Source organism: Atractosteus spatula, chromosome 3 (assembly GCF_055471065.1).
Source record: "Atractosteus spatula isolate fAtrSpa1 chromosome 3, fAtrSpa1.hap1, whole genome shotgun sequence".
NCBI classification, from domain to species: Eukaryota; Metazoa; Chordata; class Actinopteri; order Semionotiformes; family Lepisosteidae; genus Atractosteus; species Atractosteus spatula.
This window is the reverse complement of record NC_142708.1, coordinates 14,177,690-14,249,778: the sequence shown is the minus strand read 5'-3', so window position 1 is coordinate 14,249,778 and position 72,089 is coordinate 14,177,690. Positions and strand designations below refer to the sequence as shown.

General features: G+C 37.0%; 2 protein-coding genes across 4 annotated transcripts; both read right to left on the bottom strand.

The window, feature by feature from the left end:
• Positions 1 to 19,466: 19,466 nt before the first annotated feature.
• On the bottom strand, positions 19,467 to 28,133 carry isca1 (iron-sulfur cluster assembly 1). The gene is made up of 4 exons (XM_088910341.1): positions 27,976 to 28,133; positions 25,123 to 25,176; positions 23,482 to 23,587; positions 19,467 to 21,614 (listed from the first exon to the last, which is right to left on the bottom strand). Exons 1-4 carry the CDS (start codon positions 28,054 to 28,056, stop codon positions 21,466 to 21,468), a joined length of 390 nt encoding a protein of 129 aa, XP_088766467.1. The 5' UTR covers positions 28,057 to 28,133; the 3' UTR covers positions 19,467 to 21,465.
• A 12,897-nt stretch (positions 28,134 to 41,030) lies between these two features.
• On the bottom strand, positions 41,031 to 70,995 carry tut7 (terminal uridylyl transferase 7). Of its 3 annotated transcripts, XM_088910315.1 has the most exons (30): positions 70,930 to 70,995; positions 69,123 to 69,654; positions 67,589 to 67,752; positions 67,076 to 67,192; positions 65,967 to 66,144; positions 64,980 to 65,068; positions 64,761 to 64,812; positions 64,605 to 64,674; positions 64,138 to 64,264; positions 63,919 to 64,038; positions 63,244 to 63,378; positions 62,416 to 62,596; positions 60,146 to 61,257; positions 59,807 to 59,957; positions 58,586 to 58,672; positions 58,350 to 58,450; positions 57,133 to 57,190; positions 56,836 to 56,939; positions 56,665 to 56,754; positions 56,005 to 56,118; positions 55,612 to 55,689; positions 55,332 to 55,509; positions 52,706 to 52,753; positions 52,525 to 52,616; positions 51,755 to 51,870; positions 50,715 to 50,980; positions 48,441 to 48,514; positions 46,116 to 46,180; positions 44,819 to 44,949; positions 41,482 to 41,694 (listed from the first exon to the last, which is right to left on the bottom strand). In XM_088910315.1, the coding sequence occupies exons 2-30, from the start codon at positions 69,634 to 69,636 to the stop codon at positions 41,630 to 41,632; spliced, it is 4,677 nt and encodes a 1,558-aa protein (XP_088766441.1). In that variant the 5' UTR covers positions 69,637 to 69,654; positions 70,930 to 70,995; the 3' UTR covers positions 41,482 to 41,629. The 3 variants fall into 3 exon arrangements, with proteins under 3 accessions (XP_088766439.1, XP_088766440.1, XP_088766441.1); XM_088910313.1 differs by lacking the exon at positions 44,819 to 44,949 and having other exon boundaries at positions 41,031 to 41,694; positions 46,114 to 46,180; XM_088910314.1 differs by lacking the exons at positions 44,819 to 44,949; positions 69,123 to 69,654; positions 70,930 to 70,995 and adding an exon at positions 68,148 to 68,259 and having other exon boundaries at positions 41,031 to 41,694; positions 46,114 to 46,180.
• Between the last annotated feature and the right edge of the window lie 1,094 nt (positions 70,996 to 72,089).

The window sequence follows — 72,089 nt, the reverse complement described above, 5'->3', positions numbered from 1 at the left end:
CAGTGTTGAGTCATCCTTGAACAACAAGATAATTTCATATTCTCTGAATGACATTTTTATTTTAATGTGCATATCTGACGGTAAATATGTCTTATTGTAAGTATGCATTACCGCAAAGTAAGTGGAAACAGTCAATTAAAGAATAAAATATGACTCTGCATGTGAAATTTTAATTTGGTGCTTATATACCATAGTTAAAATGACGTGATTGCTAATGATAAACTTTAGGGGGTCATAACTAATTTTCTAACTGCATGAATTCTGCAATTACCTTGCAATAATAATACTGCTAGGGTTGCTGGTGATTGAAATTCATTTCACTGCTTTATTACAGAAAGCTCAAAAATGTGCTGCATACTGAGGTTGTGAAAAATTAGATTTCAGATTAAAGACAAAATGTGAACATTTTAAACATAAAAAGGTTACAGACGGTAGGAGGTCATTCAGCCCATCAAGCACATTTGGTACTTAGTAGCTTATTGATGCAAGGAGCTTCTATGACTATGCATATAATTACATGTTTAGGTTACTGACGTTACTGACGTTATAATCTTTTTTCTTTGAACGGAAAATAGAATCCTAAACTTGCCTTATTCTTTCGAGTTACCTTTTCATGAATGTTGCTGGGATGGAACTCTGATAAGCAAGGCATCCTGGTTATGTAATTCCAAACCTGACCACCATAAATTGGGCCCACCATGACACCTCAAGTGATGAGTTGCCTCTCAGTCTGAAGAGGGAGTGTCATCTGGAGTCCCTACCCAGACTTCACCTGTGATAAATCCACTGGCAAGTGTTACGACACGACCCCGGAGGAATCAGCATTCCACCTCACATTCCAACACGGTTCCCAATTAGCCATTTTCCCCAGCCTATTTAATGCTGCCTCACACTCTTCCCGGTGCTCAGTATTAGGGTTTTCCAGGTTAGAGCTACTCCTAGTCTCATTGATATTTACTACTTGGTTTTTGGCTTCCTGACCCTGGTTTGTTCTCCGTCTAAGTCTCCTGGTTTTGGTTTTGGTACTTTTGCTCTCGTTCTGGTTTTGACTCTCAGCTTCCTCATGGTTTATGGCTCCGCTTCTAGTTATTTGTACTTTTGCACCGGCTAGTTTACCTACAGTACGACTTTCGGACCTAGGATTGTTCTTTCGACCACGCCTCCTGGAGTTTGCCCTGGTTGTCTGCATAGGGTCCTCACTACTAATTCCTAACAACAGGGCCCCATGGGGATGCCTTCTAAACCCCATGAAGACAATACTCATCATCACCATGTGATGATATAACTATAAAGTTGCTGCGTAAGGTGTGGCTATGACCACCAATGTCTCAAACACAACAAAAAACAAAGATGAACATCACTGATGGACTGAGAGACTGCACGTGCAAAAAAATTTGCCAAAGTCCTCTTTGACAACAAGAGAAGTTTTGTGACAAGCTTACAATTATAATTTCACTCAGTTACTGAAATAATACAATTCAACGCTCCTGAATATCAAAAAATATTCACAGTAGCATCTAGAAAATACAGCTGAGCAAAAAGTTTCTCTCCATCTAAGCGTCAACTTGCATCAAGCCACCATACCGTAGACAACAGTTTCATGTAAGAAGTCAGTTTATAGGCTTTATAAATACAACTGTGCACCTTGTTTCAATTTTCCTCAACCCTCCATATAAAAATGTCCCTTCTGTTTTTACAGGAGTCTAATATACAATTAGTATTTTATTAAAATACCTCATAATATGAATGATGAACTTTTAAACAGGGATTTATAATTTGTACTGATAACATTAATAATGATAACAATAACTTCTACACGATTAATTATCCTATCAAGGTATTTAATTATATGACACCTGAAGAAGGCTCCACGGCCGAAACGTTGTGTTCTCTTTCTTCTTTTTTTCAGCATGGAATAAACCTATTACTTGTTCCGATTTAATTATATGTGTGTCTGAGATACCTATATTTAACAAAGAGTTATTATCTTTTAAGGGACTAAAGACTCAATCAGTATTTTTTGTTCAGTTCCTTTAAAAGTGAAATTCAGTGTGAAAAAATCAAACATAGACTATAAACTGCTGTTCAGAACATATTTAGTCATGTTGTCTAATAGGTCTGTGTGGAAACACCACTTACAGACTGTAAATAGTACAGGGCAAAAGCAGTCTCAGAAATCACTAGGCAGTAATTAATTGTCTGTAAAGACAGGGTCACTGCTGCAAATGTGAATGTGACACTCCTGGCATTATCAGCCTAATTGTGTAAAGTGTACAGTGCACAGTGCACAAGTAGTTCTGTTTTGATACGTACAGATAGCTTCTACATGGTACTGTTATTGAAGCCTACTGCCTTATTTTTGGAGTAAAATTTTAAGATAATATTTTCAAAAGTTGTGATATTTTATTTTTCATGGGGTTTATCATTCTCTGCCCACTTAGACTCATTTATTTTTCTAAGTTTAAAAAGAATGTATTTTTTAATCTTTACTATACCGATAATTCTTTACTTGAAGCTTGCGACTCAAATAAGTATGAAGATGTTTCACCTCTTCCCTCTTGATATGAAACCACTAAACAAGCACCCAAGCAGGCAATTCAATTTCAGTGTTTTTAAATTAAGTTAGCTGAAGTTCCCTGATCATCCAGAAAATGTATAGGTCTTCTGCAATCATTTCAAATAATCGCTTATAATACACGGGGAATTCTTCTTATAGTTTGAAATTACATCTTTATAATTGCTTATTTTTGAAAAAATGATTATTTTTTAAATAAAAAAAACTGAGGACATGAGCCACTCCTTTATGTAAAGGATTGTGGAAATATGGAACAAGTTATCCCATCATATTGTTGAAGCCTGGCTTATTTCAGGAAATGTCTTACATGGATCAGTTACCAAGATGAAATGCTTCCTCTCATTTGTAATCTTTCTTGTGTTCTTGTGTTCTTTACACAAATAATTATGGGTTTCTGGAACAGAACGTCCCACCCATTTGGTTAATGAGCAGTTAGTCCAAGCTCAGCCTCAAGATCCAAACAGACTTACTGATTTTGTGTTACACAGCTCGCAAGTGACTAAGAAAAGAAACCAGAAATCCTTTATGACAGATTTTTGTCAAAAGCCCCTACCACTTTTTCAATTCCTCTTAAAGTCCTCACTGGTGCCTTTTTACTTCACAACCACGAGATATTTGGAAATAGTCTGCAGCTATATTTTATTTAATGTGCATGTGAGTTCTGTGCTGCTTTTATCCATCAGTAACAAGTCAAAGGTGCAGCTCTTGTCAGAAAGAGCACATAATTGTTGCTCACAAATTGAGAGTTTGGCAGTTAATATAATGAGTATTTCAGAGGGGAGTCAGGGAAAGAGCAAGCCCTGGGAGCATTACTGAAGCAGCTGAGACATATTAAAGCTACAAAAAAAGGTTCATTTCCAATCACAGGGGGCTCATGCATATGCAGGATTTCATTCCAATCATTCTTTTTAAAGAGTTAAATGGATCTTAATCAGACCCATTTAATAGTTTCTGAGGTTCTGCATCATTAAATAGACATAGAAAATCTGCAGACACACTGTACCTCTAGGACCAGGTACTCTTGTTATAATATACTGTATAGGTTCGAAACTCCAAGGCCATTGTGTTGATTTTTGTTTCAGCCAAGCTGGTTTTCACTGGAATAGTAATTGCCCTTTGTTAATCACCTTGTTTTTTTATACACTTAGTTCTTGACTCCAAAAAGTTTGGTCCAATAACTTCAGCATACAGTATATATGTTTATCCAAACATTTTCAACATTGTTATTAAGTTTGCTCTTTTATCAAAGGATAAAAAGTCATTAATAAATGACACATTCATATGAACAGATAGAGGTGGAAATGACAATGTATCAGGTACTTCCACATTTAATTTTTTTTGGCCTCTGTTTATGTCCAAAGTGTTATATACTAATTTAAATAATTTGGTATAGAATTACAAAACTCATTTTCGCTGAAGGCAAGTTTAAACATGTGCCTTATAATTTAATATTGAAATCAATTAGACTGTGATTAAGAGTTTGGATGTAACAAAAACAAGAAGACACTGTTGTAAAGGTTAGGCAGTTAATTAAATAATGGCTTAGCAATGGGAACCGCACTGCAAACGTATTTGGAATGTTTTGAACGGTGCATTGATGTGAATGAGATTGCAGATGATAAGAAGGCTAACTTTTTTCTAGCTGTAATTTGAAAGATACAGACTTGTAAAAAGTCTCATTGTGCCATGAGCATTAGTAGATGCAGTTCACACAGAGCTCACTGACATGCTTTCAAGACATTTCAGACCCAAACCAATTCTTATAGTAGGAAGGTTCAGGATTTATTGTAGACATCAGGAAGGGGGGAAGCCCTGGCAGACCATATCACTGTTCTAAAGAGCTTGGCAAATCCATGTGAGTTTAGCCAGTTCTTGGATGATTCACTGCCTGACCAATTTGACTGCGCACTCTAAATAGAAAGTAATCAAAAATGGCTATTGTCAAAGAAAGATTTGACATTTAAATCTGCATGGGATATTATACTTGCATTAGGGCTCATTCAGAAACATGTCTGGGAGGTAGCTGGACATTTTCACCATTCTAAAATGGAGGTACACAGAGTGGCATCCAGTCAGAAAGCAAAACTGATTGGCAGAAACCAGACAGCTCGATCTCACGCTTGTCAACAGCCAGCACACCAGACTCAGAGAGCACAGGCACCCTGCATTCAATTTGAAGCCACCTTGCTATGTGTTGAAGATATCACCAAAAGACATGTAGATTTTGGCACAAAAAATGCTATAACTGTAGGACATTTGAAAAGAATGTGCAAAAATGCATTACACAAAGATCAAGTGCAATATCTCATGGATACCACAGAAGAAATTTAGAGGTTTTCTAGGTCTATACAACACAAGGTAGAGATTTTAGAGAATTTACCTTCAGATACAGCTGGTGGGTAAAACTGTGACCATGCAACATAATATTGGGGCATTTGTATCATTATTGCCAGAGCACATTTATAAGGAAAAACTTTCAGAGTACCCTCTGCAACCAGAAACTCCTATGGTCCTATGTATGGAACACTGTTCCTGTGACAGGAGAGATTCAGGTGCCTGTACAGTATGAAAGGACAGAGAGGACCTGCCTCTATGTGGTGCAAGGAAAGAAACCTGCATTACTAGAGAGGAACTGGATTGATAAGATAATAATAAACTGGAAAGATATTATACCACAAACTGCACTGCAAGAAATGTTCAACATACTGAGTCATTAATACCTCAAATATTCCATAAGCCTCATCCAGTTCCTTATGCCATGAAGGAAGCTCTGGAAAAGAACTTAGACCATCTGGAGAAACACAACATTATCTCACATACAGACAGGAGTGACTGGGAAGCACTTATTGTCATCATTCCAAAACTTGATAACACAGTGAGACTCTGTGATGACTATAAGGTCACAGTGAATCACTGTATAAAACCTGAAACATATTCACTTCTGAGTGCAGAGGATTTATTTGCCGTCCTGTCTTGTGGGAAGTTTTATATCCAATTTGTATTTGTATTCAGCTCAGAAGTCTGACCAAAAACACACAGAGATGGTTGTAGAGATGCCATTCCCTACACTATGGCGTTTCTACAGTACCAGCGATTTTTCAGTATAAAATGGATCAGGTTATACATGGCCTGATCAAGTGTCCCCAGTGTCCAAATACCTGTCAATTCTGGAAAAAAGTTTTAGCCAGACTGGGGAATTATGAGGTTAGAGAGAGTTAAGCCAAATGTTTCCTACATTTAGGCTATTACATTGGTGATAAGAGTTTCCATCTACCAGTACCCACAAATGTGATAGAATTGTGGTAGTTTCTGGGATTTTACCAGAAATACTTTTACCACGCTAGATTATTGTGAATGATTCCTCACAAATCTTTCTACAATGTTACAATCATTGCATGAGCTGACAAGAAAAGGAACTGGTCTACACAATGTAAAGAATTTAAGCAATGCAAGCAATGACTCCTAAATAATAAGTGTTTCACACATTAAGACCCAGACAAGCCTTTGAAATGTGCATATTATGTATCGCTCTGTAGGGTGGGTGCAGTCAAATAACACATTTTACTTTCAGGCGAGAAGCAGCCCATTTCTTTTGCATCCAGAACGTTGACATTCAGTGAACGGAATAATGCTGAAATTGAGAAAGAAAGAAAGCACTGAGCATCATCTATGGAGTTAGGCAATTCCACAAATACTTATATGGACATATACAGTATATCAAAGTCACCATCCTTAGCTGCTCTAACAATGCAGTGTTGGGCTTCAATATTGTTAGTGTATGATTATATAATTGGCTTCAGACCTTCTAATGTGCATAGGAATGCTGATGCACTGTCTCCAATGGCCTGTAAATGTTACATTGAAGCTAAGGATGAGAGAGCAGTCTTCCAACTTTCACACATGGATGAACTCCTTCCTGAAGGAACAAGATAGGATCTTGTTATTTGACAAGTTTTAAACTTTAAACAGGTGCTGCCTAACTTACCTGAGAGATCAACTATCTACTGTTCAGGGCTGTATTCTGTGGGGATTGTACATCGTTGTACCACCAAAACTCTGGAAGCGATTACTTTTTGACCTCCAGAATGTCATCTGGAAATCTCAATTAGCTTGTGGATACCTCTGGTGGCCCGAGTTGTATCAGGACATTCAGGATCTTGTATGACACTGTGGAACATGTGAAGTTTCACAAAATCAGTTGACTCCAGTGCCCTTACATCCATGCTCTTGGGCATCAACGCCTTGAGAATGAATTCATGTGAATTATGCTGGAAAAGAAACATATCCTAGTTATGGTGGATGCTCTTCTGAAAATGGATTGAAGTAAGTCCTACACAGACAACAACTGTGAAAAGCTCTTCAATTTCTCTTTGTTTCCTTTGGACTACTAAGAGAACTGGTTTCAGACAGTGGTACTCAGTTTCAATTCCTGAAATGAAATGGAATTCATCATATCCTTACACCACTATATCACCCAGACTGAAAGAGAGCAGCAGAGAGGGCAGGAAAACATTTCAAAAAGCACAGAACAAACACGATGTCCATTCCATTCCCAGTTAAGGCTAGGTAAACAAACATTTTTTTTCTTGCTTACCAAAAAAAGTCTGCAGTGACATAATAAACACCTACTGAATTGTTTCTGAAGCAACAACCTTGAACCAGGATAACACTGCTAAAACCTGATTTAGATCCAGACCTGTCAGAATGTTTAATCCTGGAGAGACTGTGATAGTTCATGATTTCAGACATCCAAAATGTCTGTGGATGCCAGTAGAAATGGACAGGTGCAGTGAACCTCTATCATTTGATGTAACCCTATCATAAAATGCACATTCATGTTGATCATCTTTTATCTTTACAAGACCTTGAAGAAAGATATAAGATGTGAAAAAAGGGTTAACTGATTTCTTTCTGCACACTTTTTGTGGTACAAGACATTCCATGCTTAAGCATTTTTGAGTTATGGCAGGGATGGGAGTTAACTGATAAGAGATTCCAAGTGCGAGACAATAATAATAATAATAATAATAATAATAATAATAATAAAAAACTTGATTTTATATAGCGCCTTTAAAGGTGGCTTCTCAAAGCGTTTAGAGACTTAGAGATAGAGACTCCCTAACTAAGGGAAGATAATAATAATTATTATAATAATTAATAATTGCTTACACTTATATAGTGCTTTTCTGGACACTCCACTCAAAGCGCTTCACAGGTAATGGGGACTCCCCTCCACCACCAATGTGCAGCATCCACCTGAAACAGAAGATTTTTCAGTGTCTCTGATCACAGCAGCTGCCTTATCTCTGTATTTTGAAAGACAAGCACAGATTTGAAAAATATGTGAAATAGTCACACTGTGTAGTTGTTTTTAATCCTTTTATTTATAGGATAGTTGGGTAAAATTGGAGTGTGTGATTCACCATCTGTCTTCCTCAATTTTAGGAAAGTGTAAAGTTAACTTGTGGAATTTCATAAGAGCAATTCCTATTATGCCAATAAATGTGTAATTGTTGTAACAACCATATCAGTACCAAATAAAAAAATAAACTTAATGTAAAACATTAAGTACTAAAAGCACTTCACTTTATTGGTATTTGATTATGAAAAAATAGAAACATTTGACTTACTTATCTGATTGTAGCTTTATTATTCAAAACCCCTTTTGGATTCTATTTGAACTAACCTCAGTTAAGATTAGGATTTCTGGATTTTTAGTAGACTTTTATAGTGATCACACATCCCTGTGTTCTCATTGCAATAATCTAAGCTATGTATGTTTTATCCAGCGCACATGGAATCTACTCATTTCTTCACTCATGTGCCTTATTTATCAACTTACTACACTCCTCCCCCTTAATATTTAAACTACTAGCATGAACCCAACTGTAATTACTGAGTTGGAGAAGACCTTTCAACTCAGAAGTCAGGGGATAATTCTTCCTCCTAAATTATAACATTTTTTTGTTTTTGTTTGAATCGTACAATAATCACAGTGAAGGACAAGTCTCGGGGAAGGCTTCTTTTGATTCATAGGGTATCTCTGACCTGAAGATTCTGCTGGTATCGGGATCTTAGGAACAACTGGAATAAAGTAATCCAATGGAGGTTTTGCAGAATTCGGCACAAAGTCATCGAGTGCTCTGTCTTCTGGACCCCGAGATGAGCTGAACAACTGAGTTTATTGCATGCAAGGAACAATAAGATCACAGAATTGTTCAGAGAATTGTTGTAAAGCTCCAGTTTAGATAACAAACTTCAGCCGTTTCTGACGCAAATTGTTACCATGGTAATGGGGGGAGGTCACCTGTGTTTGGACATTCCCAAGACCTTGAAGACTGAATGGCCTGTCTTATCTTATCCAAAATTTCCCATTGGCCTTTACCAATCATGGCCTAATAATCCCCATCTATGAATTGGCTTCATTACTCTGCTCTCCTCCCCACTGATAGCTGATGTGTGGTGAGCGTTCTGGCGCACTATGGCTGCTGTCGCATCATCCAGGTGGGTGCTGCACATTGGTGGTGGTGGAGGGGAGTCCCCATTACTTGTAAAGAGCTTTGAGTGCAGTGTCCATATAAGTTTAAGCAATTATTATAATTATTAACTGGAGCATTAATTTCAATCTGCTTCGTACAACAGCCATGAAGGAAAAATTGAGAATCCAAGGGTGATGTCTTAAAGCATTCTATTCATTTGTTATCCCAAAACAACAGCTTCACAAAAGTCACTCCCAAATTTGACCGAAGATCTTACTACAGTGTGCTGTTCTGCTTCAATAGCAAATATATTTCCTAAGTGATTGAAAGATCCACTGTCATAGCATGTTGCTATTTCTGTGAATGCTAGTATTTATGAGAGCCCATGATTTTGCATTGTTGAATTTGTAGCTGACAAGCAGTATTTTAAGATTGTTTAGCATGAATCATGCATGTCCTTTCAAGTGATTACTCTGGTATTCTTGTATTCTAAATAGCTTATTCATTTGCACAGAGCATAAGCACCACTTCCCCCCAGAGTCCAGTACTCCCACTGCTGGGGTTACCACAGTTCAACACACTGTTACCACTCAAGACTCAAGACTTTTCCCGACAAGAATTTCACATTTTTTGCTCAAACTGTGTCTGTGAGTAAGGAGGGACAGGAGAGCAGAACTGCAGGCTCACCAGGGTTTATTGTCCTTGAATGGTCAACAGGTGTGTGTCTGGGGATAGAGAGCAAGAGAGAAAATGTATCAGCAGCATGCAGTCTGAGAGGTAGAGAAATAAAGGAAATTTCCCCCATTTCTCTATTGGGAAAGACATTAATTAACAAATAAAAACATTTTAGAACCCCATAATTAGAATAATTAAGCACCTTCTCTGTAGACTTAAAGTGTACAGAGAAGTAAACTTATAATTATTACCCTTCAATGATTTTATGAGTACTATACATTTCATTACCCTACACCATACTGTTATGTAATTGCACACAAAATAAAATAGACACCAAATAATAATAAAATCACTTGTGGTTCAAGTAGGCAGCTGCGTCAGCATGCGTAGGCTGCAAATGTACAAGTTAAGGTTTATTCCATGCAGTACACAACCTTCATTTACTATTTAGAACAATAAAATAAATTAGTTATACAACTAGAAAACATGTATTAACCAGCTTTGAAGAACACATAATAAATAACTTACTAAAATAAAACCTACTATTATGTCATAAACTAAATAGAAAAGCAGGATCTCTGCTACTTCAAAACTGCAAATAATAACTTAAAAAGTACTGCACTGAAACCTTTGTAGAAAGGAATTGCAGAAATAAATGTGAATAAAGTAAAAAATAAAAAAACAAGTGCGCTCAATAACAAGGGATCAGTAAGGCAGTAAGGGAAGGTTAAAAAAAAACGTTCTCTAAACCAATTTACCTAAATTTTCAACCTTGGGTATGTTTTAATCAACTTGAGCTCTGAAAAGCTCCTCTCTGCTCCTGCTCCCGTCACTGGGAGAGAGACTGCAATCCGAAGGCCATTAGGTTGAGTTCTCAATAACCCCATGAAGTGTTACTTGTAGATTTTCATAGGAATACAACTTACCTTTATTATACTTTATGGTCATTGACACAAATTTTGTGAGAATTTTCCAAAAATCCTCTGCAAGTATTGCATGCTATACAACGGTATGTGCATTAGAAGAGTAAATGAAAGTGAAGACGATAATATCTTTATGGATGACGTACTACCAACTCTAGATTCACAGAAAGAGTGTACACTCTCTCAGGGTCTGCAGTGGATGTAGGCGATCTAGGCAACAGCCTAGAAACCCGAGGCCACCAAGGGGCCCTCCTAATGTGCAACACAACATCTTTTTAATCAGCATGTTCAAATGTGAGTGAAAAAAATCCCTAAGGTGGCTCTATCTGTTGCTGCTTTGTATTATCCTAATGGGAGCCCGTTGTAAAAAATGACCAATTACAATTGAGTACATGTAAATGTTTCTGAAGTTCAAAAAAAGAATAGCGCATAATGATGTAATTTGTATTTCATTTGATTTTGAGTCTGTCAGATATAAGTGACTAGCGAACAGTAGACATGACACATTTTCAAGCTAGACACGTAGACTACTTGAGATGGTTGAGGTACTTGAGTGCTTGAGGTATTTCACTATTAGTTTAAAGATTCACGTGTCCCGCAATTGCACACATGGGGTGTGGGTTGCCTGGCTAAAAATCGGTGCAGCTCCGTCAATCAAAAGCGTTAAAGCGAATGTACAGTACAAAAGACTGTTCAGCGATTATACATAACCAACAATAAAACGCATTGTTTTCCTGTCTTTCATTAATTCAGTTCTGTGGGGATAGGTGTGTGTTTTTTATAAAGAATTTCTCAAATCCCGCAGCAATGAAATGTTGATATAATTTTTTTTGTATTATTTGGTATTATACAGTTGCAAGAAAAACTTTGTGAACCCTTTGGAATTACCTGGATTTCTGCATTAATTACTCATAAAAATGTGGTCTGATCTTCAACTAAGTCACATTAATAGACAAACACAATCTGCTTAAACTAATAACACACAGTCAATTGTACTTCTTGTCAATATTGAACATGTCTTTTAAACATTCACAGTCCAGGCTGGAAAAAGTATGTGAACCCTTGTATTTAGTAACTGGTAGAACCTCCTTTAGCAGCAATAACCTCCACCAAACGTTTCCTGTAGCTGCTAATGAGACTTGCACAATGGTTAGGAGGACGTTTAGACCATTCCTCCCTACAAAACTGTTTCAGTTCATTGATATTTCTGGGATTCCTGCGTGAACAGCTCTCTTCAGGTCATGCCACAGCATCTCAATTGGATTGAGGTTTTCTGGACTCTGACCTGGCCATTCCAGACAACAAATTTTATTCTGCTTAAGCCATTCTGTTGTTGATTTACTCTTGTATTTCGGATCATTGTCTTGTTGCATCACCCAACTTCTATTAAGCTTCAAGTGACGGACCGCTACCCTGACATTCTCCTGTAAAATGTCTTGATACAATTTTGAACATTATCCCAGAAGTGTTGTGGAACATCCAGGTGGTCTTGAGACGTGTAGCAATGTTTATTTTGGAGAGCAGTGGTTTCCTCTGTGGTGTCCTTCCATTAACACCATTCTTGTTCAGTGTTTTCCAGCTTTATGCATCTCTACAATTGTTCTTCTGAGGTCCTCTGATGTTTCTTTTGATCGGGGCATGGTTCACACGAACAGCTTTCTTGAGAAGGGCAGACTCTGTCAGTAACCAACCTTTTATAGGGCAGGACACCTTCAATCTCATCTCATTGATTGGAACACCTGACTCCAATTAGCTTTTGGAGAAGTCATTAGCCAAGACATTCACATACTTTTTCCTCACATTTCCTCACATAGGTTTTCCAACCTAGACTGTGAATGTTTAAACGATGCGTTCAATATTGACAAGAAGTACAATTGTTTGTGTGTTATAAGTTTAAGCAGATTGTGTTTGTCTATTAATGTGACTTAGTTGAAGATCAGACCACATTTTTATGAGTAATTAATGAAGAAATCCAGGTAATTCCAAAGGGTTCACAAACTTTTTCTTGCAACTGTATATTTTGTTGATTATCATTAATGGTTTCATTTCATTATTATTAAATCATTAATTCACATTTAAATAATTTAGTTATGTTACTAGATTCTTGTAGTGCTGAGTAAATATGATGTTGTGGCACACTATATGATAATCGAAGGAAAAACACACATTGAAGTGTCACTGTACCTAGATGAAATTCAGACTTTTTTAAGATGCTTTTTAACCCAGAAATTTTTTACTCAGAAATGGAGATTAACAGGATATTACAATAATTGTTTAAAGAGAGCTCATGCAGTGTAAATAAGGGTTTTTAATAGTAGTTTGTGATGATTCATGATATGTAATGACAGTAACCTAGAGACCAAAATTAGATCTAATATGTTTACTTCTTACTGTTTTACATTGGTCGTGCTGTGGAGTGTCTTTCACTTACTATCAGGGAATATGCATTAAACCCCCAGAATGTGACTTTTGACCATACCTCATGCCACATTTTATTTTTATCTAAAAGAAAGTATATTAAGCATAAAAAACACATATTGTCTTAAAATAGCTTCAAATTTGTGAAAGTGTTTTTGTCAGGTGCACCATCATTTTTTCAGTTGTTCAGTCAAATCCTAATAATGAGGTGAGCCTATGAACATAAAGGAAAAGTGTACTTAATGCTTTGACTTTAACTTGCCAGATTGAGGAAATGACAGTGCTGGTCACGTACTGTATAAGGTAAGGTATGGGCTAAGGAGAAACATGTAGAAACAATGATGTTGAGGAGGAAGGAGGGGTACTAGAAAAAGCTTTTATATGTAGGGAAGAGAAAGTGCAAAATTAGAACTTAATCTTCACCCCAACTTCTGTTCAAAAACAGAATAATGCACAGAAGAATAACACAGATATGCAATAGGTAAATTCATTATACTCATACAAATACAGTGTGTTACAGTTATAGGTAACTAAGTCTCTTAAGAGTTTAGATAAATTGTGTTACACCTGGTAGTGTAAACATAACAAGATTCAAAGCAGAGGGGATGTTTGCTGAGGTGTAGGGGGTCCCTGATCAAAACCAATTGTAAAGTTTACCGAGCTGATTAAGATGTGACAAATGATTGTTAATGAACAGTCCAGAAACACACCATATTAGATCACATTAAGACCACAAAGAGGACAGAAGAGAGAGGAGTCAGAAGGAGTTGAAACTTGAAGCTTGCACCAGACGAGAGTCCTTACATCCTGATCATCCAGACAAAAACCTGATTGGAGCTAAGTATCTGAGCCTTGCTAGAGAGAGCTTGCTTTTCAGTGTTTTTAGGGAACTTGGGATTTCTGGGTAAAAGATACCTCAGTTAGAGATGGCCTTCTCTACTTAGAGGTGCATTTTTAGAAAGCTGAGATAGACTCCAATTTATTGTGTGGCACCTGGATTTGCAGAGAGAGAGATTTTACCGCAGGTTGTATTGCATTTATTTAGAAGGCAGCTTCTCTCTTATTTTGGCCTTTGTAGGCATTATTTAAGAGTTTAATTCTTAGTAGAAGTCTGGGGGTTTCTGGGTGATTACGATGTTAGGCCTCTGAAAAGAAAGAGAAGGGAAAGTAGGAATTATATTATAACGACGACATCTGTAAAGGAATAGGAGGTGGTTAGAAAGCCTGGTCTTGGAACAGATCGCTGTGAAGATTTCAGCATGGAATAAACCTATTACTTGTTCCAAAAACATTGTTGTCTTAATAAGCAGGGTATACTCGCTTCTGTTTTTCTTTCTTGAATTTCACCAGACATTGTTGTAATGACATTTTTTTTTCATTGTGCTTGACATTGTTCCAAGTGCAACCACACAGATGTTGCAATTTAGTCTGGGGGTAGACAGCCCTGGTCCTCAAGTACCAGGTTCCTGCGGATCTTAGAGGCACATTTTAATTAGCATCTGAGTAAGACCTGGAAAACACAGCTATTTATCCACTTAATAGATTTAATTAAATCATCCAGGTTGGAGATTGTCTTAAAAACAGAAACAAACACAGCACTCAATAATTATGCTTGCCTTTCCCTGCATAGGCAGGTATAATTGCATAAAGCCTTGTTTGTTTCTTTGACCAAGGCCTTGAATGGAATATGTTTTAATGATGTGTGGCTTGCCAATATCACTAACAGAGTGGGGAGATAAACAGGGAGCCTGGAGCAAAGGAAACGTGTTAATGTTTTGAAAATATTTCAGCCAGAAACCTCCTGTATTTATCTACCTTCTAGCTCACCTGCAGCTAGGCACTGTCATGATCGCAAACCCCTCCTCTTAAGGGCGCTCCAGCCCTTCCTCGTTTGCCTCTTTCCCCACACCTGTTCCTTGTTTCCACCCTGTTTCAGTTCACCTTTGTAAGCCAGGCGCTCACTTCACTCGAGGCTCTGCATCTGATCTCCGCATCGTGCGAGCCCGGGTCCTGGTTGTGCCTGGCTCCGTTATGGTTTTAGCTTTCTGTTCCTGTTCCCCCCGCCAGTCCTGACCTGGCACCTGTTTTAAATCTCTGGTTTTTGGATGGATTACACGGCCATGGACCTTTGCTTTTGTTTTGGATTCTCCCTTTGGATTTCTTCTGGATTGTTTGCCTCAGCCACACCTTCCCCGTGGACCAGTGCACTTTGGACACGCCCCCGTTTTCATTCCCATATTCCTGCATGACTTTCTCCCTACTGTGTCGTCGCCAACCGGATCGTGTCGTCTCCATAGGGCCCGGAAAGAACTGTTCGTGACAGGCACCTAACACAACACCCATTGTTCCAAAGTTTTGGAACTTTCTATGACCGGTACTACAAAGATTTTATGCATAATTTATTATAATAAATATATATAATATTTATTATAATAAATCCTCACTATAATAATTGGATCCTTATTTATTTCTCACTACAGTTCATGTTTTTATTGTCACTAATACAATATATTTAGCTAAAACTACTGTGAACACATCCTCATTTGCAAAAACTGACCTGATTAGACAAATTGTATGTCTGTGATATTATACCAAGAAAACAGATGAATATGACAAGACATTTTAATTGTAACACTTTTTGTTCTTATAACTAATTGATTCGTAAAATTTCAAGTTAGATTATGTTTCAAAACTGTTAATATGAACACATATACATTTATTCTGCAAACATCTTTAATAATTGTCTTAATCTTAGAAAACAAGTTGTTGTATACATGCATTCCAAATATGATTGTACCAACAGTTTACCTGCTTGCCCTGCAGAAAGATTAGTGGCTGATTACAGAGTTAACAGACACAAAAGCTTCCCCACTCCTGCAGAGCATATGAAACCTAAGGGGAACCAATTCCACTCCAGAAAATGAAATCAGAATAACAATTTTCACCAGGGACTGTGTGAATGTAGCACCAGCTATGTTGTGTCCTAATTAAGTCACTATGAAATCGATTTCCAACTATGACTCTTGCAAGGGATTGATTGTCAAAACAAAACCTTCTCTTTGTTTTGACTATAGAAACTCTTCTTTAAGCAAAGAGTTCACTGTAGGCTGTCTGTGTAATTCTAGGCATTCTAGGTATGTTGCATTTTTCTGTTTGCTCATAATGTAAAGTAAGTTAAAGGGAAATGTATATACTGTTTGTCTTTGAAATTCCTTCAAGGCTACACCATAGCCATACCATAACAGAACCAAGAAAGACTAGTCTGTTTATTGATGCTATAGCATTAGAAGACCTAAAACTGTCTTACATTCTGTGTATAAAACAGGTGCTTGCTAATGTCAGTGGAAAGGAGAATTAATGTTAGCTAATTACAGTATGAATAAAAGAGTTAGCCACTGAAAACGTTTCCAAGCATAATGTTTATTTTTTAATGACCTTCAGAATAAAGGGGAGCTGTGCAGTTAAACATCAATGTTATGCCAGTATTTATCTAGCTTCATTAGGGTAGCAAGGAAGCAAAAAGGAACAAAGTCAGCTGATCCAGTCTTTGTGTGGAATGATTGAAAATGGAAATACTGGAGTGCAATCTGAAAGGTTTCCTGCTGGCATTTAGGAATTAGTAAAGACAAGGTTGAGGGTTTGTATTGATTAATATGGACTGAAGAACATTTTTTTTTCCACTGAAAGCATATGGCATGAAATGTTAAAAGCTTCAAGGATCAAATGCTAAATTATATAAAAATACTAAATTACTATACGATTATAAAAACGGTTGAAATGTGTAAGAAGTTAAGGTAGAGAATCAGAGGTTTAGTTTTGCACGATCATGGAAAGAAGGAAACCTTTAAGCATACCAAGTTAAAGATTAAGTTTGTGCATTTAGAAAATACAGTTAGTTGCAAAAGATATTACCTGTCTCAATTAGAACATTAAAAAAGTTTAGTAATGAGAGCAGGCTTTTTGGCCTAGTTTACCAAAAGCTACCCTTTTTAGATGAATAAATGTTTTTGGTTTTGGTTTTAAATGCACTTCCAAGTGGCATCTGCCTGCGTCCTCTGGGTAGTGTTGCAGTGTTTATCCTGAAGAAATCCACTTAGTAGACTTCTTATCATGTTTCTTTGTAATCTTCACTGTTCAAAACTAAAAAGGTTCAGTACCTTTGGCTTGTCATGTCATGGCCTTGAATGTATTTGGTTCTGGGAGCGTTACTTACAACTTTTACCTATACATGCTATATTCTGTAGTATATTATGGAGGTGGACTTGGTTGTATACAAATTTAGCTATATGCAACAGTTCTCTCCAATGAGACCCTATTGTAATTTAGCGCATTAGTCATTTCCTTTGTTTTGTCTGGAATTTTCTTCTATTCTTTTTGCTATTGTAGGACTGAAAGAAGTAATTTATTTTAACCTTCATTGAACCATGCCTTTCAATTGCTCTCTTGGCCTTTCTAATATCCTTTTCTATGCTTGTAATTCCTTTTACTCCTTTTCTTTAACCGGGTCATTTCTTTTCCTTTTTTTCCTAAGTGATTTGTTGAACCATATGGCATTCTATGTTTTAGCTTTTGAATCATTCACTTTATGGATAAATGTGTTCTCTTGATTCAAGCAGAATTAGTTTAAATCTGTTTAAACTTTGCCCATCGATATTCACTGATTTCATATTTCATATATTTGTTCCAATTTTATTTCTCTTAAATTGTCTCTTTCTTTCAAATTTTCAGTTTCAAAATATATTTTAAAGAATATCATACTATGATCAATGTTCCCTAACTAATCTCTTTTTGGTTAAGTAATTAAGATACTTCTCAACTTATCTACCTACTGATCTGTACAATGTAGCTTGGAATATTCTTTAAGAAAATCAGGAATAATACAGAAACATACACATTCATTTTCTTACTTTACTGGGAGATGGTTTTGTGAGCAGCATGAAATAAGATTACAAATCCTAGCCAAATCATTTAAAATGTCACTATTTATGCACACATGCATTTAGAAAAATAAATAATACAGATGGCAGATTTTAGTTTCATGTCATTTTGATAAATTTCTCATTTATGACTAACTGTGCTATATAATGTTTTATGACACGGATATGTTAAGTCAGCACACTCTCACTGTCTGGCTCAAGCCATCACTGATAACCCACAATCTGGGAGATTATGAATCATGACACCTCACTAAACCCGATGGGGAGGTCCAAGTGTGATGGTTGTGCAGATGTGTTAAGTCACTACAGAACTACAGCCATAGTTATTGATAGCAACTTGACTGCACAGCACTACAGTGATCAAGTCCTGTGACTTCACTTCCTGTGGGCTCCTATGACAGATATCCAGTGGTGGTTAGACACACTACTAACACCTAACTACTACAACTAATCTGTTTTTGAACTAATGTTCAGTAACTTGTCAGTGCAATTGAGGCAAAAAAGTGAATAAGTCATCAGTGAGACATTTCTTCTGATGCTTGATATATTCACAAGCTATTTTTAAAATATTTTTAGTAAGGGATTTGATTATCGCAACAGAATAAGTTTAAGCTTGTCATGTCTCATTTCATTACTATTAATAGAATTACTCCCTGTATAGTATAAAAAGCAAAGGTCTACCAAAAAAAAATCTTCTCATACCCTCAGAAAATGGCATGTATTTGATGGAGAAAATTCAACAGGATCCCTGTAACTGCTGATTTCAATCATATTCTCAGTCAGCTTTTTTAACTTCACTTGAGCAACATCTTTTACAAAATCTTCCACGCCTGCTGAGTGGGATCAGATCAATCTGTTGCTGGTTTTCATCATTTTCTTTGACTTTGGAAAGAGAATCACAGTCACAGCAGTTAGCATTCCTGTCTTGGAGACCTGTCTTCTGTATGGCGTTCACACGGTCTCCCTAATATCAGGTAGGTTTTTTTCCCCAAGTGCTTAGCTTCCAAAGGCATTTTGGGTTATTTCGGGGTGCAAGGTCTGTGTACCCACCATCACCCTTCCTCAAACTTTAAGGAAGTAAGACCTGTGGAATGTTTACATGAATAAAAGACAAGATAAACAAAGCCTTTAAAGATCATATACATAATTCTAATAGCATGCATATAAATCCAGAATTCTCCATCTGGCTCATGACAATTATTTTTACATTTGTACAGAACTGCAACTGAATATCCTTCCTAGTGGAACTGGAAGTCATGTTTTTCTAGCTAGTGAAAGTGAACCTGGCCTAAGAAAGAAGCTGCTGTTTTTAGAGACTGCCTCCTCTAAATAACTGACTCTCTGAACACAAATTGAGAGTTAATTATAAAGACTGTGTTCAACAGCTTCCCCTCTGTATGCCAATATACACCTGAATGGCATTCTCCTAAGAAGTACAAAGTAAGCAGCAAAACATAAATGGAGACACTCTCAAACTTTATTTAACTATGACAATTTTTAAATACACATACAAATTATAAAGTTACAATTCTGAAGTTCTAATAACACATTTAATTCAACATCTTACAGTACTGGCTCCTGAATGTTATTTTACTATTTGTATGCAAGGAATATAATAATATTTGTGCGTTACATTTACAATTTACATTCCTTACAAACTGCACATATTCACAGCATATCACTGTTGCCGTTTACCCTACATCACTGTTTACACAAGAAGTGTGTAGATTAAAACACTTTGAAAGAATAATCTGAAATAAGTAATCAATTATACAGCTTTTAAATGAGGTCTAAGAATGGGCTTGTCTTTTATTACTTTTCATTGGTCATGCTGTTGACAGACTTGTTTCTCATTATTAAATTGGCAAATCAACAGATAATTAAAAGTTTTACAATTTTAGATTAGGTTGTGTGTTGTAGCATTATAAATCATGCACACCTGGATGTTTTGAAAAAAACTTTAACTGCTTCTTCCAATTCAGAGTAGTGGGTAGTCTATCCAGAGGAGCAATGGGCACAAAGCAGAGAACACCCTGGATGGGACTCCAGTCCATCACAGGGCAGGTAGCAAACACACAGACATGCTCAGGGCCAAACTGCCCACAAGCCAGTGTTTGGAAACAATTTTATTGTTTTTTCTAACCGGTTGTTGAAGTCTTCAACACTTTACGATTAGAAACACACAAAGGGCTGCAAGAGAGTATTTGGCTAAATCATGAAAGAGTCCTTTCTTGATTTCAAAGGAACAGACAAAATAAAACATCAAGCACTGTGCGGTCATCTCAATTCTGAAACGTGGATCCAAAATAAATCTGCCACTGCTGAAAATTGTTCTCTATGGTCAGAAAGTAAATCAGATACCAAGATTTTAAGATTATTCTCCAGAAACCAAATCACAAAAAAGAGAACAAGCTAGAATATTCTTTTTCGAATGATAACTGTTCAGACAATCATACTGTTTTGCATTTTCTTGGATACAAGAAGATTGCAGATTGTTGCAAACTATATTTGTATTAAAATTTAAATAGTTTCTACACAGGTAGTAAAACCATCCTAATACGTCTCACTATATATAGAGGAGAATTAATTATACCACATTATATAAATGATTTATAATTCATGTTAATGCTGCATAATGCTTTCTAGCAGTTATACAAAGTTTTTAATTCCACACTTTTCAGAGAAAAAAAAAAGAAGATGCAGGGGAAAGGATAAAAAAGAAAATCACTCCCACATCAAATACATATTCCAAAATCACCTATTGTGCACTCTAAAAATTTCTTGAGATTCTTGACAGTTCTCCCCCACAACAGAGTACAGAAATACTTAAATCAGAAAGAGAAGAGGAGATCATGTAGAAACGGATTTCAGCTTTTGTAAACTGTATGCCAAAACAATTTCAGATTTCTGCATCTACTACCTTTCAGATATATAAAAGTTTGATTTTACCGTAATCATGATTTCATCTGCAAGTGCATATAAGCTTACAACTTACATTTTGCAAGCCACCTTCTCTGGTTTAAAAGAAGCCATGGCAATGCAGGCTATAAACAAAACAGTTGAAAAATCAGTTCTACACTGTTAGGTTTAAGTTGAAATAAACACAAATAGCTGTCAAACTTAACCATGCCTCTCCAAGAGTAAGACATTCAATTTAATACAAAAGTAAACTAGAAGAGGTAATACTACAAGCCATATCTTGAAAATAAACTCTGTATAATTAGTTATTGATATTTTTTAACAACAGCATGTGGTATAAACATTTATGGTACTGTACTGTTAGATTCTCATACCTGTAGTTATTTCTCTTTGCCATTTTAGAGCAGGATAAATATTAACAGATTGTAGAAAAGATGTGCGTGTAACCTAAGAAGTCAAGAAAAAAAGAAAAGGACTCCTTGCAGTGCAGTGTATTTTAGAACAACAGGACATTGTCTTTGGATCACCAAGATGTGTTTTCAAATGCTGAAGCTCTCCCCACATCCACAAGTGCCTTTGATATTTGGATTATTAAAAACAAACTCGCTTGACAATTTGTCTTCAACATAGTCCATTTCTGTTCCTAGAAGAGTAAGCTGGGCCTTTTTCTCAATGAAAACCCTAACACCTGTAAGAAAAAAAAAGATAAAATGTTTTCATATTTTGTTTCAGATGTACCAGATTCTGCTGAGTCACTTTCCTGTATAAAACCAATTAGTCACATCTACTAGAGGAAAATCATTTTTTTTCCCACTCTGCTTCTAATTGCAATGACATCCAAGACTGTAGGCATTTTCCTTCGGGTCAGTCATGACAATGTAGAAGGCCTTTATCCTACAATGCACGAGTCCTTTTTATTGTTCACAATCAAAAATGCATTCATTTCCAACAATGAAACTAGCTACAGGCAGTGGACAAAAAATAAAAACACTATTATTAAAGCACTTAATAGGGCGTTCGGCCACCATGATCGGCCAGTTCAGCGGGTATGCAGATGCAGCAAAATGGAAAATGGCATTTGGCTGAGTGATAGTCACTTCATTACAGCAAGAAAAACTGCTACTGAATGTTATTTCTTCCCTGTCTATGTCATGTATTCTGCAAGACAAAAAAATTCGTAAAAGGTTGGAAATCTTTACATCCTGTAATGCAGAACTGACTGCAGGCCAGTCTAAACACTGCGCTGCTATGTTATCTCAATAAAGGGTCAAATCGCACAAGACCGTCTTCCTGCTCCTCAGTGGACAGTTTTTGACTAAACCAGCTGATCGTACCCCACTGAAATCTGTACCTTGCGTTTAGAATTAATGAAAGTATATCATGACGCTTGAGTATTCAATTCCCAGTATCTTTTGTAATTTGCTAATGACAGCACCTTAGACATGGCTGCTCATGAAACATCAGCAATTGGGATGTCTTGGACTCTGGCCAGCTCCTCTTAAATGCAACCCCTCTTTCAAAGTTAGAGGTCTCCTTTTGCAGTTATTTACATGTCCCACATTTACCTAGGCATTTCCATTTTTTGTTCACTTCTGACTTAATGCTTTATTAATATATTTAACATAATCAATATAATTTGTGTACTGCAAATGGTATATGGTAGTTACTGCATATAGCTGCTGTATAAAACCAGATTATCTGAAAGACTTACAGCAGCAGTAGAGCATGAGGTATTTTTCTGGTTTCGTTTTGATTTGCAATGATAACTATGAAATATTACTAAAGGACAAATACCAAGGTAATTATAAGAATGTACTCTGTTGTCAATGTATTACATTTTACAATTAAATGCCAGTAAGGTCTTGAAAACAATAGCACACTTTTTTTTTCCTTTATGAAAGTTTAAAGTGAAAATTTACATAGGTAAGCTACTTTTAACTTGATCTAATGATTCTCACAGTCAAATCAGTATCTGTGACCAATTATATTTCACCATTCAATCATGTGATGGCTTCATTAGAGTACTGTACAGAATCACTGTTTACATTGAGGATCTTTGTCCACTAACCTAACCTTAGTCAGAAACAAAACACAACAACAAAGATGTTTAGCTTAGAAACCTTCAATTTCTTACTCGTCCTCTCTTTATAGCATTTAAAATCACATTAATATTCATAAAACATACTGTTGTATCTTTATTTCAACCAGCTGTAAAAGTTAATAGCCAATTCACAAACATGGCACATGGAAACTAACTTGTCAAAACGTGATGAATATGTATGTTTTTCTTATGAAAACATGTGTTACACTGTGGTAGCAAAGTAAAAACTTTTGTTTAAAGAGTTTAATTATACATTACTAACACAAAAATCTCCTAATGAATATACTAATTAAGGTACTTATGAGTACACTCATAATGTTATAGAGAATCCTCAGCACACTACAGAGTATCAAAACAGGAAACAAATTCTCAACCAATACTACTCATATTGTGTCATTGAAATATAAATAAGTGTCATTGAAATCATATGTCATTGAAATATAAATAAGCTCACCATCCTGAAGTACTTCTTCATCTGCTTTTCCCTTTTCCTTTGTGTAATCCAACGTATATGAAAGTCCATTACATCCTCGAGTTCGTACACCTACTCTTAGCCCGACCTATTTCGGGGCAAAAGGAAAACTTTTCATGTTGCTTCCTGCAAACATTTTTTAATATAGTTGCACAATTTTCCTTAATTTAGAGTGCGATTACTGTACTCAAGTGCCATGAGCACCATCACATAAACCAAAAGAACGTATCAATATGAAGGCTTCTGTATTGTTTATGTCAGTCTTAAAATTCCACTGATCTTTTTCTGAATACTCTACTCTTTTAACTAGAAATCACTAAGATTTATTTTATCAGAATTTAAGCATAAATCAAAGATCTTTTCCATTATGAATGTCATTTTAGAGAGGATAAATAATAACCTGTCTCTGGTAGAGGGTATGCTTTGGTCAGAATGAGTGTCCAAACCATCAACTGGTGGAGTAAGAATATATTAAGAATGGGGAAAAAAAACTACATCACATTTTGAAACGTTTCACTCATTTTCATTTAAAGTACCTTTTGAAAGACTGAAGCCCATGTCTCTACTGAATCCTTAATTCAAACATCTCTCAACAGTTTGGCAAAGCTAATCAATATCAAGGCAGCAACCACCATACTTCCATCCATTAATTTTCTAACCACTATATCCAATACAGGGTCGCTGGGGAACTGAAGACTATCCCTGGCAAGCAACAGGTATAAGGCACGACACACCCTGGATAGGACACCAGTCCATCAGAGGGCAGACAGACACAAAGACATTGAGGCCAATTTTCCCAAAAGCCAGTTAAACTACCAGTATGCCTTTGGGCAGTGGTAGGAAACCCATGTGAGCAGAGGCAGAACATACAGACGAGACAGAGGTAGCACCCCAACGCCTCCATGCTGTAAATCTAGATAATTGATTAATTGGGTTGGAGACCTCTATACTATGTTTAGTGCTATGCTAATTTTTCATAATTAGATGGTAAATTTAGCATTCCAAACATGAATCAAATTAATGAAAAGAGCGCAGGTTAATGAAGATCAGCAATATTCTAAATTAATGTTTAAGCCATATTGTATATTTAGTTATATGGTTATAATAAGATCTTATGATAGCCATCATCTGTATCTTTACTAGCCTAATACCACACTATTAAGTTAGTGTTTGGTAACTTTGCTTTTTTCTGGTCAAGGGAAAGTGTTTCGATGAGATATTCCTTTTTTTATTTAATGACAATTCTAGGATCACATTTAAGAAACACACTTTTACCACTCTTGCCTTAATACTTGAAAAATACTTTAGACCTGAAAAGTTCTGAAACTGAATGAAATTAGCATAACAATAACAATTCAAATATAATCTGTGTGGTGGAAACTAACTGAAATTAGTATACAGCTAGGAATGATGGTGGGATTGTAGCGTATTTAGCTCGTATGCAATTCACACTTACTATGCAAGTAACTGGAATTGAGTCATACTATCACAGGAACATCTAACGCACACACAGCTTTAACACACCGAACCTTGGTCCGGCAGTTCTCCCTGGGACTCAACAGAAAAGGATAAAAGGTCTAGTGTATATGTTGAAGCTGCACAAACAATAATTGTGGTACTTACATAGTCGGGCTTATTCTGAAGAAGTTGTTTTATTTTGTTAACAGCAGCAGGAGTCTATGGCAAAAGGAGGAAGAAAAATATCAACTTATTCAGGATTCAGATAAAAAAAACAAAATGAAAAGCTTTCATCTTTTCACTTCTTTTCCGAGAGCAGTTTTCATTGCTTTTCTGACAGACGTCTTCAACATCAATTAACTTTTAATCTATAATTTCCAACGGATTCGAACATTTATATCCTGTAAACATCTCTGTATATTAATAATACCCCAAAACATCTCTCCCCAGAATTGGTCCTCTCAATGCAAACCTATGAACAACAAAAGTAATAATCCCTTCCCCTTCCATGTAAAGAAATGTTTAGCTTTGAGAGCAAAACACTTTGACACAATGAAACACTGTATACTGCATTAACCTAAAATGACTAATCTTTAAAAAAAAGTTTGGGATGACATCTCAAATGTTAATTTTTAAGCTGCATCATCTGCTTACCATGACCATTCATAATAACATACAGCACATTGAAACTGTCTTTAGAAAATGAGGATCAGAAGTTTATCCTTCTCGGGTACAATTGCAGCACAAAAAACAATTCAGTCTTGCAATTAAATTGGATTGTAGGGTATTAGGCAATACAAGACATAATGAGCAAAATCTCTGGAATCTTTTTAGAAAAACATCCCTCCACTGACAAACAGAAAACATAGATGCAAGCATGATGCAAAAATCATAAGCAGCAGATACCTGCCAAACTGTGACTGAACACAGTGGCCAGAAAAATAAATGAATGCTTAAAAAAGCTAATCAAATTGGAACATTATTGGAAGAATGAAGGAATAAGACACTCACAGGAAAGTAAACTGGGTCAACGCTGGATAAAGCAAACTCTTAAACTGATCATAAGAGCGAAGATTAAAGCAAAATGAAACCCCTAATGAAGTATGCGGAGAAACAGGAAGAGAAAGATCTGTGAAGAGACCCCTGGGAGGCTTTGATCCAGTAGTGGATTAAAAAGGACTGATTCCCCATGACAACAATAACAATGAGAAATACAAGGAGGTCCTTCAGTGAATGTCAGAAAATACATCTATACGACCTACTTTCTGCAAAAAGGGACATGCAACATTAGCTCGGATAAAAAACATGGTCACGTTTACCGTTACTACTACATGAGTTAAATGCATTTATATGTTTAGAAACTACCAGCAATACTACTATTTAGAACACTTTCCCAAATTAACAAAGGAGATTGAAACACAGGTGCAAACTACCATGTGTCTGTTAATTTGGACAGAATTTATACCGGTACATATTTGACCTTTAAGTCACCACGAAAAAGCAAGAAGCTTTGATATTTATGCACTGACCCCATAATGCTCACCGAAGCTTCACGAGTGAGCAAAAAAGAAGATGTACCATGGATGAACATGGTCTGGGAGATGAAAATGACTGAAATAAATGGCAATTTGGGGAGCCAGATAGGATAAGTGTCCTGCACTAGGAAAAACACTAAAAATCTTTTATTTGCAGTACATAGTGTACACTATTGTGCTCGTTTTGGCAACATAAGGTGAGAGACAAGTTTAATTGGAATTATGGCAAAATACTGAATTATTTATTTACATTATGTAAAATTTATTGACAGCACTGTTTGGGTTAAGTACTGTAAATACCGAGACATTATTATTATTATTATTATTAACCTGCTGGTGGACTGGAAACATTTTTAATTCACTACACACTAATGTGGTACATGTTAAATAATTGCTTTTATTTTTTAAATAAATTGGTACCACTGATTGTGAGGCAAGGCCAAAGTTGTGCGACAGAATGCCATAAGTCAACGTAGTTATTACTGTTGGTATGGGAGGGCATTTGGTTCTTAATAAAATACCATCTGTTTCCTAACCACTTCATCCAATATAGTATCACAGAGGAGCCACAGCCCATCCTGGCTAACAGTGGGTGCAAGTCAGGATACATCCTGGATGTGAGACCAGTCCATCTCGGGAAACATAGACACACTAACACAAACGCACTCCACCAGGCCAGTGTCTTTGGACTGTGGGAGGAAACCCACGCAGACATGAGGAAAACTTTAAAAAATCAAGCAGAAAGCACCACAGGAATTGAACCAAGACCCCAACCACTGTGCTACCCAGTAAACTAACAATATAAAAAAATCCTATTTTGCAGATTCTTAAGTTTAAGACATTTAAGATGTCATTAAATATAGACGGTTTTGCTCATTCCTTCTCTGTCATATAAAATTCCAAACTGCACCAATCGATAAATACTGTAAATCGATAACACTCCCTCACATTGCTAAATCGATTTGTTCTCAAGTCCTCGGTTAATACTCCACCAATGACACACTGACATCCACAAATTCAGTGAAAGTTTAGTTTGTTCAACAGCCAAAATGCTTAGCCTTACCACGACAACTATCGCTCCTGCCACGAACAGGGTGGGGTACTCTTCTGATTAAAAAGCCACAAAAAAAAATGTACTGAGGGTAGTTTTAGGGTTGTTAGGAATTTACCACATTTGACCTTTTTCTGAAAACAAAAGGCATTTCTTTATAGAAGTATTCTCGTTATCTCGATTACTTAAATTAAGTTCCCAGTAAAACCACGATTAATTTGATGATTCAAGCAGTGGTATTTATAATAACACTAGCCAGGTCACTACTGAGAAGCAAACTTTTGTGTCCTGCATATAATGTTAAATAATCGCCCCATAATTACCCTATACCGTAGCCAGTGGGTGCGTACGTACAAGCGACGTCAATATTTTCTTCTTATGACAATTAGCAAATTATTTTTTTGCTTAGCACTAGTGATCATAAACACTCACCAGAGTTAATGCAGCCCTTGTGGGGAGCAATTTCCTTTTGCTAACAGCTTTCACTGTAGCCCTTACTATGGAGGCGGACATCTTTTCTCACACAGCACTGCCCGAGCAAAGCATAAACACTGCGAGAACCCAAACACGCTTGCAGGCCGGAACAGCCCACTCCCTTAACAAGCTGCTGCGCCATAGGAGAATGTCGTCACAGGCAAGCGTCCTGGCCAATTGGTGTCTAGCTTACTGACTTGTTAACTGAGAGGGACGTGAGAAAGTCAGTTACGAAACGTAAATAAACATTATTAAATAATTGATATTTTAAGTACTGTTAAAACTTGGATGGAGTGGTGGTTTTAAGGACTTGGTTGGAATCTGTCAATCCTCGTCCGCGTCGATTTGGATTGATATGACGAGTTGTTGTCAATTTGACTTTTTTAAAATTATCCATTTCAGTGTTTTTTTCCCCAGGGTTGGGGATCCGATACATCCATGTTGCACAGACTCTTTAATACCGAACTACCGAACATTAAGATTGTAAACAAGAAAATATTCACAATTTGCATTCAGAGTCTGTGTTACCGAGAAGGTTTTGTATTAACCTAGCATTGACGAGATTAACGAAGAGACGACTCTTCATGAAAAGCCTCAGGTTGAGCAGAACACATTACATAAACTATAGTCTGAATGACGCCGACGTTTATCAATTATATTTTGTTTCTGAAATTTGATTTTCAAATAAATACATCATAGATATTTTTACAATCTAAAGACACCAGTTATTATTAGCATTTTTAAATGGTTAATTCTACAATAAAACGCATGTAAAGCCGGTATGAGATTTTGCCCTGTGGTTTATACAGTATGTGTTGACCTACACCACCCTCAAAAGCTGTAAGAAGGATAGGATCATAAAAATAAATGATTTGAAGAGCCAAAGTTGCTTTTTCATCACTCATGGTTAAAATTTCTAATTCTTGTTTTGGCATGCAGATTACTATCACATGTTTCTTTTAATTAGTCTTGATAAGCAGATTGGCTATCTTATAAGGGGTGAGCATTTTTGTGATCCATTCACCACAAAAAAACTTCCTTTTATCATAAATGCTTAAAAGTTTCAATGATGCCCCACTTCAGGGAGCATATACAGTAAGAACACTGTCAAAGCGGTTCAATAATGAAAATCTGAAGCAAAAGGCAATTACACAGTGCTAATCAAAAACAAATTAATTAGTTTGGAAAAGCTAAATTCAGTCTGGTAGGAGATGCTTCATAGTGAAAGATTTTAGCATGAGTCACATAATCTAAGTACTGTACATCCAACTGTTCAATGAAGCACAGATTTGATATGTCTATTTCCTCTTGCCAAAACATGAAGATCATGATGTGATGCTTGAAAGAGCACAACTGTTGTTTGTGAAGGTACTCCAATACATGCTATGAAAAGCAACGTTTAATTAAAAAGGCATGAGGAGGCAAAAGAATAATAAAATCCCAATCTTAAAGCAAGAGTTACGGTAATTGTGGGTTTCATATAATCTTTTCATAAATACTAGTCAATATTCAGTATTATTTTCATGTAATTAGATATTTTATAATTCCACATTATAAAAATCATCAACTTATGTTCCTATATAAGTCTCTTAATTCTTTATAGCACACTATAGGTTAAATAGGTTAAATAGAGAACTAGGATATTTCTATGGAAAACTTAGACCTGTGAATTAACTGTGATGAATTATAACTTCAGTATGAAGTTACATATTCTCCCCACATTTATGTGGGTGTTTTACTTGTGCTTTGATTTCTTCTGGCCTTCTAAAGACACACTGTCTATATTAATTGGTCTCTCTAAAGTGTCCCTGTTTGCTTATGTAGTTTTAGTGTAGTACAGTATATGTACTGATGAATCAAGCACTGACTTGAAAGCTGTGCATCCAGGACAGTTTCTATGTTACCTCAGGACATACAGGAATAATATGCTTTTTGATAAAGAATGGATAAAATGCAGTTTTATTCATCAGGTATTGCATAGATGATTGCAGCCTGTCGGGCATTGGTGACTGTCATATGGACTAATGGCTTAACAAATTAACTCTTTCTTTGTAGGATGGCTATGGCTACATTTACTGTAGTAAAGATCCTTTACAGTTACATTCACAATATATAGTAGCAATAATAATCTCTCTGCAGTGTAATATAAAGTATGTCCAAATTAGTCTAACAAACCATCCACCAGTATCTCTCATCCTCCTTGCATCCCCTACTCCATCTGCTGGAGTAGTACTTGGACCTGTCCATCCAGCCTTTCTCAGCTCCTGAAGAGGTCAGAACAGTTCTCTGGTAGAGGGGCAGAAATGTTGGAAGACATCATAAGCAACAAATGGATATCATGTTTACATTCAACACAAGAGTTTTGTTCAGACCGAAACAGTGTGTACCATAAAATTCCACCTGCTGGCACAGGGTATGTTTGTCTCTATTTTCCTTCTGACAGTTCTGGCTATTTGCGTCTGGCCTCTTAGACGAAGACAGGAAGGTTGTTCCAACGTGCCCCTTCTGTTTTTCCTGTAAATTCCAAGGCCAGACTGTCATTTCCCTCACTCCAACATCAGCAGGTGAAATAGCCTCTTCCCATATCTGTGTCAGCAATGTCTGCTGTGCCAATCCGGGTCATGGTGGCAGTTGTATAGATGTATTACTGTACATCCCCAGCTTCTGGTTCCATCCCTGTTAATACCCCTTTGAGGGTAGTTGTAGTTGTGATACACTGACTGTGTTCATCTAGCTTAGTGCCAGTTTCCTTTTTTTCTGCCTCATCTCACACTTAGATGCTCAGATATATACTGTACATCTTCATACGTATTGTCAGGATTTAATGCCCAAACCTAAGGCTTTTTGAAAAGTTAACATAGAAAGACTCCCATTTGGGCTGGTAATTGTAAGCAGAACACACATTTATTTTCTTGAGAGCTTTTTAAATTAATTAAATCCTAATTACCATGTGCCATTTCTATAGATATTTACCTATATCTATGAAAGGCCATTTGGAGTCGGAGCTCTTAGGTTTTACAGGGAAATTAGGATGGAGATTGTATTTCAAACGTTTGATCTCCATGCTTTCAGAAATTATTACTAGGGTGATTGCATCTGAGATAAGTCAGGTATTTTAAAAGTCCATGCTTTTTATCAGGTATTAATTCCACATATTTATCCTCTACACTACCCCTATGTGTTACAGTCATTGATGCCATTGGGAGCTGAGGTCTCTGGGGCTGACTGAACTTCCTTTGAACTCTGTGACTTTCTCAACGTCACTGCTGACCTCATGGTAGCATCCCCAACCTGTTCCCCTATTGCCCAGCTGCTCAGCTTTAAGGAGCAGCCCAATCTAAGCAGTATCTAGGTGGCTTTCTCTTCCACTGATCAAATTCACAATACTGAACGAGATATCAAAAGTCTTGGGATCGATCGTTTTTCTACCATTCCTGTTTTCCCCGTTTTTCTACCTCAACAAGTGTTTGAATTTCCAAATGACCTAGAAAAAAAAATAAGTTCCACAGATAGTAGATGGTTGTCAGGGAAACAACAGCTGAAGTTTGTAAAGTGGACCACTTAACATTTTAGTTTCGTCAGAAATTGGCAGTTTATCTGATGTTTAATTTTGAACGTGAAGCGCAGGTAAATGAATGACAAATGAAAAAAATTCAATCACTCCATAATGTTGCTGCAATTTCTGTGCCATCCCTTTTGTGTTAAAACTAAAAATGCTGCATTTTTATATCAATTGTTTTTTTTTGCTGCAGTCTGGAATTGGCTATCTGGCCATAACCGGTACTGGTATTCTCAAGAAATGAGCAGGTTAGATTCTCTAGTCATTTAGCTGCTAGCAACCAAATGATCACTATAGGTTAATAGCCTTTTCTCGATTGTAACCTTTCTTATATTCTTCTTCTAGACAGGATCATTAAAAAGATAATTTAAAAAAATACAGTATTTATATTCATTTGCTTGCTCTTATTGCAAAGGCATTTGGCCTAAAGAAAATATAAAAGCTGGATTGCTTTATATAACTTCAACCAGATAAATTGAATTGATTAACAGCTATAAGCTGAAATACAAACTAGGATTCAGGAAGAATGTGGTCATATAAAGAATAAGAAAAATATGCATCACTAATCTAGCCATAAACCTATTTAATTATTGAGTTTATTTAATTAATTTGTTGAATGATATGTGTTCAATTTATAGATTTCAAATTCTTCCAGGCATGTAAGGGTTAATATGTTCTATTATTGTAACCAATTTGAAAATACTTTTGGTTGTTCTTAGATGCACCAAAAGAAGCTACTGTATATCCAAATGAAGTTACAGTGAATGTTTTACACATCCATGAGTCAAATTATATATAGAAAGAAACTAGAAGATGTTATTTCCATGCTGAAAAGTAGAGAGTAAGCACAACTGTTAAGCTGTTAAGCTTTCATCAGATACAGTATGAGTGGTTCAATACAGGTGAATTTGTTTTCTCTTTCTATGTTCTTTTCAGTATAAAATTAACCTCTACTTGTTCCATTGCACCCCATACAGTGACTCACCTTCTCTCTCAAACCTCATATATATGGCTTTTAATCAATTTTTGGAGAAATAAAAACAAACAGAAAAGGTGGTAAGGACCTCAGAAAAAGAAAAGAGGGTACTTGAGGAGCCTTTCATATGGAGTACAGTACTTTTCAAATATTGCTTGATTGAGCAAAGGCAGCACAAAACTGTTTCCTTTTCAAGCACTCAGGAGTGAGAGCATTAACATTTCCAGAATTCTCCGTGAAATAGTGGCAGTGAGCACTGCTGCCTCCGGGCTCTCCAGTACATGGGTTTGCTTCTGGCCTTGGGGTCTTTCTGTGCTTGAATGTTGGTTTCTGTCCCCCTTCTAAAACCACCCTGGCGAGATACAGTAAATAGGTGTGTGTCTGTATGCTCTGCAAAAGACTGGCAGCCCAGCCAGGGCACAATCCTAAATTGAGGTGTATGCATTTGGGTCATTTCTTTGCCAAGAATAAGAGGCATATAATGGATTGTTAAAAATGCTTTCTTACTGCAATAACACTCCAGTTTTTAAGTGGATTGTGTTATTATTTACTCACATTCCAGATTTACAGCATATTACTTTATGGAAGAAAAGAATTCAGGAGTATCTGCTTTAGGAGTACCTATTATATTATTATTCATATACTGTATCAGCATTGGGAGAGAAGCAGTGGCTTTTTATTTGCTTTAAAAAATGTGTGTACTACAAGACCAAAGATGTAATGAGGCTGAGGTAATGAGCCTTTATAATCCCCAGCTCCTTTTGTTACATTTCTTGTTGTTGGATTCTTGTTTGTTACCATAGAGACAGGAAATGACCTTCTTGGCAGAAAATATAGTTGATGTCTTTAGATCTCTAGGGAACAAAATATACATTTTAGATCTCAATGTATATTAGTAAATGGAACATTTAAAGTTGAATATCCTTATTTTTTTTCAACATTTCATTAGTTGGTTACATTGTGATAGCTACCATACATGCCACAGAACAAAGGCTATTTCATTACATATCCTCTAACTGTATTTAACCGAGCCATGGCAAATACTTTTGTGTTTAATAGGGCAATATGCCTGAATAATTATTTCTAACATGTGAATATATTCGTCAAGCTGCACAACACTATTTGACTTTAATAAGATTGTATAAAAGGTTTGGCTGAGCTGTCACCCCAGAGCTCAAAAACAGATTCCATCATTTTAATTTCAGTGCACATCACTTTCTTTCTTCAAATAATCTCCAAGATGATATTATTATTACTATTATTATTATTATTATTATTATTAAGCAATGATTCAGCAATGTCCTTACTCCTGATTGCCCAGAAGTTGGTTGCTGCAATATTATGGTGACATGCTGGAATAATGATTCTCTGAATTGACACTGATATGGCCTCTTTCTTGCTTATCTTTAAACTAACTGGCTGCAGACAACGTGTTTACTTAAGATAAGAAACCTTTTTTTCAATTATTGAGTAGACAGTCCCATCAGTTTCTTCCCGTCTTCAAATCACCATTAGTTGTTTTTAACATTTGCAGCGAGGTGAGATCCAATGCAGTCAGTTTCAGAAGAATGTGAGTGAGTAGTCTTTCAGTTGGCAAAGGCAATAAGACAGACAGCACTAATAATATTTCTGAAAAACACTTCAGGAGCAAGAGAAAAGCCTTATCAAGAACTTCAGCTTGAGGATTTCTTTAGGAATACCATCAGGGAGTACAACATTTTCAATAGTAAAACAAGATGTTGACAGAGCCAAACTTGAGTGGATTTTTCTCAATCTGCAACATCAGATCACCTGCATTTAGGTAGAAATACAAATAATCAGATTAATATTTATTATTTTGAAACATACATATTGTAACGCTTACGGCCGACAGGTACTGTAAAGAGCCGGCGTACCAGAGCAGGTGACGTCACCGCCCTTCCCTGTGATAGCAGGACTACAGCTACTGGGCTGTAGAGAGATCTCTCTTTAGCTCACGGGGCTAGGTCGCTGCAGAGAGACGCGGTAGTCCCGGGTTCGAGCCCCGGACGGTGTGGGGCCGACCTGATGCGGCAAGGGCGCCCGCCTGAGCCCCCGTTGCTTTACATTGGTGTCAGAAGCGGGGTGGGATAGCCCTTCGCCGGGGACGGCGATTTAAGTGGGGGAGAGTGTAACGCTTACGGCCGACAGGTACTGTGTAAGAGCCGGCGTACCAGAGCAGGTGACGTCACCGCCCTTCCCTGTGATAGCAGGACTACAGCTACTGGGCTGTGAGAGGTCTCTCTTTAGCTCACGGGGCTGGGTCGCTGCAGAGAGACGCGGAAGTCCCGGGTTCGAGCCACCTATACTTTGGGCCGACCTGATGCGGCAAGGGCGCCTGCCTGAGCCCCCGTTGCGTTACAATATTTTTCTCTGTGTGGTGAAAGACATATTTTCACAGTATAGAGTCTTGATTGTGGCTCCTGATTTCTAATCTTATAATTAATTGGTAATGAATCATTGATGACAATTTTGAGATTAGAGATCCTAAATGAAAAATTGAAATAAAATTGGTAGCCCTGGAACTCAGAAAGTGAGGATCAAAAGGGGAGCCTAGTTATACAGACAAAATAATTGCAAATTATTATAATAAATTATAATTATTGTTACATTTTCACAGTATTGTGAAATATCTATGGATTGTGCAGACTGTCTCTGAACTAAATTTAAATTTGTTTACACTTGGAATTAAAAGCTACATAGAGGAGAAAGACAAAATACACAATTATAATAAAATTAAGTATGTATATAATTAGGTATACAATTATATACTTATTATGTATAATTATATATATTATAATTATATAATTAGGTATGTATATTATATTCTTTTTACACATTGAAGTGCTCTTAATTTACAGCATTGTCTGAATTTGTAAAGAGGTTTGATTATAAATTGGATTTGAGAACACATTGTCCTAAAGACATTAAACCCATGCAAAAAAAACTATACTTGTCAGTTTTTCTTTCAGGTTTTTTTCTAGTTGTTGTTTAAAGTCAGCAGTTTTGAACAATGACATTAAAGAAAATACTTTCAGTAATGTTATCAAGTCAATAATAGGAAACCATATTTTGTAAATTATGATTAACAGTTTTTCTAACACCTTGTTACATTTCCAAGAAAACAATGAGATGGTTATGGAACATTTTGTCATCAGGGTTAACACCTTTAAGAACACAGTTCGCTACTCCTGAGATGGAATTAACTTTCTTTTTCTACTTTGTCTTTTTTCAGTTTTCTGATTTTATACATTCATCATTTACATCTACATTGCCTTGGATAAATGAATCAGCCAAAGTATCTTAAAATAGTAATGTATTTTTGTTACCTACAAAAAAGCTTTCTGAAAAATAACTTGCATAATTTCAGAAAGATCCTGCACCTGTTATGCCTAGGGTACCAACTGCTCTGTCTGGAAAACCGAGCATACATACTCCGTCCTTTAATACTGGTCAATTTTATATGAACAAGTAATAGAACTTAAAGTAAATGAACAGCCTCCCTTGTTCATTCCTTTTTTAGTGAGAAGAGTTTTAAAAGACTTGTTCTTTTGGCTAGGTGTATCATTTCCTCAGCCAGGAGAGTTAATGCCAAACACTAAAATAATAGGTAAATAAACCCTTCGTATTTGATGTATCGTCGTAATTAGAATATAATCAAACTATGGAACTATAATCTGCATCACATGCTGTATTTGCTTTTCATCCATGGACTTGCACAAAGAAACAAAGTTTCTTGAAATGACATGCCACTTTCTTGACTAGAAATAAAATCAGTAAAATGCTTTCCTGCTTATGAAGTGCCTTCTGGATAGAACATTACCTCCTCTATGCAAAATACACTGGACTCCTTTAATGTTAAGCAAATGATGTCAGTATGCCATTACTGGCAGTGGATTATATTAAGTGCCTGCAGTCTGTTGAAGAGCTCACACCTTCTTGCAAGAGCATGCATGTTTATGCTTTTTACTTTAGAGTCATACCGGTGAAAAAACATATTGTGTGCAACTCCAGGAGTACTTGTTTTTGGAACCATATTCCTTAACACTTGTGGGAGCAGTGGAAACTATACAGCAGGCTGAAACCGCATTAGTAGTAGTAGTGGCAAACTGGTTAGCCAGTGACTCTGCTGCAGGTACTCCAGTACTGCAATGACAGCACAAACTCCAATGAAAAAAGTGCAGAATTTAACTTCATGGCCCAAACATCGCAGTAACTGAGGTTCCTTTAGCAGTGCAGCCCATTCACCTGAATGCCCTGCAACAGGCCAGCACTGTTGGAATTGTTAGAAATTGCACCGCTTTGCCAGGTGCTGCCACTCATCTTCCAGAAGACCTAGTGCAGCATCAGCTTGAACTTCATCTCCAGCAGCAATTACCTCTGAGTCTCAGCTGGCCACTTTGTTCAAAAACCTGTGGAAGTTATGAATGATGTTGTTTCTTTTGCTTGTGGACAGCAGTGTCAAAGCGTCACTCTTGAACAAGATCACCTATGACACCTTTTATGCCCACATTCCTCTGACACGTACATCAGTGATACTGTCTAGCTACAGACAAGCATCTATCCCTTACTTGGGTGCAGTCTATCTTCCTCTAAGGTTCCGTGTTATACTTCACTGCCTCAGGAGCCAATCTGATGGTTGTCTTATTTCACAGTCTACATTTTAGCCTCTCCAATCTCAGCAGTGCTGAAATACTGCAGGTCTTGGCATTACCCCTACTCTCTCCCACGTGGATGCAGTCCAGGCCCTTCCTGAACCTTGGTCCCCAGCTGGCATTATTTCTGGGCATAGCCACTTGCTTTCTGCCACAGTTTGCTTCAGCTACAGCACCCCTGCACCGGCGCCTAAAGGAGAAAAGCCCTTTGAGAGTGGATGTCGCCAGGTTGTGGAGACTCTTAAACTCCAGCTTACTACCACCTGCATCCTGGCTCACTTTAGCCTCACTGCACCCACGATTGTCATCTGTGATGCCTCTGCAGTTGTGCTGGGCACTGTCTTGTCTCACTTGCACAACAGCGTCTTGAAACCAGTGGCATTTGCTTCCTGCACTCTCACTCCAGCTAAGCAGAGGTATTCCGCGAGCGAGCGAGAGATATTGGCCTTCACTGGGGCATGAGCCCGCTGGCATCTTTGCCTGTATGGGAGAGCTTTGACATTTTGCAGAGTTCACCAAGCTCTCACAGAGCTCACAAGCACAAGTGGCTCTGGGTATGAATCCCAGCGGCTGCTCTGGTGGGCTGATCATTTGCACCAGTAAAACTTTGTTTTGGAATTCACTCCAGGCCGGCAGAACACTGTTGTTGCAGATCTCTCCTGACCAGTGGCCCCTCAATTTGTCCATCAGATCTCAGAGGCTGAACACGATCTGGTGCAGATCATTGTGGCACCTCTGTCTCCTGCCATCTCTTTGGAACAGCTGCATAGAATTTTCCAGAAAGTTTCCCTGTTTATTAAGCTCCACACATTCATCAGAAAAGAGTGGTCACAGAATGTTAATGGGGAATTATTACCGTATCACAGAGTGAGGGAGATGAGTTATCCTACTAGGAGGTTATCTGCATCTCTAGGTGTCATTGTACCTTGATTCCAGAACCTCTTAAAGCAGAGATCCTGAGAATGGCTCATGATGGGTATCTGGGAGTAATCAAGCTGAAACAGCATTGCAAAGACATAGTCTGGTGGATCACCATTAATCTTGACATTGAACTCTTTGGCAAGGATTGCACGGCATGTCTCCTCAGTGACAAATCATCGCCCTCTACTCTGGTGCCTTTTGCTAGAAACACTGTTGAAGCATCTCCGTACCAAACTCCCTGGTGTTCCAGCCGATGCTTGCTATCTCCTGGTTGTTCACGACCCCCACGCTAAGTGATCTGAAGCTCACCACTCAAGGTGTAGTCAGGTTGGACTGTTTGCTCACTGGGGAAACTGCTGGATGTCATAAACACTGACAATGGGCATACAGACATACAGTATGTGACTGGCAAGTCCATCAAGCACATTCACACAGCGGTGTACAGAGACTGATGGTGAGGTTGAACCAGACATTAAAGCCTGAGGGTTGTCAATTTGACACATGATCCCCCTACAAACCTTCCTACATTACCGGGCCACTAAACACAAAATTACAAGAGTGACTGCAGCTGGATTGCCTCACCTTCAACAAGCCGCTTCTTACAAGGGTAGAGCCCAGCAGCAGTAGCAGTTGTAGTTTGATAGGTCCTAGAGGGCGAAGGTCCTTACTCTGCAGGAGCAGGACTGGATGTAGGGCGGTCTTCCTTGGCACAGCAGCAGACTGCAGCCCTGGTGGTCAGAACCTGCAGGCATTGTGTTGAGGCTGAGAGGCGCCAGATCTATTGATTGGATGAGGGGTGCAGGTGGAAAGCAAGCCACCTGCTAAAGCTCCCAGCTCCAGAAGACATTGTGAGTGGAGAATCATCGGCCCCTTTTTCGTGTCCAGCTGGAGCTGCAGCCAGGCCTTCAGACCACCCAGTATTTCCCAGCGTAAGGGACCCTGAGAGTTAAAGGCCCAGAGAGGGCTGTGGATTGTTATGTTCTTTATGTTCTGGGATTTTTGGCAATTGCTGTATTACCAAGACCACATGTTCAATTTGTGTTTGGTTGCCATGGAGAGGAGTTCTGTAGTAATAGCATTAGCATAATGTTTGTACTGACAGCATTCTCTCATTTAACAGTTGTTCTTTAGACACCTTGCATCCTTTCCTCTGCACAATACCTACAGAAGCCAATTATAGTGACACTGAGAACAAACATATTTTTGTGTGTTAACAAGATAACAATGCATTCTTTCACCATGCTTAATGTGTTGTAATAAATTAAAGACAAACCCTTCTCAAACGGTCCGTGAAACATTTTCCATTTCCATCACTGCTTGACTCTAATTTAACCGTTTCATAATGAAAAATGTTAACATTTTTTACACAGGCAAGTTTCACTACTGTATAATCCTAAGAGTGGATTTGTTTCAGGGTACAGTTGGTTTACAATCATTTCTGTGCAAACAACCATTTTTTCTCCCCTCAGATTACACACTTTCAGGAATAGTTTTACCATTACACACATTTAACAGCAATATTTGATTACCTGGAGTTCTACTTGATGTCTTCTGGATATAGTGTTCAGGAGTTTAATAAATCAATTTTTATTCTTAATGAAGTCGATACTCTGGATTAGTATTTATAAACAAAGTTGCAATATCATTTGTTTCTGTTGTTTTAAGATTCTTATTTTTAAAACCTCATCAACAAGTACTTTCGGTTTGTAATAAGACATGGGAAATTTTGTACTTTTGATTACTCAGAAAACAAGAGAAACTCAATTTATAACAATTTCAGGACCCAAGACTGTGCTGCCACAGCCAAAAAAGAGTGATGCTTTTTATGAAAGGAGAAACATGTTTGTCATGATGTGTTAAGATGATCTCAAAATAATGCAATGTTGTCTAATTAAAATGCAATATTTCTTCTCTGTGATAACATTTACTCTTTAGAAGCCATATTTTCCAAAAATATATATATATTTTCCTATATTTGCTCCTATATTAGTAAAAAGAGTATTTTAGCATATTATTCTGACACCATTTTCCAAAACTTCTATGGCATGGTCTGGTAAATCTATGCCATCATGTTAAGTGCATTCATTGATTTTGTAATGAGTATATTCTTCATCACATTCATTGTGCATAGACCCAATTTTTCATCAAATTACATATTTTCATCAAGTGACATTTAGATATAAATGACATGAAGCTCTCAAAAATCTTCTTCTGTTCAATACATAGTAATCTCTGAGGCTTCCTTTATTACCTCTTGAAGAAAATTAATGAATGATGTGATTTTAACACTGCTAAATTGCAGTCGTCACCCACAGGCACTTTACAAATGTTGACTACAATGGTGGCATAATTGTCATTGCATTAAAAATGTGCGTAGATAAAGGTCATTGTAAAATACAACTTGGTATTGAAATTACGCTTTACTATCAAAGACGTCATTTTCTTAACCTACAAGAACAGTCACCTTCAGGAATTAAGATGGCAATAATCACAAATATCAGACTATAGCAATAAAACTTCCCCAGCAGTACAATTTTGTTTTTCTTGATCAAAAGAACACAAAAAGCTGGAAAGTGTCACATATTAAGGATGCTAGACTGTGCAACAAGAATACAATTAAAGGTCTTTTTTGATTAACAATATATTTTTTTCTCTTTTTTGATTTAAGGGTAAAAGGGTAAATGTGATGTAAAGGTTTTAGGAATACAACTCAGTGTATTCCATTAGGTGTTGATTGATCTTGAGAATGAAAGCACTGATAGAACATCCAAAATGTACCAGTTGCAAACATTCAAATTATAATAAATATAGAATCAAGAAGATTATACAGCCTTGTGTATTTCTCATATTATGTAGGGAAGAACTCCAAAAAAGCATCTTATTCTTTTCTTAAGAAATTTTATTTCTGTCACAGGTTTCACAGACAGTAATAAATCTATATAGCAGCAATATCAGCCTGGAGGCAAGCCCCACATTCTTTGTTATAATCACAGCAATACTGGAAAACACCAAGCAAGATAATTCATATTTTATACCTCAACACTGAACTGAAATTCAAATGAATACAAAAAATGCATTGATTTTTGGAGAGGCTTAACTTAAATTTGCATGTTGGTGCCATTATTTTTAAAATACTAAATGCACATTACTACACTTGAGAGATTTCAAAGGAGGACAAGTTAAATTATGCTTCCACAGACATGTCCTTTACAGTGCACAAGAAAATTGATTTTTAAAAAATGTTACAATAAACAAATTTCAAAGTATATAGATATCATGCACCATGGCTTTTTCTTTAAAACATTAAAACGTTCTCCTTAGAGACTGAATAAAAACAAACATGAAATAGGATCCTTTGGCTCAAGTTTTTAAATGAAAAAAGCTTGCTAACTGCTTACTTCAATATCTAATTAATAATAAAACAAAAAACATCTATACATCAGAAAAGCTAAAGATGGTTTAAAATAAACAGGTATTGTCATTTCAGTCCAGTTGATTCCATTTTTGAGCTGATCTTCCCTGAGTCATATGCTTGCTTGCAAGACTGCCTACAAAAAATATAAACACAATGAATACCACAGGTTTATGCAACACAGTAAAATAAGTACCTAAATAAATTCTGAAAGTTTAAATTGGAAATGTTTTTTTAACATAAAAAACAGAACAAAGGGTTAAATCTGAAAACATTACCCAAAGCTCCATATAGTAAAATAATACTTACAAAAATAAAATATATTTTAAGAGTGGCTTGCCACTTCATTAAAGCATCATTATGTTTCAAAATGTAAGTTAAAACTTGACTGGGGTCAGGGGAAAATTAAAGAATTTGGATTGATATGTATTTTGTGATCTCAAGTAGCTTTTTACTAGCTTGCAAGATTTGAGACTCCGTAAACTCCTGTGGAATTAAAAATTCAGTTTGAAGGAACACAATTTTAGCCTTAAACACAGGGAGGTTACAGCGCTTTTTCTTACATATTAATAGGTAAGGTGTGTATGTGGGGGAGAACAGCTCCCTAAAACACATGGACACAGAGATTGAAAGTGTGAATTTTGTTTAATCCTGGGAACGACAAACAGGAGTCCATGTGCACATGGAAATGTGCTTGAGCACGAGCCCATGTTGCGATAGTCTCCAGAGCGCACTCCAGGAAGGAACATGATAGTCCTGTATCTATGCCAAGGTGATCTCTGTAAATATCAGAGCTAAGCAGTTTCATCTTACTAAGCATTAAGCATGTTTGCTATATTATTGAACAGGTAATAAAATGAGCTAGTAAAGATAATTTCTTTTGATTTATGATTTGATTCCCAATAAAATAGATTTAAAAATGGGCAGATGAAATAAAAGATAACCACATACAACTTTTTCAAATCACAGCTGCATTACACGAGACTAACACTGTAGTGTATCACCAGACAAGGCATGCATTTCCAATAGGATCCTATCATGTACAAGTTCTCTGTGCAGGAAATTCAAAATGTGTTTATTTTTCAGTGAATGCAGCACAGTAACTTCACACCTGACTTATTTACTTATAAGCAACCACCATTCCCTTTCTTTTCATGATGCTGGATGAGAAGATGGTTTTCTTGAATAGCACAAATGGACACTGTAATACTGCTGAGGATGTGGGAATGCTAGGGGCAGAGCTCCTCGGTAGCAACGCCATGTTGCAATGTGACCACAGCTGAAGGCAGTCTCTGTTCTGATAAGAGAGCTGTGGGAGGTTCTATAAGATCAGATTTGAAACTTCCCTGCTAGGAGAACAAGGGTCTCAAACACACGACCCGCAACGACTCGGACAAACAAAAAGTTACCAGTAAAATTTGGTTGTTTGATACATTTTTTGTTTTATAGATGCATTTTCTGTTTCAATAATTGCCATGGAAATATTGTAGCGCCCTCGCCAGGTGACGAAGCGGAGGCGCACCAGGCTAATACATGCGCCGCGGTGCAGGCTGGGAACTGTAGCCAGGAGATGGTCTGAGGGTCCACAGAGAAATCACTAGGGCACCCTGCCTATATAAATAGTGACTATAAAACTCATGTAAATAGTAGTTAATTGTTTACTCCTGTTTTGTCTTGTTACCACCCTAAACCTGCGTAAGTGTCCTATTCACAGCCCTTGTGAGTGTGTTAACCCTAGGAATTGATGTGTATGTCTCTGTTGCCTGATTGCCGGCTGATAGAGTGCCATCAATAAAGAAAGTAGACAGAAAGAAAGGTTTTTGAGGTTAGTCTCTGCGTCTGCTAGAATCATTGCAGTGTTTGGCAGTACGTACTTATGCAAACCGTTTTTCTCATCAATGAAGATCAACAAATCAGTTTTACGGTCAAGACTCATCGATCAACATTTATGAGCACCATTGTGACTGGCTACTTCACGTGATATCAGGCCTAATGTTGACATTCTGGTCTCTGCAAAATGCTGTCAACGAAGCAGCCAGAATGAAGAACTTCAGAAATAACCTCACATGATGTGGAGTACATTGCGTAAACTTAACCAACATATCTCAAATAAAAATTTCAGTTTCAATTAATTTAATATTTGATGCATTTTGTATGGTATGAATGCGGCCCGCACATTTTATCTAATGCGGTCCCCATATTCATTTGAGTTTGAGACCCCTGTGCTAGACTGTCAGTCCTGAGCTAGCCTCAGTTAAGAGTGATAGTAAGATCGAGGGTCTCCCATTTACTATGCACATTAGTGAACAGAAGACTAGGCACAGCGGGGTGGAGCAGATGAAGTGCATGGTGCCGAAGAAGAAGAGTGCTGGAGTGTAAATGCAGCTGTGTGGCTACCTCATGCTGAGGGAAGGGAGTGACAGTGACCATGTCGAAGCAGAGAGGGAATGAAGGTGTTGTTGTCTGTGGCTAGAGAGCAGGCTCTGCTGTGAACAAGCCAAGAGACTCTGTTTGGAAAGATAACAGTTGCTTTTATCACAGCAGGTTGAAAGTGTGTGAGCCAGAGAGTTGGGGCAGTAGAGGGGCCCTACACTCTGGAAATGCATGGCATGGAGTGACAGAGAGGCCTTATCTGTGGTGGTAGGCATGCAGTAGCGACACCAGTGAGGTGCCACCAATACATACTGTATGAGTTCTAAGGATTGAGTGAGACAGAGAAGTCTAGGTGAGAGAGATGCACTGGAAGCTGTGGGAATTCTGAGTGAATTGTGAATAAAGGTTAGATGGACATGGAAGAGGGGTGTTCCAGTAGCTGCAAGTGAAGAGCCTGACACACAAGGATGAGGCAGTGGGACAGGTTGTGAGTTTTTATTGAGGGGCTAGAGACTCTGAGTAAACAGAGTTGTGATAATGAGACCCAGCCTGGTGGCATAAGGGAGAGACGTCAGTGGCTAGAGGAAAACACGAAGTCCAAGTACTAACTGTCAGAGAGTGAACAAGCCACAAGTCATTGTGTGGCACCTCAGGGACCAAAAGGCTCCAACAAAAGGAGTCCATGATGTGAACTCGGGTGTGCGACATTGGGCGAAGGAGGCTCCACATGTGAGATTAAGGAGATGAGAGGCTCCACATCAGAGAGGGAGCAAAAAGTGCAGAGAGAGACAGAGTCCAAGAGAGAACGATACTGGACTCTATGTGAGAAGTGGGAAAGGGAAGCTCCTAGACAGAGCACAAGGCATAAAGGTGCAGGGAAGACTCACAACGGGAAGTAGCTTCAGTTGCTGCCATGTCAGCCAGCTGGTAAAGTAAAGGTGGAGATGGAATGGGTCTGGCTAAACAGGAATGACCAAGTGGAGGGTCTTCCACTGTTATTCCCCGAAAGGGCCGACCCAATAGGAGCAAATATCAGTGGTACGAGATTTGCCGATAAGGATAAGAGTTGATCTCAAGTAAAAGGTCACAGAAAGGTCTGAGGCATGAGAGAAAACATATGAGTGTTGAAATGAAAGAGATAACACATCACTGAGGGAGAAAACAGAAGTATGAAGCTCCGAGCCTGAGAGGCTATGGCTGAGGACTGTAAGAAACTAATTTTTACCTCGTCTTTCTTGCCCTGACAAACAAGGGGGCCAAGTAATAGTATGCACTCTACTCTGACGAGTGGTGCAGGTTGGAGAAACCACGCTAAAAGTTAGAGCAAAAAGTTCCTCAACAGAGTATGAAGGAGTTTCAGCCACTGTGGACATACCTGTTCAGCACCCAAAGGGGTGTCTAGGACAGCCAGTGCATCAGAAAACATATGAATGAATACTCATCAGAGGATGAACATCTTGTTAGTTTGACTCAAGCTAAACATCTTAAATGTAACCATGAAAACTAAACCAATGAGACTCAAACATGCTGCAAGACAAATAGTCCCAATCCACCATCTGTCTCCTTTACTTTCCATCTACTCAATGTCACAGAACATCATAATGTCACAAAAATCATTCTGAATCAGGCAGCATGACCAAATGAAACACAAAAATATAATTTATGAAATAGAGAGCCTGCCAACAGTTAAAGACTACTGCTGTTCCCATCTGGAATTCTTAACCCACTCTAGAAGCAATTGTGACAGAAGGGTCAGGATATTGTTCTATTGTAACAATACTCACACCTACACTTATACATCTAGATACACCTGGCCCACTATAACAAATCGGTATGAATAGTAGCCACAATAGATTCATAAAGCAAAAAACCCACCTTCAAACACATTCATTTATTACTTTATACCTGGTGTTTGAGAAAACAAACATATTTCTTAGGTTCCTCTGACTTTTTCATAGGATCCAACATATGTTAGAGTTGAAAAGTGGTAATATTGTTTATGTCCAACTGAGTTTGAGCATTTGTCTTTTGTTGGTTATAAATACAGAAGATGTTCACAGAATAATTATTGTTCACAACAGAAAGAGTGAACATAGATATATCATTTTCATAAGAATAATAACACTACTAATTCTACTAATAATAGTTTTTCAAGTAAACAGCAAGAAAAAAATATTCAAACCTGCTTGAGGGCTTAAAAATATTTTTGGCTGCTTCTGCTTTTGTTTTTCTTCCTGCTGATAAGTACCCTGAACATACAAAAGGACAATACAGTGTGTTATTAAAACTGTTGTACACAACACCAATTAGCACATGACATATTAAACATGAATAAATGGTAAAAATGACCTTACATTTAGCAAAGAGTAAACAGCGTCTACAGAGAAAAACATCTGCAATCAACAACCAAGAATCTGTATCTGAGTGGGCTGGGCAAAACGAGAACCTCATACAGTATCTACACTTTTTGGGTTTTATTTGGAGTGTCATGTTAAGTATTAAGATAAAAAGTCAAAAGCTCTGTAGCAGTTTTCTGAGGTAATATAAGCCATAATTTGCTGTAGTTTTCCTTGATGGAATTTAAATTACACCCTCAGTCTATGCCTATTCTCAGAATTATTACTTACGGAACTCAAATGTTAATGAATTGGTTGAACATTACATCTAAATGTATAGTGTAGCTATAGTAATGGTAATTTCATAACCATATGTTTGCATACTTTCATTTATTTTATTACAAATCTGGTTGGTTTATCCAAAGAGACTTATACATGCACCCATTTTTACAACTTGGTATGGTGCTGGAATAATTCACATGAAGTACATTACTAAAGGGTGTAACAGCAATGTCTCACTTGGGATTTGAACCTACAACCTACCAAATAGATTTAAAACCCTAAACGCTACTTCCATTTTGAAGGAACTGCAGTTTCATTGTTCTATCCTGGGGTTGTATAATATACTAGCCTTCAAATTTTCTAAAACTCTGCACCCCTTAATGACAAAGCATGCCTTAAGTTTGTAGTTTAAGATTAAAGATTTTTCCCTTTATGGATTGAGCTGCTAGATTCTTCTGTATTTTAGGACCTGAGAACCCATGAGATGAGAAGCACTATATAAATACAAGGAATTCTTTTAGAAACCCATCCTTTTTCATTTTGCTGACAGCAGTGAAACAATTGAGTAGAGTCACTTTTTTACAAATGGCTAAGTCTAAAAACTAGCATCATACTATCTATTATACCAGAGATTTTTTAAATTAGAAACACTTTACACAGAGAATTAATCCCTGTGAAAATATTTAAGAGAAAAAGCTAAATAAAAAAACAAAACAAAAGTGTGTAAATTTAGAAAGCTACAGTGTATATACAGTTATATGCAAAAGTTTGGGCACCCCTGGCCAAATAATATTTTTTGTTTATTTTCTAAGTGAAAAGAAGTTAACCTCTACAGCAAACAAACAAACTACATATTTCTGCAACGTTTAACGCACAGTTACTATTTATGTGCTGAATTTAACAGATGTGCTAAAGTTTGGGCACCCTTCCAGTAGATCTACTAGTGTTATTTTTTTGTAAGGTCTCAGAACTTAATTGACATGTTAGGCCTTAAACTAAGTCAGGTGATGACAATTCCAGAGCTTAATAAATCCTCTGACTCTTCGAACCTCCCAGGGTGTTGTGCTTACACTCAACAACCACGGGCTCCTATAAGCAGCTGACTGAGGATTAGAAAACAAACAAGAATAGAAGACTGTTAGCTGGCTACAAGAAATGTTTGTAGGCTGTGATTTCTGCCAAAAGGGGGCGTTACTAAGTACTGACTGATAGGGTGCCCAAATGTTTGCACAGGCCACATTTACTGTTTTATTTTTTTCAATCTCTTAAACTCAGCAAAAAATAGAACTGTTCATTACAATTTGCAAAAATATGTCTAAGTATGTTTGCTGCAGAGGTTGTGTTAACTTCTTTTCACTTACAAAATCAACAAAACATGTAATTTGGCCACTTATGCATTTAACTATAATCACAAATTGTCCTTCAAGAAATGGGGTTAAAGAGGCGATTGTGGTTTTATTGATAACACAATAATTCACAAAGATCCAAAAATTCTGTAAATTCACAGCAACAAAAGACATTATGCCCTGTGCATGTTTCCAAGACATAAATATATTGTCTTTCTAGGATCCACCTTATGAGAATAATTACATTTCTTTCTAAATTGAAAATGAATCCTGAGTTTTCTAGATTTGATAGTTTAGTAGTTCAGAAATTATGTGCTACTTTTTATTTTGTACATGACATTCATACTGTTCTTTCTGGTTTACATATAGTCAGCCAAGCATAACTGCTGCTCTTCCAGCTTCAATACTCTCAATTCTGAATGTCATGATTGAGGATCTGTTAGAAGTGTTAAAAATGTAAGGTTTACATTGGGGACAGTGCATTTACTAGATAAAGTACTTCTGTAACATTAGGATGCTGAACTATAACAAAGAAGTGCACTTACTTGTTTTGCTTTAAAGTTCTTCAAATTGCTGGGGGCAGATGGTGAAGAACATAATGCATCACTTCGGTAATTCCCTGAGACAGAAGGCAGACAAGCATTTAGATAAATGAGAGCAGTAGATATTTACTAGGAAAGACAATTCGAAAACCCTACGAGCTAAATACTTTAAATAGAGTGCCTTGCAAAACTGTTTAGACCCATCCTATGGTGTGTAATTGTGTGACATTTCAAAAATACACTTTTTTTTCAACTTAATATTTTGATTAAACCATTAGAAATTTTCAGTTTGAGCATTTTGGTCAAGATAAATTATAGTAAATGTTAACAAAAAAACTAAAAAGAAAAAACTTAAATCTGTGAATTCTTTAACTATTCAATCCCAGGAACTCCTTCTGGTACACATTTCCCCCATTTTTCTTGGCAGATTTGCTCAAACTCTCTCAAGTTGTTTGGAGACGGACAGCAGTTTTCAGTTTAACTTCTCAATAGGATAAGACTTTGACTGGGCCACTCAAGAACATTCATTGTCTCATTCTTAAGCCACTCCAGTATAGTTTAGACCTCGTGCTTTGCTTGTATCCTACTGAAAGATACATTTTAGGTCTGAAGCAGGCTTTCCTCTAAGAATTGCCCGAATGATGCACTATGTTGGGCTGTAATGACTTGCACTGAGACCAAAAAGTTCCAATTTTGTCTTGTCTGACAAAAAAAAAAAGTGCAACATGTTTGCGGTACCTCTTAGATGATTTGTTGAAAACCCCATATGGGGCCTGAGATTTTTCAGGTCCTTTGTGGAATGACTGTAATATTGCTGACTCATGAACTTTTTTCTCAGGGACTGGATGACTTCTGCTTCTTAATGACTGACTTCACCGTACTTAAACAGATGTATTTTCAGTTGCTTTCATACTCTTCTTCTGATTTGTGCCTTTTCTACAACTATTCCTGTTTTGTAAGCTCCTTGGCTGTCATGGTTGAACCTTGGCTTGAAAGTCACTAGGATTGAAATCAGGCCTAATACTTACTGTGGCACTTAAGGTAATTTTGTACACTTAAATAATTTAGGTTTTTCTTATGACATTTACAGAGGTGCTATAAAGTTTGTGAACCCTTTAGAATTTTCAACATTTCTGCATAAATTTGACCTAAAATGTGATCAGATCTTCTAAGTCATACTAATTGATAAAGAGAACCCAACAAACAAATAACACACAAAAGGAAATACTTTTTCATTCATGTATTGATCAAAATAATCCAACATTAAATGTCTTTGTCAGAAAAAGTATGTGAACCTCTAGGATTATCAGTTCAGTTAAGGGGATAATTAAGAGTCAGGAGTGTCAATCAATGGGATGACAATCAGGTGTGAGATTGGGTGGCCCTGCCCTATTTAAAAAACATAAACCCGAGTCTTCACCACCAAAGTCTGGTCTTCACCCCACAGGTCTGTGAACGCATGCCATGCCTCGATCAAAGGAGGTTTTTCTGAGGACCTCAGAAAAAGAGTTGTCGATGCTCATCAGGCTGGAAACGGTTACAAAACGATTTCTAAAGATATTGGGCTTCACTAATCCACTGTCAGCAGATAGTGTACAAATGGAGAAAATTATACACCATTGTTACTCTCCCCAGGAGTGGTCGTCCAACAAAAATCACTCCAAGAGCAACGCGTATAATATTCTTGGAAATCACAAAGAACACCAGAGTAACGTCTAAGGATCTGCAGGCCTCTCTTGCACTGGCTAATGTCGGTGTTCATGAGTCCACCATCAGGCAAACACTGAACAAGGATAGTGTGCATGGGAGGATAGCAACGAGGAAGCCACTACTCTTCAAGAAGAACATTGCTGCCTGTTTAAAGTTTGCTAAAGACCACCTGGATGAGTCAGAAGACTACTGGAAGAATGTTCTTTGGACAGATGAGTCAAAAATAGAACTTTTTGGCTTAAATGAGAAACGTTCTGTTTGGCGAAAATTGCTGCTCAAGGATATCTACTATTTCAAAGTGTAAGCTTTAAGAAAAAGTAAATGCAAGGGTCTGAATACTTTTGCAAGGCAGAATATATTGAGGAATACTTGGTATGACTACAAAAACTTCTCTATTTTCATGTACTGAAATAAGTACTAAAAATGTCACCTAAATCAATTGAAAAAGGAACAGAATGACATGAGAATGGAAAATAATGGATGTCAACGGGTGGCATATTATACTCAAACTTAAAAGAGGAAAAAGATTTTCTACAATCCCCATTAGGCACAACAAAAAGAGTATACCTGCAGAGCCCTTGTATTGAGAACACTCTTTCTTAATGTGTCCTTCAGCGCCACAGATGAAGCAGCGCTTTTCCCTGAACTCTCGCTCTTCCTGCTTCCTCCACTTGTCTGCAGACTGCCGAGGGGTCCATTCCCTGATGGATTCGTGGTTGTCAGCTCTTGGTCTCTGCCCTAAGCCATCTACATTTCCTGCCTCTGTCTCTCCATGATGCCGCTTTTGATACAAAGCATCCTCGTGGCCTCGGTGGTCACGTTTCTGCCTCAATCTGTTGGGAATAATGACTTTATTATTCTTATTTTTACACATGCACATTTTTTAGTCTGATCCTGAAGAAATAGATCTATTCTATATTTAACATTGTGAGTGGTTATTGAAATGAACAGGTTAGGTTTTAGGTACCTGGGGGGATAAATAGCTCTGCCGTGCCACCTGGTGGTAGATCATTCGCTTTACAAGTGAACAGTAAAGTTAAAAACTGAATGCAGTATAGATATCCTCGCATTAAATGTCATATTCTACAATGCTTTTCTTAAATTATGTACAATTTGTACTTGGATAGAATCATTTTTATTTTATGAATGTATAGAGAAACATCACCATAAATTTACTTGGAAACTCTAAAACCTGCTTCATTCTAAACTCAATATTAACTGGAGGGTGTTAACCCTGGTGTCCCAGCCAAATGTCTCCCTGGTCCTCCTAATAATCCCCATCTTTCTCCTCTCCACTGATGTATGGAGAGGGTACTGGCGCACTTTGGCTGCTGTTGCACAGTTCAGGTGGACGCTGCCCATTGCTGGTGGTGGACACAAGTCCCCATTACCTGTAAAGCGCTTTGAGTGCAGTGTCCAGACAAGTGTTTTATAAGGGTTAGAAATTATTATTATTGTTATTGTTTGTTAATAATAACCAAAACTATTTCAATTTCCTTGAGGAAGCCTCTGTTGTAAAGCTTTAATTTGCAAAACTACATTTTTCACAGTAAAAAGCATTTCTTTATTGTAAGATATAAGCTGGTATGTTAGGAACCGATACATACTTTCTGCGCAGTGGACAGTCCTTCATAAAGTGTCCAATTTTCCCACAGATTCGACAGCATCTGTCATTTGGTGCCAGCTCACCCTCTGTCATCACTTCGGGGTCAAAGAAGTACTCCTGAAAACAAACATTGAATATGCTGTGACTGAGGGAGAAGAAACGGAGCAAATCAATGGGTTGAGCAAATTGCTGGGTGAGTAAGGGCCTTTCAAAAATGTTCAAAAATGATAAAAATGAAGGTCGAAGATATTGCATAGACAGGGCCAAAAACAAAGACAGCCATTCCAAAGAATGATTCTTAATGGAAAGAAGTGTTCCATTACACAACTGAAAAAGCAAAAACCCATCATTACAAAACATCATTCTTATGAGATTCACAGAAAAAAAAATATATATATACACAATTGCACTTCTTTGCAATGGAGTTTATGATATGTACTGAATTGCTTTTATTTACAGCCTCTAAAACCATTCTTACTGGAGCACTGCTTTCTGTCAGGTTTTGTTTGTATACAAACACTTTCATTTTCAATGTTGTTTTATCAAATTGCAAATTTTGATGTCCTTTGCCACAGCAGAGTACATTGTAAAATTGGGCTGAATACAAGCTTTGTCCTGAGTAAATTCATCTGGCTATAATGTCATGTCTACGTAACTCAGGGTTTTAGGTCACCAAGTTGGAAAAAGATTCATACAGTATGACATCATGGAATGGATACTTTTGTGTCCGAAAAAAATCAAACAAATAGTGTTTTAAAAAGAAAGGTCTACCATTTTAGTAGAGTATTCACTGGGAAACACTTTAACAGGTGACCCAAAGACTCTCCTTCCATTGATGAATGCCTTCATGATGAAATTAGTCACTGAAACAGAAAACAGAAAATAAAGTATTTTTGGCTCTCCAAAAAAACATCAGTAAAGCTAAATCAAAATGTGTATATGCAAGACTTACTTCTTCTTGACAATCCAGCACCAAGGTTATGGTGCAGGTCAAATGGATCTGTAATAAGTACACACAAAACAACATAATAATATATTATTATTTTTAAACACCTCTGTACCACTCCACTTGAAGAAACAAAAGGTTCCATGATAGTAAAATAATGTATTTCATTTGTTTCACAACTACAATGTACCATAGAAAATCTCTGCACCTTTTTATGACTGGAATTTGTGTTCCATTGATTACTGTCTTCCAACTGGACAATCAATGCTTAGTATGTAGTTAATAAGGGATTTACTTTAAAAAGTGGTCATTCTTAAATAAAATGCCTTTTTGGACAATTGTTTCCAAATTGCATGCAGAGGTAACTTTTTCTTAAATCGGGAACTGCATCCCAATTGGATCAGTTTTTAAATCTCAGTAGCAAAATCAATTGATGGTATCACAAACTTTTACAAATTTCGAATTAAGTATAAAATCAGAAATTTTATGAAAGTAATATATGGTTGCCATGTTGTCGCAAACCTGCTGACCACTCACCACAAGATCACCAAATGAAATAAGTTTAGCAGAACTTTAGTTTTCAATTGTAAACCTGCACATGCCACAAAACATGCTTATTTTAAATGCCATTTCAGCAGCAGGTTAGAAAAAAAATTGAAACTTTAAAACGGATTTACAGCAGATACTTTAAAACTGCCCCATGATATGCTTCTGACTAATTTGAAGTCATTTGCATAATGTTTTTACTGTTTTCGTGTTTTGTTGCTTTGTTCTGAATCTCAGACAATGACGGCAGTATGGTGCTATGCACACATTGAAACTTTGTTTCTTTTCTGGTGTAAATTGGAGGTTGTACACGTTACCATGGTAGTTTCATTGTTTTGAAATACACTCATTGCTGATTCACTATAATCCTAAAATGTAAAAATAGCAGTCCCCCTTTAAAGAAAAAGAAAGCACAACTAATAAGCCCATGCTAGTGCTAAAGAAAAAGAAAAGAGACAACACTTGGGCTGTGGAGCCTTCTTCACACCTGAATCTATTTCAATCTGCTGTGAATCTATTTTAAGAAAAGAGACACAATGTTTCACTTGTGGAGCCTTCTTCAGGTTTCTTTTCAGCATGGAATAAACCTTTACCTGTTCCTTTGCAGCCTACACATACTAATACAGCTACCTACTTGAACTTCTTAAAGTGCACCTGTAACCTTTTTCATTAACCTTAAGAATGAGCAATTCTACTTAACCATGAGAAAATCAACGAGCTTTTTATTGTATACATTATAGTGTGATCCGTGTTTCATCCAATTAGCAATTAGTCATGTTATGCAGGAGTGGGCATTGTTTTTGCCTTTATGAAACAGTTTCAATAGGTTATCAAGATTCTTTAGGTAAACTGTCAACTGCATGTAATAAAAAAAACATTGCAAAGACATTACATTACAACTATAATGAAATTTTCAAACTCTACATTGCATAGAGCATTGCAGAAATAGCGGCTTGACATACATCAGGGAAATGTACTGTACATGAAAGCAATGGTAGAGATAACCTTGAGAACTGGTATACTGTAGTGTCAAAATAAACTAATCATTACTGAAAAAAAATTACAAAATAGGAAAATGTCTCAGGAAAATGGCCTTCTGTTTGCAGTAAGTGCTTTGACATTTTATTGAACAGACAAGTTCAATACAGGTGGGATCTACTGTACTGTAGGCTGGTGTGATGTGTCCATCTTTGGAAGTAATATGAGCAATACATCTGTGATACGTGCTTTGCTGGCTACAGATTTTGTCTTGGGGGGATTCGGTTTTCACTCATTTCTTATAGCCTGGATAAGCTGTGTTTTACAGGATTGTTTTTTCAAGCATTTATAAAGACAACATATGTTGAAAACAGAATTATTAATGTGTTCCACTTCTACAAAAGAAAATGTTCCATTTTTTACATTTTCTGCTTTCTACACGTGTAGGTAGACTAGAATAATTAAGGATGTTTTAATCAATTGTAATACACTTGTCATAATCCTGTCATACCCAAAGGACAGTTTGATAAGTAGTTGGAACTAGAAAAACAATTGAAGCTGTTGTAATTTCCAGACATTGAAACATAAAATAATAGAGCCACTAATTTCTTTAAAAAAAGACAGAACGTAGACTCAAAATGTTTATACAAATGCAAATATTCAGACTGAAGCAACACTTTTTGTAAAACAGTAATCGTATCAAAACACTGAATGTTTTTGAATATGTTGATTAGGAAAATTCTACTGACTGGAATTGGTTTCCTTTGGTATTCATTAAGATATTTTCTTGGTCTACTGTGCTTTCATGTTAACCAGATAATTCAGTGTGAAATCCCTCTTTTTTACTATAAAAGTCATGTTTCAAACCAAACCAAAAAAATGAAAATGTATACGGCTTATACCTCTGTGATCAGATCAGTTCATTTTTTGACAGAAACAATGAAATTTGTTTAATCAATTTCCCTACGGGATTAATAAAGTATTATCTATCTATCTAAATTTGTTGCAACTAGTTAGGGAATTCTCATAAAGTAAGGGAATTACTATGCAGTTTCATAGCAGGCTTGTAGAAGACTGTAACCCACTAAAGTTTTTAACTCGTTCTTACCTTCAATAACAATGTACTTTGATGTCCACTGCTTCTTGAAAGTAGTGAGGAGTTTCTTCCTCCGTATACAGATAACATGCTCTTTGAAGTCAAACTCCTCAGTGTAGAACTGAAGCAATCCAAGCCACAACTCCCCTACGCTCTCTGTGTTTTTCCCAAAGTCAGGCCATCTGTTAGACTATAAAGTACAGAACAGAAAAATAAAAAAAAATTCCAAAACAAATTTAAATACATAAAAACAAAGCCTTATTGGGAAGCATTAGAATGAAAAAGAACTTACCAGGTTTTCAAGATCATCAAAGAAGTACACATTCCAGCCATCAACAAGGACCTCAGGTTTCTTTGGGCCATCGTAAAGCTATATAAATAAGAAAAGGATCAATCCACTTATTGTAGTGCTTATAAGCAGTATAATACTGTTTATTCATAAACTGAATGTAGCCAGATTCATCACTTATTTTATTTATACAAGAGCAAGACACTTTATTCAGGCACAAGTGAAATGGGTTAAGTATAATTAAGTATGATAGTCAATTATTCCTCATCATAAGCTCATGTCATGGCTCAGGAACAGCTGTTGTTGAGTACAAGGACAGGCGAGTGTAGAAAACAGACACAAATGCACAATGGTAATACACAAGAAAACACTGTACTTGTGCAGGTGTTACAGTACCTCTTGAAGCACAGGGATAACAGGCGGGTTTCTTTGTTGCAGGTAGTACAGCACCATCAGAGTGTAAGCATACGAAGATAGACTGCCTCTTGATGCATCTCCAATGTCACACACCTATAGCAAAGACACTACATGTCAAATGACAGTGGCAGAGGAATACATATTTTAACTGACACAAATTGAATTAAGGAAGTGAAATCCTTTATCAAAACAAATAATAATATGAACAAAGAAAGGTGGAAGAAAAAAAAAGAAAAACAAGAGCCCTTGAGGACATCAAATTTGACTAGAAAAATCTAGACTAGACGCACTATCTTGCATTGTGCTGATACTTCCACTGGATGTCTTTCCGTATAAGGTGATCAGTTTTTAGGGTTAGGTTACTTATAATTTTATTTGTGTCCCTATCAAGGTAATTTATGATGTAGTAGTAGTAATAACACTCGTTACTCGTTGAATGTAATGTGATCCACTTTTTTGCAGAAAGTAACTAGAGCTATTACATTCAAAATTATACAGATAGATATGAATAAATCCAAAATTTTTACTGACCCTTAGTTCACATTTACTCTGTAATCTCTTCAGATAGTTCATATGCAACCATGAAAAATGGAAATTTAAACTGTTTAAAAGTATCAACTAAAGTGAAACTCCACTTACCTTTGCAAATACCTTCATGGTGTAGCACAGGTATTTCACTCTTGCATCTATAGCTGCATAACATGCAAGTAGTCTCGTGTTATGCAGAGCCTAAAAAAAGTCACTATTATCAACATGTTCCTTACACCACATAATAAATAATTGAGAAAATGTTCACCAAGCATCACTTACCAATGTGTTATACAAACTAATGTCTCCTTCCAGACCAGTTTTCAAATGGAAGAATTTGACAATTGGGACTTTGGCTGTTGTAATAGGCAGTATATTTCGCAGACCTGCAGTTTCACAAAAATAGAACACAGCATGTTTCTTTGCTTTTTAAATGTTTTACTGTTTCTTCCAGACATATTTGCTAGTGCTGTCTAGTAAAATTACAATGGTTAAGAACTACAAATGTTAAATTCAAATTTAATGTCTTCCCCCAAAACTGACACATATCCCAATGTACACACACTAAAAATCATGTACCTGAATGTTTCTTCAGATATTTGGCTAAGCTCTCAATTATTCCAATGCAGTCCAGCCCCTGAATAAAAGATGTTGACATGGTTTCATTTCATAATATTTATTGTCAGAAGCAATTCTAAAATGCATAATGATGAGCAATCTCAGCGCGTACTATGGGTCTAGATATTGTATCGTTTTTAATTTCTGGGTTCAAACAGAACTTTCTTTCACAGATTTTGTTAGAGAATGTCTCATTAGCCACTACTAGCAGCTAGAAATATTTAAGTTTATAGTATGTTCTAGTATTGAGATATAAATAAAGTTTAAATATTTCACTAGGCATTCAAAATTTAAGATAACCACTGGATTTTGTAACATTGTTGTAATATTACATTACAATCTCAGAAGAAAGGATGTTTATCCCCTTATTTTAACTTTAAATCAAACAACAGCATACAGTATCTTAATATTTTTCGTGTAATACATCACAGACTGCTCGTAAAATAAATATGAAAAAATAAAAAACTGCAAAGAAATCACGAGCAAGTGTCTGAAAATCTTAAAAATGTAACAAAAACTTTGTATTGCTATAACACTTTACTACTGATCAGCTGATATATACAGTCTAATTTTTTTGTTTAATTTTAATAAAGAGCTCATATTCACTATTTTTTATGTACAGCTAGTTCTTTACAATAGGGTACAATAATCCTTACTTTTAATATTTTTTTCATTTTATAATGGATTTGCTGCACAATAAAAATTCCAATATTATTCACTATTCTGTTGCATAATGTTTTGTATACATTACGGTATACAATATAGTTTATATATAGTTCTATACACATTTAGTTTTAACAGCATATATATATATACAGATATGTATTAACTGAGTAGATAGAAAAAAATGACATCTGATAACGTCTAAATATTCCCTGCTTTACTGCAGCGAATTCCTCTACTAATTTACTGCACATTTCACCAAGTGTTTTTAGGCTACTGAGCAAATGCCAAACTTTACATTACTTTAAGGTAAAAATTATAGTATTACTGTATTACTGTAAGGTAAAAAAAAAACTAAGTGTGTTTGGAATTTCTCCAGCCGTCAGTAAAAACAAGCCATCACAACATGAACATGCTCTTCTATTGGCTCTATGGTTCACACTTAGAAAGCAAGCTGCTATACACAAGCCATGGTAAAGACACTTAACGTACAAGCAACAAAAAATTGCATTTACCTCTGCGGTTTCCTTTCCTTCAAAGGTTAAGCAGATGTCAAGATCACTTTGTTTGAACCCAAACCCATTTTTAGATGAACCAAATAAACTTAACTTAGCTCCTACAAGAACAAAGCAGAAACGCAGAAGTGAAGACCGTTAAAAGATGCTGTTTACATTGAATTCAATTCACACCGAATATGCTCACTTTATACACACAATGCTGTTTCATTAGCTTTAAAGAAGAGGCGTTTCACCTGGAAACTGCATCCTGACAAACTTTTCCAGGTCCTGCAAAATGTGCTCACGAACTTTCTCCTCAATCACGTCTGGGGAGAAATCATCTGTGGGACAGAATAGGAACTAAGTAGTCCAGAGATGTTAAACAAAAAAGGAATACTAAAGAATGTGGAGTGTACTTTCTAAGCCAGTGGTTCTCAAACTGTGGTATGCGTACCACTGGTACGCCATATGACCCTGGAACTTTGTTGTGTGAACTGAAAAATTCGGGACGGGTTTTCATATTTTCCATTTTAATATGTGTTGAATACACAGCCCACGTACTACGATACAGCGCGCGCTAACACCTGAGTGCACACAAGAGCTACAGTGTAATTCTATTCCATTCTATAGGAATGCGTGCTAAGAACGAAAGCGGCCAATTGTATTTAAAAAAGTTATCTCCAGCAAATTGGGAGGTAGGAGAATGTGTGTGATTTTGGGACAATGTTGTAAGCACAGGAAAGCATAGAAATGTGTGCTACGAACGCTGGCAATCTCGTGAGCACAGGAAAGCGTGATAGATAACAGAAAAATATTTAAGAACTGTTCTAGCTTAATTTGAGAAAAATAAACAGAGCGTCTCTTTGTTTCGCTCCCATGCGCGTGAAATAACTTCTTTTAATTTCTGAGACAGACTCCTGAAATGGAAACGGGGAAAATTGCAAGCTTGTGGATTGCTAAAGCAGGTAAGCCCCACACTATTTTTGAAGAATTAAAATTAGAGAGGTTGCTCCAGAAATTAATGGACGCATTGCAACATCCACCGCGAGACCTTTGCCGTCAAGAAAATGCATGACGATTTAAAATCTGTTAGACCCTGTCGTGAATTGTATCAAAGCTCGAAAAATGAATTCACATCTGCTTTGCTCGACTAAACAGGCTCACCCCTCTCACTGAAATGGCGCTTTTTTATTGTTTTTTAATTGTTGCTCCTGTTGTCATTCTGTAAAGCGCTCTGAGAAGCCACATTTACAGGTGCTATATCAAATTAAGTTTTTATTATATTTATTAGATGTGTGTGTGAGTGTGTGTGCACGCGCGCTCATGTTGGTCATGTTCGCATATCAAACAATTGTGATGTTTCTATGACAGGATAAACACTGACCCTAAGCTTCTTAAAGAAGCAAGCTAGTAACACTAAGTTTAAAGAAATAATTACCTTTAGACTTCTGATTGAAAATCATTTGGAAACTTACTGTAACACTGCATGCAAACTTGATGGAGTATTTTAAGGAACTTCGGTGTCATTGGAGGTAAAGAATCGAGTTCAACCCTCTTGAAGTCTTCAGGACAGTCGCGTTTCAGGTGTCCTTCGTGTTTACACAGACTGCACACAACTGTGGGTGACTTCAAACAATGTTCTAGTTATTTTCTTAAAGTGCACAGTAGAACTTTTAAGAAAGACATTTTCTAATAACATCCCCATGTAAATGCCATTAACCCCGGACACTTAATAGAAATAACTAAATTAAGATGATCATTAACTTCTTGGCCGAAATGAAGTGAACGCAAGTAGATAATTGAAATACTTTTACCTTGCCCTTCGTAAACATTAGTTTGCTGAACTCATAGCTCAGTTCATCTTGCTGGGCTTGATCAGCTGTGCAGCTTTCCAAAGGCTCTTCTGGAGCTTTTTGGTGAATAGGATCATCCAAAAAAGATTTGCGATTTGCCCCGGTGTCATCAACTATTTTTTCCGGGGCACTGTGAACCTCAGCAGACTCATGAGCACTTTGCCCTCCCTCATCATCTGAGAGGGCTTCCTCCCCAGAAGCAGTATATAAATTATCCAGTTCATTTTCTGTAGTAAGGCTGTCTAAGTGAGATCTGTGACATATTTCATCATTGTCTTCATCTGAGTTATTGCTACCAAAATCATGCTTCTTTTGGGCTACTGTCATCTTGCCTAATGACTCTGCCAGCTCCTCACTGCTGTCTGCATCTTCATTCTCTCTGCCTGGCTTTGCTGTCTCATCAAAACCAAAGTCATCACTATCCACTGTCCCCATAACTGGGCGCCCTTCTGAATCTGAATAGCTCTCAGTCTCAATTTCCAATTCTCTGGAAAAGCAAGGCAAAGTAGTGGAATCTACAGCGTTCCCCTCCTCCCCAAAGAGTTGTTCAGCATCTGAAGAGTATAACTTTCCATCTTCCCGTCTCTGTTCTTCCTCTTCATTTCCACTTTCTGTATCGCCAGAACTAGGCTTATAACCATCAGGCTCTTCCATTACAATCTCTTCAATGATGCAATCTGAATCCTCCTGAAAAGCACCACTTCCTCTTTCAATGTACACAGCTTCTTCTTCTGTTAAACCATCGTTACCGTTTGCTCTTCCGGGAAATCCTACAGTGATGCTTTCTTTAGGGGAACAGATTTCAAGATTCACATTCATACTACAACTAACAGAGGTGTCCCACTCTGACTGCACTTCATTCACAACTGGTGGCACAGTCTCTTTCCCTTCTCTAAGTAGCGCTACAGTGCCTTGATCCACAATTTGCTTCTGATTTTGCTTGTTGGGTTTTATGTGCCGTTTCAGTGGCGAAGCAAAGTATTTGTAGGTTGTTTTTAAGCAGTGCAGGATGTACTCGTATACAAGCTGACTGTTGAGAGTCCTTGCCACATTCCTCTTCACGGAGTAGGGATCTATATTTAAAAGAAAATACATCAACCCATGTGAGCAACGGTCAACCGATACTAAATAAAACCAAATGCATAACAATATTAATTGCCATATTCTTCAAGCCAAAGAAAGCTTCCCTCCTCTGACTTCAATGGACCCACTTCTATCTGAATCGTGTTAATATGGAGCTCTCCACTCCTCAGACTCAAGGTGCCAGTGCGTGGAAGGGGCTGGAAGTGCAGCAGTTGACAGACTGTCTGTTATCACCTTGCTGTTGTCCATTTTTTGTCTACAGGTGCTTAAGATGGAAACCTGGGAGGAAGAATGTTCCTGAATTATACTATTTTGTTCTTATTTAGTTCTGTTTTTGACAATTTAACAAAAATAATACAAACTGATTCACATAAAAGTAACTGTTGTTTCTGTCCTCCCTTGCCTCCACTGCTTTGATCTCCAAAATGAGTTTAAATGGAATTCTTCCAAGCAGAAAATGAACAATTAACATGTCTATTATTATATCTATTATAATATGATATTATTGAATGAGTACCCAAATTAATGGCATGAACTCAAACATGCTATGAAGTCTCAAAACTGATAGCTAGTAAAAAATAAGTCAAATGTAATGTTGGTCATTATGAGACCAATAGCACTGCAACTGGGCCACATCATGTAAGGTCTGTATCCAAAGAAGGATGTATGCTGCATTCTATAGAAGGCAGTTTGGTTTGAGTCAGATCATGTTCAGGCAAACCTTTTCATGATTTCCTATAATTCACTATAAAATCGTACACTATCGACCTCTCTGATAGTAATACACCATTAAAGATGGAATACATGATATGTAGGTGTAATTTCTAGAGATAACATCTAAATAACATAAGGAGATGTACTTTAATTTGGTAATGTTGCAATAAAGCACCTGGAAAACATTTGTTTGCTCTCTATCTCAATATTCAGATATTTTTGCATGCATCAAGGGTCAATGAGGAAAGCGTAAGGAGACTAGGTTGCAGGTTTAAAGGCTTTTAAATTATGGGCAACCCCTGTAACTAAGGGTCATGGGATCTTCTGGTTTTCATTCCTGAGAAATTATTTGGATAAAAAGTCACATCCCACCTTCTGAAATAACTCATTACTGTTGCAGAGGAAAGAATGAATTAAATTTTTATTCATTTAACCTTCTATGGCAATCCTCTTCTTAGGCCAGTCCTTTGATTCTCGTGTGAGGAGCTGCTTTACACGAATGCAAATGACGTGATCGGTCATCGGGAAATCCAGTAAATAGAAGCGCAGCATTTCCACCCACAGCTGCCCAACAGTGACTTCACACCGGTGTTTCGAGTCAAACGTCAGCAAGCCCTTCACGGAAAAACAATTAAATAAGCAAAAAGAACAGTTTTCTAGCAAAAACCTGAATGGGCGTTTTAGTTTTGTCTCTTTAATATGCTAGGATATGGCCATGCTGAGCTGTTCTCCTAACATGTTCTCTCTCAATGCTTGTAATGAAGAAAAATAACAGTGAACAATATTCTTGATGAGAACAATAATCATCTACTTTATATAGCACCTTTACAATATATAAGAAACAGAAAAATCCAATTAAAATGTTAATAACAGTAATACAAAAGAAAAAAAAAGAATTCTACCATGTTAACAAAAGCGGGTATTGATGTATTAGTGTCAATCCCATGTCTATTTCAAGGCTGTTTATTTTAAAGCAAGAAGGCTCTCCTTCTCCTCACTGTATTACCACACACTCAACCTTCAGGATTTTATGGAGACATTTTTGAAACAGCTTAATTTTTATCTTGATTATCATACACTGTGGTAAAGATATGTCAATATAGTTACATAAAATACATATTCTATTTTTCAAAATCTTAAAATGGATAGTTGAAAGCGAAAAAATGCTAAAGGTTATCTTTGAAACAGGATATCACAGTATGTCCTTTGTATCTTACATGGCTGCTCTATTGTATTATCGTTGCTCTATTGTATAAGCTTACCATGCCCTTCTTGACAAACTCCTTAGAAGTGGTTTTGGACTCTTCCGGGGATGGGCTATACTCCCACAGAACGTGACCATCTTCCACACCAGTAAGCCTGAAATCTACAAGGTTTTTCAGGGAAAATCCTTCAATCTGAAAATGTAAGGAAGAGTTCAAAGTTCAAAGTTTAAGAGTGTAGTCCTCCATGGTTTATTACAACTTTAGAATTTTTTTTAACTATCATAAATAAAGCACAAAAAATAAGGACCAAGAAAAGGTTAAAACTAAGGCTTTCCCTTATTTAATGAAAGCTAGGCAGTTCATTTAAAATTAGGCATCCTTTACTGTTGTAATAAAATTGAAATTCCATACAAGTCTTCCTTAAATATAGTTGAGCATTATTTCTTTGCCATTTAATTGAATAAGTACTTGACAGAACTTCTCTATGTTCTGACTAAAGAAAATAAGTAAAGGTAATCAGTTTTAATAAAAGTTCTCAGAATATTTTTTTTATTTTTGTCCATAAAGCACTACCATCTCGGAAAGGTTTTGTTAGCACTGTTTTCCCATGACAGCATCATTACATATCTGTACGTGACGCATCCCCCAGGCGCACAGCCTTAAAAGGAACAGGAAATGCTTGAGAGATGATAACTAGTGGAACAAACACTGTCAAGGAGCAAAAGCTCTTACCCATGAACCCAGGTACACTGGGAGCACAGGCTCCTTCCGCTGCTGCAGGAAGTAGATGACCATCAAGGCAAAGGCATAAGGAGGCAACCCTCCCTCGTCAGGCTGGTCAATATGGCAGATCTGTCATGGGGGACATTTTTCTTGCTTTAGCACAGCCGAAAGAGGTCTAACACTCATGGCGTCCCATTTTCTGATGTTGCACGCAGTTATTGATTTTACCTTCGCCCAGCGTCTGAAGGTCATCGCAAGAGGAGCAAGACAGGGTTCCCGTTTGGCCAGAGCTGCCAGGAGTGCTGTGGTCTGGCACGCACTGTCGTTGCCTGCGCTCACCTTACAAAGGAGACCACTGTGATGGCAGAAAGAAAGGGTTGTGCACTGAGTGGGAATTGTTAGTGCCCCCAGAAAAGCACCATCTGGCAACAAAAACATCTTGTTATAGTTTTGACAACACACTCTTCAGGTATTTCAGGATCGAATTCAAAGTCTTATTGCGACACTGGATTATGTGATTAAAAGGATGCTACCAGCAGAAAAAGAAGTCTAAAGGATTTCATGTTTCCCCAGAAGAAGGCCAAACTGCATTTCACAATGACACCACATAAAAACATTTAAAGAATTTACAAGGACAATGATTAAAAAGATATCTGAGTTTTTGGTCAACAGCTTCAAAAGACAAGATCTCAAACCTTTGCTTCTCCCTGCACACCACTACTGGGACCCTGGTATGAAAGTGGGCCTCAAGGTCAATATAGGAAGCTGAAAACAAGAAAGTAAATTTACTAAAACCTGACAGAATTGTGTTTTTTCTCTGTTACATTTTCTTTAATTACTTTTAAACTTACGACTATTTTTAAGGCTCTCCTGAACCAGCAGTAATACATCAGGTTGATGCATCTGTAAACAGAATAAAACATTAATGAATAAGAAAACATATGGCCATAGAAACAATATGCTCCTGGGGTATTCACTGCACAATCTGATACCTGACTTAAGAAAAACCGAATATGCCTCTCAGGTCTGAAAATAAATATTTTCCACAAAAGTGGCAAGAAACAACTTACATGTGCTGGGAACTGTATGTCAATGTTGACATCAGAATCTTTGAAACCAAATCTTGTGCAAGAGGATCCATACAATCTGAGTGAACAATCTATCAAAGCAAGCAGAAAAGACACAGTCCGATTCAAAAGAATGCATAACTTAACTACATCAGTAGCTCACAGCAAATTAGAATAGCACACAGAAGAAAAGCAATATAAGATGTCTATTTTAGAACGGTCTGGTCCATTACACGCACTGTACGGTGAAGTCAAAAATAAGTAATGTGAGAAAACAATATACTACTTTACAAACCTGTATACATTTAGTGAAGCCAATTAATTGACACCCTCTTCAATTTTACATAACATATAAGAAATGCTGTGCTCCTCTATGCCATTTTAATTTTGACACTGTGCTTCAATGATCCAAACAGTCCCTGAATGTTTTAGGAATGGAGTATGTTATTTCAGTTAAATAACACTACTACACATGCAACATGCAATCGAAAACCTAATTATTATATTTCCTTTAATTATATAAATTATATATATCCTTTAATTTCAAGAGTCTATGCGAGGGGTCTCCAACCCTGGTCCTGTAAAGCCTGTACTTTGTCTTATAAACCTCATGTTTCTAAAGAGGCACCTATTAATTATTGATGAACAAATCAAGTTGTATTAAGAAAATTCAATTTAGTCTTTCAGGGCTGAAGAATACTTGGAATTTGGTCCCAAGTGATCTCCGAATGCTTTATTAAATCGCCTGCTGATCACAATGAAATTGTTCCAACACTTCAGAAATTGCTGATTTATTTGCAACCTACAAAACCTGCTAAATCAGGGCTCTCCAGTGCCAGAGGTGCTGCTAATACATAGTCCCTTGAACAGCAAGAGAAAAAAAAACACATTTTCTACTAGAAAAAAAGTAACTCAAAAGCATCTCAAATGACAGTTACTAATGGTTTGATTTATATTGGAAGATGACAGTACAGACCAGCTCATACCTACCAGGTAAAGCAGATTGGATTGTTTCCTGCATGCACTCCACAATTTGTTGCCTTATTGTTATGTCATCATCACTTAAACCATGCTCTTGCACAATCTTGTCGATGGCAGAGCCAATAGCTTTCACCTGAGATGGATTTGGTGGAGGTAAAGCTGTAAGCATCGCATCTTCTTGCTTTTCCTGGAAATTATAATGCATATTTAAAGTCTGAATACAGATATGAATGCTTTTACTAGGTGTATTCAATATTTTTAAACCAAAGGTCTTCAGGGGGCATGTTTCTATTTAAATACTTTCTACACAATGTATTACTGAGGATAACTAAAAAAAGTAGCAGCTGTTAGCAGAATTGTACCAACACACTTGTATGTGTAATCCATGTTAGCAAGTCATATCATCTTAAAAATTTGATATTGTAAACCATGACCAAGCACAAAGCTGAGGATCATTATTAAGAATAATTATAAATGCATGCATACTGCCTTGGGAGAGGTAGTAAGATGCTGCCATTTTATAAAATGTAACACATTGCAAATTCTCATTTTATATAATGTTTCATTTTCTCCCATTTCAAAGGCTCACTTCAGCACAATCTGTAAATAGGTTTAACCATTCCCTCAGTCACATGAAATGTCCAGAACCCTTTTCCAATATGGTGAACCCAATCATCATGTCATGAAACCTGACTGCTCATAATGCTCTCACTGCAGTAGTGAGCCCCATCAAAACCACAGAAAGTCCTGCATTAAAACAGGCATTTCCAGTCATAACTAAGACTGGTAAATCAACATGGCCCACGTTTTTATGTTATTGCAAGTCTTACCTTGCACATGACAAAAAGATGATACCAAAACAAGAACCCCATTTAAGTATTATCATGTCTCAAACTGATAAAACCCAACAGCTGAAACATATTTAATAAAAATACTATGTTTCTGAAAGCAACTATGCTTTATAATAGGGTTACAGAGCATTAAAATAACAGTTCCTGAAAACAGAATAAAATAAACATCTCCTGATAAACACTCCTTAACTTGGGAGGGAGCAAAAGTAAAATACATGGCTAACATATGATTAATGTAAATATTATGAGCTTTGTACAGTACATTACCTTTGCTTTCTTCTTATGCCACTTTTCTTTAATATGCTTATGTGCTGAAGATATTGAATAAATCAAAACATCACACAGCATGCAGATATACTTTGAATCTGGACAGCTGTGAGATTGCTGGAAGAAAAAATGTTATATTTATGCACAACAGTAACAGTGAAAGTTACTTAAATGTATACTAGACTACAAATAATATATTTAACACTTCAACAGGCTTTACATCTTGTGTATTTTTCCACATTCTACGGGTTTGTTCTGTAGGATTTAGAAATGAATTTTTCCTTAAGTTACCTAGAGATGAGTCATCTCATTTTAACTTAAACGGGGATTAATAGTGAATGAACAGGAAGTGGACACAAACTCTCTCAGAGCTCAAACCACTGGGAACTGAGCCAAAGAACATGGATGAGTCTCATGGAAGAGATGGTACAAGCATAAATTGGGATATAGACACCTAAAAATATTCACCACATTTTAATATTAGAGAAATGATCAGAAATGACAAGCATTTACCTTTTTCAGTCTGAAAATGTCCTCTCTCTTTAGTCTTTCCTCTGCCTGGATTAGTCCCAAGAGCTCTTTTTCTGACAAGGCAGATTCATCAATAACAGGCACATCCCTGTCTTCATCCCTGTCCATGTGATTCCTCCTCCTTGCTTTGACTTTTAGTTTATTAGCTTTTAATTACAGACACATTCTGCAATGATTATCTAACAGATTTTAAATGCACAGTGAAAGCAATGTCATTAATTTCACTATTATTCCTCCTCTTTCAATACCAATTATGCCAGGAAATTTTGGTATTTAAATTAAGTATTAACCACTTTTACATGGTTATTTAAAGATAAATGAACAAAATTTCCAGTACAGTTTTTGACTGCAGATGAGTTACTAGCACAAATGTTGCCCACTAACCAAGGACTGGCTGTGCACTCTAAAATAGACGTCCTGCTGTGAATGAGTCAAATACAGCAACTACTCATTCATCGTCACCTCCAGAAATTCTGTGAGCTTTTAGTAAGAACTAATTCTTATTAATATAATGCAGAATAGTGGTAACTTTCTTCTTTACCTTGTAGAGGAGCCCATTTTTTCTGCATGTCACTATTAAGTCACAACAAATTCGTAATCGTGATCATGAAATTTGCTTTGTGACCAACTTCAACCAAGCACAAGGTTTATATTTAAAAGTGGTTTCCTCTTCCCTTCCCTGTGAAAATATCTTATCAAAACATATTTCTACATTTCCTCTGTCCATTTTGGTACCAAGCATTTTACAATCTATTAAAATGTGTTATGCACAGATGAAACAATTTTTTTATCAGGCCTTTTTTCAGAGCCATTAGTAGAAAGAAACTATATTAGGATATTTCAGATGTGAAATCATATCTGTTTTCCCCACATTGTCCCAGCAAATGCTTAATGAAGGGCCTATAGCAGGCAGAAAGTTTTAATGCTACAGGGTCTGCTACCTTAAAAAGATCTACTATGAATACAGACAGTAAAACTCCAATATTCATGATTTCTACAACTGTGATTTTGTCTATTCTTGCACAGGTATTAGTGACCACTTTTCTGTGTTTGCCGACCAAGTTTGCTTACTCACAGGTTGTGCAGTAGGAAAGAATGACCTAATCACCACACAAATTTGATAAAAATGGACAGTGTGGTACACAGAGTTTATGATGCTGAGCTTTATGAACTGAAACCAGCTGAAACAGCAACGCATCTTACGTTACAAAGAACCTGACTTAATAAGACTTTTCATTTTAAGTGGTACCGGTCAGTTTCAATGCTTTTTAAATGTGAACCTAGGAATACAGCATGACCGAGAAAATGTGTTTAAGGGGACAAAGCAGTGTTTACTTGCCAACTTGAGCCCTGCAAGCAGTTGCACTGACCACCGCTATACTGCAAAAACGCAGTCCTTAAGGTTGTTCAGATGAATTAGGCATATCCACCTGGATCTTATATGTATTTCATGGGCAAAACCGTAGTTACAGCAGCATTTCCTAGTCATTGAATGCAATCATCTCTGCAGCCTTACCCAGAGTCTGTACCACTGATCCGGCAGATTCGTCAGTGGCTGGTTTTTTTTGGAGCTGCCTCCTATTATTGCTGTGTCCTCTGCTGACATCCTCAGCCTGCCTGCTCACATCCTCGCTAGCCTCCTGGAAAGAATCCTTCCTCCGGCGGCCTGAATCGGAGCCGAGATGTCTCTCGCGCCAGTTTTCATCTCTTATGCGGTGGTCTTCTTGGCTGGGGAACTTTCGGAACCCATCTCTCAACTCGTCATTCATTCTCTGTCCAGGGCTCTGACCCGTCTTCTTAAACCCGGCAGGGCTGGTGCTCAGGAGACCTTGTCCTCCTTTCCTAGGACTACTGCCAAAGCTCCCAGGTGTGGCCCTCTTCTTGTGAGCCCCCTTGTCTGGCATACTGCTGAGGCCTCTTCCATAGTCTAGACAGTCTGCATGCAAGGAGCTCCTCCATGAATCAGAGTCATCTGCTGCTTTCCCTTTCCTGTCATGTTTCGAATAGGATGATCTGCCCGAGTCTTCCATTTGTTCTTCAAGTCAAGCCTACAGGTTCAGAAAGAAACCAGGTTAAATGTGAACACAAATATACTTAAGCACTTTGCCACAGGCCTAGCATCTTATTTCCCTGTTGGAGAACAAACTTAATTCGTTTCTGAAGTGCAAATGGGGGTTATCTTATAATCAATTTTTATATACTTCGACTATTAATAAGACAATGCAATCAATTTCTTAAATCTTCAGTACATACCCAACTAAGAAATCAGTGAAGTCTGTGTGCAATATGGAAATTGTGCTTGTGCTATTCTTTGTTCTTCTCGATATTCGTTAACATCGTTAATATGTTAGTTATCTTACAGCTCCAATTGTCAAGATGGCTTAAAAGTATCCATAATGTTAGGGTATGCTACCTATCCTAAAACACGCAAAAATTAGAATGCAATGATTAAAAAAAAACGTAAGACGTAAAGAGAATTGGGCCTACTTGCTCCTTAAATTGTCACGCTACAGATTATTGCCCAGGATTTATTTCAATATTAACAGAATTAAATTTAAAGTTTAAAGTTTAAAAAATTATAGTTTTGGACAAAATAAACGTATACGGCATCGTTTATGGTTTTTATTAGTTTTCTGTACATAATTTAAAAATCCAGTTATGTACAGTGGCTTCTTTGTATATTAAAATTACACTTAATGACGATAAAGACTACTGGCCCTAATTTAAAATGGGTGCTGGTAAGAATGTTGTTACGCAGGACAAATACACATATCCCAAGTGTTAATGAGAGACGACCAGACTCTGAACCCGTTTGTCTACTAATTACTTTATTTTTTCAGTCTTCGGTAGCATAGTTGTACAATAGATTTTTAAATCGATTATTAAATCTTAGAATAAAACCGTGGATGGGTAACCTTCCAATAAATATTCCAACAATCAACGTAAAGCCTGTTTAACCAATAATTGTTGTCACTAGTGCGTCTTCGTGTTTTTTATTTATCAGGGCAGCTAGCAACATGATAGTTCGTGGGATACGTCTGTTCACGAGCTTCTTTATAATAACGGGTGCAAAGTCATTTTCAAATCATAACATAGTCAAATAATAACTTCTATGTAACAATAACATAAATAAAGCGAGGCTTTTCACCGAGGAACCCAGCTATGATTTGGAACTATTTTCCTAAAGCATTATCACACATAGCCCCGAACACAACAACAGGCTCATTTAAAACAGATTTTAAATCTGCACAAAGGAGTTTCAAGACGTAAGACAAAAAATAACATACGGCCACAATTCTAAAGAGAAACAAACAATAACTGACCCACAGCCTCTCAATAAGGGTACATGCTGCTCTTTCTTATTTCCGCCGAGGTATGGTACAATTGTTGTATCTGTGACAAAACCACATAAATATCCAATATGGCTTCCTCGATTCGGTAATCGTCGTTATGTTTCGTGTATTTTCGACCCACTGCAGTCTTTGCCTTTGTTTCCAATCTAGACAAGACCTGCCGAGGTATAATAATAATAACAATAACAATAATAATAATAATTCCTTAAACTTATATAGCTCTTTTCTTGACGCTCCACTCAAAGCCTTTACAGGGAGTGGGGAATCCCTACCATCAACATTAAGAGAGTGATCCCCAGACCATCCCTATCCATTGTAAGAAAGCATTGGCTTATCATAATAGTGGCGCTATTGCAAGAACTTAACATATATATTCCTGTGTGTTTAAATATCTAGCACAGAGATTCAACGGCATTTCCAGCGATTGCTCGGGAGTAGATTTGTTGACCTTGTTAAAAGCTATGCGGTTTTGTACTGCAAACCAAGACACTATCGCTGCTCTCCGGGTTTAGAGAAGTTATAGCAGTACATTAGACATCACTTCCGTTTCTTTCTGCTCCGCCCCAGGCATTCAAGGTCTGGTATGATATGTTCTGGTTCACCGTCAGCTTCAAGCGATGCAGGAGGCTGCCCCATTTCACCTTATTTATTTTATTAGTTTTTGCTTGTAACATTTTCTGGCACTGTATTAACAAAACCGATTTACAAAGTGTTCCAGCTGGAGAGAGGGAGGTGATGTAAGACACATGGCGCTTTTCACCGCAAAGAATCTTCAAGCCCCCTTTTTTTTTACTAGAAGGAGAACAATTATTTCGAAGTCAGACGCGTCGCAGAGCTTCGCGAATTGAATTATGGGGGGCCTTTGGGATTTTTTACAAGCCCAATGTATGATTTTGACAGGATACACTGGTTTAAAGGACCTTCAATGACCAAGTAAACAGGACCCCTCAGTTAACGTCACATCCGAAAGGTGCCACAACAAGGGTGTCCCTTAAGCACCTTACTGGGGTATTTTGTTTTTGTCCCGACAGAAGAGTGCCTCCTACTGGACGCACAGTAGCAACCCCATTATGCCTTATCTCCCATCTACATCCCATCAGTAGAGACCAGGCCCAGACTCCCTTAGTTCC

Coding starts and splice junctions, on each gene's coding strand:
- tut7 (XM_088910315.1), bottom strand. CDS start 69,636: ATGGAAGACTCGGGCAGATCATCCTATTCGAAACATGACAGGAAAGGG. Junction 64,039..64,137: donor CCTTCAGACGCTGGGCGAAG/GTAAAATCAATA, acceptor CCCCCATGACAG/ATCTGCCATATTGACCAGCC. Junction 50,981..51,754: donor GACTGTCCACTGCGCAGAAA/GTATGTATCGGT, acceptor TATTCCCAACAG/ATTGAGGCAGAAACGTGACC.
- isca1 (XM_088910341.1), bottom strand. CDS start 28,056: ATGTCCGCCTCCATAGTAAGGGCTACAGTGAAAGCTGTTAGCAAAAGG. Junction 25,177..27,975: donor CAAGGGCTGCATTAACTCTG/GTGAGTGTTTAT, acceptor CTTTTGCCATAG/ACTCCTGCTGCTGTTAACAA. Junction 21,615..23,481: donor TGAAGAAGTACTTCAGGATG/GTGAGCTTATTT, acceptor TTTTTCTTACAG/GTGTTAGGGTTTTCATTGAG.